Raw genomic sequence first — 72,089 nt, 5'->3', positions numbered from 1 at the left:
CTGGAGGAATCGCGATCGAAATCTTACTTTTTTCATATCCCCCCCTCAATACCCTAAAAAAAAATTCAAATGCCCCCCCTCTCTTTCAAGTCACCTCAACTATCACAATCCCACATACTTCTAAAGGATATGAGCGCAGAAAAAACAATTAACACGTATTGCGCCGTTCCGCTCTCAGGTGTTCAAGACTACCTGTTATAAGCACTTTGTTGAGTCATATTCCTAAGACAAGTTCTTAAATTGATTCATTTTTAAACGCATCAGTGAACTTGTTGGATTTATCAATATAAGCCAACTTGAGTTAATCCAACTCTGGCCAGGTCAATTGCTTCTGCCAAAAAGCACACAAAATGACAATTGCATTAGAGAGTAGGCAAATTGTGAATTCTTGTTAATTGTCTGAACACAGTGACCTACCAAACATTTTTAGTACAAGACATATATGAATAAGAGGCTACTCAAAATTGACAATACTGGAAGGTTAAAATATTCCATCAAATAAATGTTTTAATCTCTGAAATGTTGGGTGTAATGATGGCCAATTTGATTAAAAAATAAATAATTCCATATCATTTAGTCACATATTGTTTCATTTTTTAATAGTCTTAATCAAAGTTTTACTTTTGTAATATTTTATGACGCAAATTTGAAAATCAAACATGGTGACCTCATATTTTTCTTTAATATTTGATTATTCTCATATGCCGGAATTCAAAAATCCCCGATAACTTTTCAAGTCTCCTGGTCTTCCATGTGTTGCTCTCTGGCCTGTACTGTCATGAACGTCATTTGACCCAAACTCTTTCTCAACTACCATGTACATCAGAGTCCTCGCCATCTCTGTCACTGTTGTGGAGGGACCGTGGCTCAGGTATGCAGTGACAGTGACACTGCAGTAGCAAGGCAGTATATAATAGTGACACTGCCTGTAGGCAGTAGCTGTACTAACTGTGATAATTTTGGCAACATTTTTGTTCAGTTCATACAACTACGGTCTTGTTCTACCCCCTATTGCATGTTGAACTGTTCTATATTCAGCTTGCTATCACAGCCTGTGTATGTGTACCATGTATTTGTATCACTGACAACTGACTGTCAGTCTGGACTCTAAATTATCACCTAATTCATATTTATATATACAGGCTTCGTCGACAAACTGAATATTGTGTGTTAATTTGAGCATGCTGTAGGGAGACGGCAAGAAACTAGTCGATATACTGCACAGAAATTTTGCAAAAATCATCAACAGTTGCAGCTTCTACCCTGTTACTAGGCTCAAGTTTGTTTTTTTTATGACAAATCACACATGTTTAGATTTTTTTGACATAAAAGTCATGAAATGTGACAAAATGGTTCTAGATTTTGTTAAATTTTAACTAACATTACAACAATTGGATGACATAAAAATGGTATTCATTTTTTCATTGAATCACCTACAAAAACTTGGAATTGGAAAATGTAACACATGAACGGGAACCAAAAGATTTTCAAGTCCCCCCACAGGCAGAGCAAAATTTTCAAGTCCCCGCTCTACTACCCCAAAAATTTTCGAATCCCCCCTGAATTCCTCCAGCCCCAACCGTTTTTTTGTGAATGCAGCCTTATGGAAATTGTTCTTTGAATTTTCGCAAAACTAAAATTATTAACGGGAGATACTTCAAGGTGACCTTACATTCATCACACAAAATGGGGGTAGTGTAGTTGATTATCGTTTGGTAACAAATGAAGATGCTCATGTATTGAGTGATATGTACGTTGATACAAGATCTGAGTCAGACCATCAACCAATTGTTTTCTAGATTAATCTTCCCAGTGTTAGTATCCATGCTTGTAATGATCATTGCCATGTAACCTTTTCAATTGTAAATGGAACAACAATCTGGAAAGCACGGTTTCCACATTTTGGAGAAGTGATTCGACTAGTCAGCTTTTGACTGGTATTGATAATTTAGTAAGTGTTGGTGACATTGATAGTGCATCTCAAAACTTGCACTGTCTTATTCAAGATTCACTTCATTGTATGCCAAAAAGACAAGATAAACTGAGTACTGTAAAAAAGAACTTTGGTGGGACAGAGAGTGTAAGGAATTAAACTCGCAAGTTAGACGTGCACTGGTTTCGTTTAAAAACACGCCTCTTCCGTAATGTTTGATAATTACAGAGACATCCGTCGCAGGTATCACAATCTCTTACGCTATAAAAAGAAAAATTATGAGATAAAAAGCAAAATGACTTAATTGAAGCTGCCAAGGATAGTGATTCAAAACGTTTCTGGTCGATGCTCAGACCATTCACTCCAGGGGCTTCAGCTGCTATTTCACCACAGGATTGGTTAAGGTACTTTTCAGTTTTATTTAATACGCCAGGTAATTTAGATGAAAACTTTAACGATTGTCCCACTACATAAGGAGGGATCTCGAGACTCTGCCAATAATTATAGAAGTATCACTCTGCTGCCTATAATTGGCAAGATTTTCTGTAACGTTATGTATGTTCGTCTATTAGAATTTATAGATAAAAATTGTCCACTCATAGAAGCACAAAGTGGTTCTAGAAAGAAACGGAGCACTGTTGACAACATTATCATTCTGGATATAGCTATCTGGAAATATCTGTCCAAACATATCTTGACTGTACTGTGCCGCATTGACTTCGAAACACCCTTTAACAGGATTGATCATACTGCCATGTTTTATAAACTCTTAAAATTTGGTATTAAAGGTAAAATGCTTAATGTTTTGAAATCAATGTACAACAATTATAAATCTTGTGTAAGGGCACCACATGGTATCACATAATTTTTCAACTGCACCTATGGAGTACAACAGGGCTCTATATTGTCTCCATTGTTATTTAATCTCTTTATTAAAGACATTGGTGACTCCTTACCCCTGGCAATCAGGTATTTATTGTTGTGTTTATGTTGGTGTATTGAAATTGTTATACATTTTATTTGCTGACGATTTATCTGTAAGCAGTAGCAGTGTGATTGGACTACAGAGACAATTAAAATGAATTTTTATTTAAGAGATAGAAGTTGAAAATTAACGTCAATAAGTCTAAAGTTATTGTATTTAGGAAAGGAGGAAGACTAAGAAATTATGAAAAATGGACCAATGCACAACAAACCCTGGCCAATCAGGGTAGAAGAGCTATCTTTGCAGTTAAAAGTGTGTTTAAAAACATGAACATTCACATTGCTTTGAAAATCTTTGATTGTAATATTTATGTACGGCTGTGAAGTTTGGGGCTTTCATGAGGGAAATGATATAGAGTGAGTCCACACGTTGTTGTAAATTTATTCTCCAAGTGAGTAACTCAGCTTGTAATTCTGCAGTTTTGGGAGAGTTAGGTAGACACCCATTACGAATTTATAGGTTTTACAGAATCATAAAATATTGGTTCAAACTCTTGAAAAGTAACAACGATTCCAATGTTAAACAATGCTATGATTATCAGTTTGACATGGCTGAGAAAGGTTATGAGTGCTGGGTATTCAAAGTTAAGAAGCTTTTATATAGTTTTGGTTTTGGTATTGTGTGGGAGACGCAAAGTGTCGGCGATGGAAGTAATTTCATTACTCTTTTTAAGCAAAGATCTCTAGATATAGACAGCCAGGAATGGTCCACAAATCTTGTTACATTTCCGAAATTAGACACATACAGCTTGTTTAAAAACCATTTAATTCTGGAGAAATATTTAACTATAGTTGACATTGGTATATTTCGTAGAGCTTTGTGCATGTTCTGAGTGTCAAGCCATAATTTTGGACGTTTTGAAAACATAAATAGATCAATGAGAATATGTCAATTATGTACTTTAGGTAGAAAACGAATTCCATTTTGCCTTATATATCATGAAATGAGTAGGGAATTTTTACATTTGAACATTTTGCTGCACAATGTAATCTGAAAACGCAGGAATATCAGTGAAGTCATATGAGGGTTCTCAGTTAAGGTAGTACACGCCTTGACAGTGACAGACTTAAACTTTTGCTCAAATTATACTCAAGGAATATTTCAACCGTTCTCTTTCAAAATCAAGGATAAAAATCAGGGTTCAATGTGCAAATTGTGGGACTAGAGAAAAAAGTTAACCAAGATCTACCGATATTTGAAATTCAAAATGGCCGCCATCCCTGTGTTAACTCAATGGAGAAAAATAAAATTTTCGAGTTTCAAAAAATTAAGACTGTGGAAAGTTTTCTCATGCCAAGGGCTTTAAAATGAATCCCCACAAGTGGTAGATCAGAAAAGAATTGTAAAAGTTTGAGAGTCGAAATATGTGTCTCCGGGGCGCACTTTACCTTTAGGCCATTTAAAGAAAATTCTTTGTTTGTCGTTCTTGGATTTTTGAAAAACCAAGCCAGGCAAAAACACAAACACAGACAAAAAAACGAGTGTATTAACATAAACTCGTTTTTTTATTTGGTTTCTTTTGGGAAAATAATATTTCATTTGTAATAGTGTTAACATTGTGCTTGTTTTCTTAGTTTTCTCTGAAAACCTACCAGCGCACGGACGGCAAGAAAAGAGTTTATTTAAAGTGCCTAAGTTGCCAAACACGGTGTTAAACAAGTATATCCATAGAATGAGAAATGACAGTTTAAATGATTCCTGTGTAGGCATATGGATGTCACAACATTTCTTATCCATGGAGGGACTGTCGTTGTATAGTATATAAATAACTTTCATATTATTTTGCATACGACACAGATAAAAATATTATCATTGCTTTACTGGGTCAAGCTTGAATGCAACGAGCTCACTCATACATCACCATGGTATCGATGTCAGAATGTGTAGTATCTGTCATTGGTTAAAAATTGACACCTGACTACATAGGTATCCCTGTCAATGCCAGGGTCTTCAGGATGGGGAAACAAAGCAGTGTGAGTACTGGTATATTTGTAGAACTCATTTTATTCAAACATTATAGACAATTCAATAACTTCAATTGATCACCAGTGTGTGTACTGTGTGCATTCATATTACAAGTGTGAAGAGCTTGCATTGGCCGTGGGGGCGCTTTACAACCACCTGTTGATTCAAGTTCCTGCCATAGGTTTATTGGCTGGGAGTTTTAAAAACCGCACTGATTAAGTGGAAGGGATCGATTTTTCAAACAAGGTTTTACAGATCTTGGGAGTTGGGTTTGGAAACCGTAACACGAGAAAACTGGAAAACGGCGATGGGAAAATTTACGAACTGCCTTAAGATCTGGAATACCAGAAATCTGTCCTTTAAAGGCAGGGCAATAGTAGCTAATATGTTGGCTGCATCAAAATGATGGTACCTGGCATCATTTGATCAAGTACCTAAAGAAATAATTAATGAAGCAAACAGTGAATTATGGAACTTTATTTGGAGAGGCAAACGAGAAGTTATAAAAGGGGGCATTTTCATTGAAAGATATTACGGCTGTGGCAAAAAAGTTGTCGACATTGAAAAAAATAATGCACTCCAATTATGTGGCTTATGAAATTATTTGAGGAAAATCCAGATAAAAGGACCCCTTAAATGGACCAGCTTAAGCATTTCACAGCGAATTTTGACAATAAACTGAAGTGATTATCACTATCTCCATCTCAATTTCAAAGTCAACAACAAACGAACCCCAATGGTGTATGGGGATATGTTAAATACCTGGAAGTCACTTAGACTTACAAGTGTGAATTTACCTTGTAACATCAAAGCACCATCTTCTGAGTGAAGTTCTGTGGTATAATAACAATGGAAAGAATGAAGGAAGTGTCTGAAATATGGTTAAAGAGTAGAATTTTAAGGCTTAAAGACATCTGGAATGATAAAAGAAATGACTGGCTTGAACAATGGAAAATGATTCCAAAAATAGACATGTGCAAGAGGAAATTAAGACAGAGTAGGAAAGAATCCTCAATTCTCTTCCAGATTCCTAGAAACAAATCATCACTTCAAAAATCCTAAATGAAGAAAACTGTGATATTTTAGACTCGGAGAATTATATGGTCTGACAAACAGCGATGTCCAAACCAACTCACTTTATTGGAAATTGGTTGATAAGAAATAGCATGCAGTCAAAGGTCAGATTGGTCAAAAATGGGCTGATAATCTAACTCTCACTGACAGTTACAAAGGTACTTTATTCAGTCGTCTTAATTCAACAGGAATCACTTGTTTGCAATTCAGTAAATGATTTAAATTGGAAGATTTTCCTTAGAGGAATAGTCACCAGAAGCTTGGAAAAAAATTTTAATTTAAGTGATTGAAAATGCTATATTTGTGGCCAAGAAGATAGACTGGAACACATCTTATTTGAGTGTGAATATGTAAAAGAAATCTGGCAGAAATGTATTTCTTTTTTTGTCAGAAAACACAACTTTAATAACAATATTATTTGACACGAGACGTGAAATAACACTAGAACATATATGGCAAATGTCGATATTGTCAGTGAAATTACCAACACCAAGATAGAATTAAAAAGGTGTGTAAGTAGTAGGATTTCACTCTGTCACGTGGTGATAGGGAAGAAAAAGAAGAAATAAATGAATGACAAAGAATTGAAATCAATCTCTTGAGTGCACTGACCTTTGCACGTTTACGAAAAGAAAGAAAATATCTTTCCGTTAACTTGACCTTTCTACTGTCACTCACTTCACTTAATATGAGGTCACACAACTTGTAAAACGCTATCATTACGGAGCGAAGTGAGTCTGACCGACGAACAGCATGTGATTGAATGTCCGAAAACTGAGGTCGTCCGAAAACTGTCACACTGAGTACCGTACTGCAGCTACAAGATGCAATGCATTGAATCGAAATACTCAGGCGCGGGATTGCTCCACTTTTTATAAAATAGATTCAACCGTGAAAAGTTCAAACTGAGACTGATACTGTTTATTTCATACAAAGAAATGAAACGTAGCCTCATCGTACTTTCAAATTTGTCCCGAGTAGGCCTATTCTATTGCTTTATCCACTCGCGCTTTGTTCTTCAGAGTCAGAATCTGACTCTGATTGGGAACCACTCTTCACGGATGCCTGGGGTTGCCTATGCGCGTTCAAGCTAATTCCTCTCTAAATCACTTTCTGAATTCTGGTCAATACTGTCCTCGCTGGAAGCAACTTGATAAGGGATGGACCATTAGATCTTGGGAGGGGGGGGGGGTGGTCACAATGAAATTGTGAAAATTTTTTTTTACTATTGTAAATTTCTGAATTTTTTTTTTCCAATTGAGATTAGCTGTGCAAATTTTTTTTTTCAGAGTAAATTTTCAGATTTATAATTTTTTTTTCGTTCGTCGCCGTCTGAAGATAAAGAGGGCAAACATGTGGTGCCAAGCACCACAAGCGGCCACGCAAGCGGTCACTGGGAAGAGGTCAGGAGAGGGGTGTCCCCCTGCTGCTGTTGGAGCTTTTGAAAAATAGAGATTAAAATGGTGTTATTTGGTGGCACTTGGGGAGTATTTGTGCGGGGGGAGGTCAGGAGGGGGTGTCCCCCTCCTGCTGTTGGAGCTTTTGAAAAATAGAGATTAAAATGGTGTTATTTGGTGGCACTTGGGGAGTATTTTTGCGGGGGGTGGTCAGGAGGGGGTGTCCCCCTCCTGCCATTGGAGCTTTTGAAAAATAGAGATTAAAATGGTGTTATTTGTTGGCACTTGGGGAGTATTTTTGCGGGGGGGAGGTCAGGAGGGGGTGTCCCCCCTCCTGCTGTTGGAGCTTTTGAAAAATAGAGATAAAAATGGTGTTATTTGGTGGCACTTTGGGAGCATTTTTTTCGGATTACACATCTTCCTCTGAAACATGGTCTTCTTGCTCCTCAGTAGCTTCCTATAGTTTTGAAAATTGACTATTTTGGTTTCCTGGCTTCCCTTTCTACTGCGTGGTGAAATGCCTACATTCACCCCACCAAACATCATGCATATCTCATGATTTACAATTGATTTTGACAAGCTGAGAAGCTAAAATAAGCTAAATAATATAGTGAAATTTGCATATTTGTGTTTTTAGAGCAATTGTTGCCCTTTTTTGATCAAAACATCTATTTCTCTGTAGCAGCATGTCCAAATTGATTGGATGTGTATAGATGTGTTGAAATTTCAATATTTGTCTTTTTGGGCAATTTATGCCATTCATGGTCAAAAAATCTGTATTCTCTGAAAGGGCTTGTCCAATTTCTTTGAAATTTGCTACACAAAAACGATTAACCATGCAGATTTATTCAGTATTTGCTATCGAGAAACTTTCAAAGTTCAACCCTTTTATGTGTTTTTGTGTTGGGATTTGTTGGATAGATGGCATTCTACGTAGTGTATTGTTGAATGTTAAAACATGTGTTGTGTTGTTTTTTGAGGCTGTTTTTTGAGAAAAAAGAATTGAAAATGCCTTTTTAAAAGCAAAATAATACATAATGACTTGATATGTTGTTTTATCATTATTGACGTGTTTCTACTTGTTCACCCATTCTTGCATTCATCATTGTAATAAATGCTGTGAAAAAAATGAAACTGATGAGGCCTGCATCTGTTTACCTTGATCTTAAAAGGCAAATACAACTTTCTGTCTTGACAACCATACCATAGTTTCAATGTTTTACCTAGTGTACCTGCTTGGTTTGTACGCAGGAAACAAGTAGAAAACAGGCTCTATAATTTCATAATTTTCAAGTGATCAGAATACAAAAGTCCTGAAAAGATAAGATAATCACTTCCAGTATAAGGGATACAATCACTCTAAATGTATAAATTAAAATTAAAAATGTGCCGGGAGGATGTATTAAAAATACAGAAAGTTGCTTACTGTCGGTAAAATGTAAAAAAAATTCAAAATTTTAAAGACTTTTGCAGATTTTTTTTTACGCCTTTGTCTTCTTATTTATTTTTTTTTTATTTTGCAAACTAGTTTGAAGATTTTTTTTTTCCTAACTTTCTGCTCTGAAAATTTTTTTTTCTGTTTTTGACCACCCCCCCCCTCCCAAGATCTAATGGTCCGTCCCTAAGTCCCTGCAGCTGGACCGCCGGTGTGGCTTCCTTTCCAGTGTTTACTGGGCGTCTATGAGCACTGTTTATATAGCTGACCAGAGACCTCGTTTTTCTCGAGGGTCTATGATTCAAGTAAATAAAAAACACGAAGACACGTTTTCCGCAAATTTGAGTGAAACGAAAATATATTTATGAAATCTGTGAGAATGAATGCTCTCGTTATTAATCCGTTAGAAATAGTATTCTCACTAGCAAGAAAGTACTTCTCTCGCAAATTTAACAGACAGTATTGAGAATCACAAGAGTTTTTTCTCGGTTCTCGCAGATAGCAGGAAAGTGTTCATTTCACATTAATAAATTCTTGCAATATCTTCCAAAATACTACTCTGAGCCTAAAGGAGTAAAACAAGATCGCGGTTGCTTAGGAAAAACATAAACAAAACAAACCTTTATTTTGTCGTATTTTCGATCATTTGCTTTTATGGGTTTTCGAATCGTGTTCTTAGTTTGTATAACCTTTATATTTCGAAAACAATATTCACCGTACGTGAGTGTCCTGTATAACAACATCATTGCATTGCGTTGCAAGGCTTGAAACTATAACTTGTTATTTTCTGATGGCATGTGTTTTGGACCAATTGATGATTTTGACAGCCAAATTGGCATCATCAATTGAACAACGAACACTGCACAGTAAGTGGGGCTACCCACAATCCTCCATGATCTGTACACACGGAGATCACTCACTGAACTGAAGCAAATTTCTTCTGTACAGAGAACAACTCAGTCCATATTTCAAAATTCTGGCAACATAGTTCTGATCACCATAATTTTCTGATTTCTCACTGTGAATAATGAGAAGATCAACCCTTTTTCCGCGGAGGAGATAGCAATTTTGTAATTTTGTCGACATAAATTTTTGACAGCCATACACAATATTTTCAAGGAAACTAAGGGAATAAGTTGCATCTGTGTTGGCGAGAGAAAGGGTATTGATTTTTTTTACTGTTCGTAACAAAGGAAATTTGCATGTCTGACAGGTGGTATGATGAGACCATCTTAGTTGCTGATAACTTTATCTTGACAAGTGTGCAATTTTTAGCACCTCCAAACATCAACTTCTCACTCAATTTTCTCTTGAATTTTAAACATAATCAATAATTTTCGAACATAGTCTTATCAAATAATCCTGAACTTGAATTGTAAGTTAAAAATTGTTAAGAAACTGATAAAATTGAAAAAGCCTTTAGCAAAAAATGTCTGAGTGAACAAATCAAGGGGAATTGTGGGTAGCCTCACTTACTGTGCACTGCAGGGCGTTTTCGCCTCCGCATGGTATGGTTTTAATTACGTGCATCCGGAAATGGCAAAGGCGCCTGTGATTGGTCAATTATTTATAGGAGAAGCAGTTCTACCAGTGATTGGCTAATCAATGTCTTAGCGTCCTTAAAATGCTAATTAAGTCTCGAGTACATGTACATCATGTACACCAGTTCCATCTTCACTTGCCACGTATCTTCTTCACACACATGGGATAGGTCGGTGACCGTTGTCTTTTCATATTCTTGGCCCGTGGACTTCTATTGAGAGACCAGCAAGCAAGAAGGAAAATTGTGTCATTTCACATATTCGGAAGAAACTACTGACGAATGTAATTTTACAGGTAAGACAATTTCATAGCTTCAAAAGGGTTTGGTGAAACAGAGATATTTATTCTCAGCTCTAACCAATGTTGTCATTCAATTTGCGGCGTGCGACCAGCAGTACCGCGATTTCACACACTCCAAGATGTTGACTTCCAACAGATGTGCATATGCCACAGTCACCAATTCGACTTGTGTGACCGACGAAAACCATTATTGACGACCGAATATATCCAGTTTTAATATCAAATAAACAGCACCAGGTGTATTCCGGGCAAGAATAAAGAGTTGCTGCAGAAAATAAAGTAACATAAACACGAGGAAAGACTTTGAGGTACTGAACGCCTCTATAGTTAACTTCTTCTCAAACCTTCCTCAGCTTGAGACCATTCTTTCAAAATTAAGAGTAAAACTAAACAAATTGCTGTAACTTTTTCGATAATTGAAACTGTGTGACGTATATGCAGCAACTCCACGAATCTGACACTTGATTGGCTATTTGAAAATGATGCGACAGAAAGTCACAGCCAACCAATTGGGAGAGTCTCTGCGGCACTCTACTCCGATACGTTCGTCACAATGGCCTTGCATGTGCTAATCAAAGTCGAAAGGTTTTGAATTATAAAGACACACAATGCGTTGTATTAAGGTACTTATGTTTTATATTATACAAATTCATATCAAATCTAACCCTAGCCCTCATCATAAACTCTTTAATGGGTAAACTTTGATGAAATATGAGCCTGATACGATGCTGTGAGGAAAAATCTTGTGAAAATTTATTTAATGATGAAATATGAGAGCTATTCGAGTTACTGTCGGTTACTCAATTACTAATTTAGTTACATGTAATGACGCTACATCAGCACGGGTGGCGTCTTTGTCACGTGATAAGAGGACGTCGCGTCGAGTGCGCAGCCGCCTAAGTAATCGGTACACAGGCGACTTGTTCAGAATGGCAAACACTACGCATAGTACAATAAATTACCCACAATTCTCTTCGATTTGTACCAACGATGTTAGTTTTCCTATAACTTTTTCAGTTCTGCGTCAAAGCAATGATATGAAGGCTCAAGATGATTTATGAATTATATTTATTAAAAATACGTTGTAAATTTCAGTATAAATTTCAAAGAAACCGTTAAATAAGTCACATTCTCTACATGCCATGATACTTCAAGTTATGACAAAGTGAAGGGGTCATTGTCTGAGAAAAGCCAGCATGTATATTTCTTCTCTTTTCCATTTGGAAAAAATTAATATCCTTTTGTTTCATAAAGTAAGTGCAACTAGTCTCCCTATTTTCCATCACATTCTTGATGGCTTAGAACACAATCAGTGAAATTCTCGCAAAAATGCTCTCTCTTCTCTCAATCGATATTAAAACATACTTTTCTACATCACGTTAGGTAGCTACATACAAAATAGACACTTTTAGATTTTTATTTTTTTCTCAGTTACAGAAGTCCCAAACCCCAATAAAGTATATGAAATCCGACCGTGCACAGTACACAGTCATTATTTGCATAATAGTCACGTGACAAGTGTTTTGCTGAACCTTCTAAAAATCTTTTTTTTTTTTACCAAGGCTTGTCAATGCACAAATTTCAACCGGAAATCTTGCAGCATGTTCGCTAAAGGGAATTGATAGGAATGGTGTCCATTAAGGTACGTTTTCAAAATTTTTACTACCAGTCGAGGAATATTCCTATACATGGGAGACATGGTAGACTTCAAGTAGGAGTCTATGACAGTACAAAGCATGATGAATTATGAAAAATCTCTAGTACTGTGCAACGAATGACCATGCAATGTTTTGTTCGTTTGCAATTCAAAAACTATCATTCACTGTTTTTACAGTAAATATGAAGTTTCATATCCCGGAGGCCTAACTATTTTGTATGACGCATTACAAGGGAGTGTCCGCGCAAGCAAACACTGAGTTTTACTCTTCTCCTTCAAAAGTGCTCTGTCCATTCCATGTGATCTATGCGAAAATTTCCACAGAAAAGCGGTTCACTGGCCGCCAATGGGTCAATTTTGACCATTATGGCGATTTCGGCAACGGGGCAACATTTTGGCTCTTTCTCGACTCGTGGTCCCTTGCAAATGACATATTTACATAAAAGCTATGGGGTTTAAAGTGTATTTCGAGAGCAATTTTGCAGACGGCGACAAAATCTATTGTTTTATATTCAAAATTCAAAGTTCTGGTCCCCGCTGGTGGCGCACATTCCAGGGTAAACCTAGGGAGTTTTCCAGTGTTTTTAGCGGGGAATATCGAAGTGAAATGTCGAATCATCATACGACGTTCTCAAAATCAGATGAAGTTCACATTATGAACTGATGACGTTATCAGCATAGATTTGAAAAAATCTTTTCTATAGGTCTAATTAGCGTGTATTGAACCTGTTCAATGAAACTGCTAAAAATTCTTTTTGTCGTTTTTCGAATGAGAAAAGTTCTAATTTTTCAGTTGCTTTTATCAAAACAACAGTGTTTCCTTGAACCATCTTCTTAGCTGTTGTATTTGATGCTAAACCCTACAGCATAGTGAAACTCCTCTATTTCCCATTCCATTATCTCCTTTCAATGATGGATTTTCCCTAACTACAGCATAAAAAAAATATCTAAGTGATGTGGTATTGATATGGGTTAGCTATTGTCACCAAGAAACTTATAGATCTGATAAAAACTGAAATTTTAAATGTTTTGCAAAATGAAATGATCCTAACTGACATTTATTTTTTCTCTACCGGTATAAAAGAATATTAATTGTACTGAAGCATTTATAAACACCTCTGGAAAGGGAGAGTAAGGGGACCTTGGTAGGTGGGTAGGTTAGAGGAGGAAATGATATTACCATGGGACTAGAAGAGAGGACTTGAAAACAATAATGCTGCTGATTGGAAGCATCACAATGGCCAAGTACTAAGATAAAACACACAACACAAATAAAGTTCAACAAAAATTGTTTGCATTTTTTATTGCACACGTACATTTGTAAAAGAGGTGTTTTCTCTCATTGATACACGTTAGCACAATTCCAGACTGCTTTGTTGGGTGGGATCTCTTTTCAGTTTATTTCTGTAAGCGGTTATACAACTCTGTTATTCATCTCCTATTAGGGAGCCATCATTATTTATGGCTGGGGGGTTGGAGGAATCTGGCGGGGTCACTCAAAAAGTTGAAAGCTACAATGGGGGGGGGGGCGCCTCAAAATGTTGAGAAAAAGAAGGGGGTTACTCAAGTTTTGGTGCAAAATAAATTGAAACACTCAGATTGCACCAATCAATTTCTCAAAATCTCCGATGTGGGAAAGGAGACACACCTCCTCGTGTTCTCCCCTTATGGTGTACTAACAGTTTTATTTGGTAAAAAAAAATGAAAAACAACCTCAGATTGCACCATTGCACACATCAATTTCACAAAATTTTCCATGCAAGACAGGGTATGCCCCCTCTGACACTTTCTCCTTGAGTCTATTGCTTATTCTCTCCCCCCCCCCCCTACTTTCAAATTCTGCCCTGTTGGATATCTTAGTAAAAACTCTGTCATGATACCCATCCAAATTAAACAGTACTATATGGTTGGATACTGGTTATAGGATTATATTTATATCTATATTTTGTTGTGACTTTGAATTTCATTTTTTGGGTTTCACCTTTTTTAACGCTTCATGAGATTAAAGGGTACATCAAGATTTGAAACTTCTTTACTATTGCTGTATTTTTGTAAATTTTTCAATACATGTATTGATATAAACTTTGCTAAGCGTCGTTTGGGGGGGGGGAGTCAGTCAAAATGTAGATGTTAGGGGCACTCAAATTCATCATGGTTGGCAGGGGGGGGTTACTTGATTTTTCAGTTTTCAATGAAATTTCTCTAACCAACAACCCCCAGGCCATAAATAATGAAAGCTCCCTTACTTCGAATACATGCAAGTTGATTTACTGAGAGTGGTATGTTTATGTTCATAATAGGGAATAGAAGGATGTATAAACATTAATTTGATGACAGTCATCTGGTCTACAGTGACATCTGACAAGCAAAGGACGAAAAATAAATACACTGTCAGAACAACTGTACACAAGATCTGAAGATGTAATTGAAACTACATTACAATGATTGTAGTGTACAAGTTCATATTGAAACTTGCCGCACCAATTTTAAAGACATAGAGAAAACTTGAGTAGCATTCTTTACAGTTTAATTAAATCTGTGAAACAGCCATGTTTGATCAGTAATAGATACTTAGATTATGGACTTTATTTATTAGATACAAAAGTTTTTATTTTCAGGATGTTGTATAACAAAATTTTATAATTGAAAGAGTCAACTAATCTGTACAGCTTGGTTTAACTCAATCTTGCCAAAGTTTAGGAATGTCTGCAACAATTTATTGAATCTGTACATCATCTGTATAGACTCACAAATAACAATATTGACTCTGTACATCATCTGTATAGACTCACAAATAACAATATTGACTCTGTACATCATCTGTATAGACTCACAAATAACAATATTGACTCTGTACATCATCTGTATAGACTCACAAATAACAATATTGACTCTGTACATCATCTGTATAGACTCACAAATAACAATATTGACTATGTACATCATCTGTATAGACTCCCAAATAAGAATCTACCTGTCCATAAAACCCTATCTGCAAAAAGGAAATCAAAAGTTATGGTAACAAAGACTTGCTTAATGTACAATGAAAGGTCATGGCAGTCCAACTATTGCAAAAGTATCAGCAATATTACATACATTAAGAGTCGTTTTGACTGTCGATGCTTGGTGTTGTCTGTTGTGAGGTCAAGTCTGATGGAGAATAAACTGAATACAGATACTTTAGAATTAGGTTTAATTTGGCAGACTTTCTAGTTTTTGAAATGAACTGTGAATTTACAACTGTTAATATTCTTTTACACCACACAACTGCAATTTTGAGGTTTTCTGATCTTCTTTTAAACCACACAACTGCAATTTTGAGGTTTTCTGATCTTTTTCTGAGAAAGACTGTACTTGTCAAAAAAAAAAATACATTGTAAAGTCAAATTTACATTCTGTATCTTCTTGCACATTTCAATTTTGAAAATCAAGCTCATTGTATTTTCATGATTGTGCTGCAAAAGTATCACACGATATACAAAAATATTTCTGGACATTGGCACAGTACAATTGAAAAAAACACTGAAACAGCAACACTCCAGTAACATTTGTCATGAATTTAAACATAAAAACAAATGAATGAACTGAACTACAGCCATTCTAAAAACTAGAGTATGGGAGTTTAATGTTCAGAAAGTAAAAGTACATTGCCTGTAAATTTAAGATATTTCTAATCACAAAATGATATCAGAGACTATCTGCTATGCACTACCCATACAGAGTCACCTCAACTCTGCTTCTTGCATGTAATACCTTACAAGCAAAATTGACAAAGTGATTTCAGAGAAAACTGCAGATATTTTGGAATTCACATTGGGCATTCAATTGTAACTAATGATCTGGCATCTCGAACGAACCAGTTTTACCTTCACTGACCTTGTTATTTTAACTCTCCAATTAAACTTTGACAAATTTTGAGTGAACTCAAAAACAGTTTTGCTGAAGTAGTTTTATGAAATTTGAGCATGTAACACTACAGTTAAAAGGGAGAAACTTGCATTTGAAAAGATGCATTTGAAAAGAAGTGACTTAAATAGGATATTTCATAAAACAGTATGGAGTACAAAGAATTGCTTCTCGTCTGAAGCTAGTAACCTCTTCATAGTCAACTGATTCTGTCAAATTACAGAGCAGATAAAGCTGTTGTTGTTCAGTGATATATCACTGTGCTTTCTGATCCCAGTATTGTACATTGAATGTATTGTACATTGAATGTGTAACTAAAACCAAACAAAGTGACTGGTTGAGACTGGTGTCAGTTCTGATATCGCACCAAATACTCCTCAAGAAATTTTCTCCTGTTGTGAAAAATCAAATTTACAAATGAATTCTTGAACTGATTCTACGCTGTTCTTCAAGAACACTCCAGTCTATTTATAAACTATAAACAATGGATCAGAAATTGTGTATGTTTGCATGTATATCTTAATTAACTGCACGTGATCATTTTTCATTGCACACAAAAAAAACGACTTATGTGAAATCTTAATGTCAATTGAGGAACACAGATTTTCTCTGTTACAGTATCCTAGAACTTTACTATCTCTTATAAACCCACATGCCACTTTTTTCAACGTACAATATAAACTCAATCCAGAAATGCAAAAATTGAAATTGCTACAGCTCTGCCACCATTTCAAACTGCATACCCCTGATACAGCAATGCAACAATTACACATACACAGGGGAAACAAGAAAAATTGAAGCTTTTAATTCAGTGTCTCGAATGGTTTGTAACACTCGGGCTTAATGTAGGTTTCTTTTATCAGTTCAATCTCTGAACAAATTGAATAACTGAACACAACTAGTAAAGAATTCAAATCACACAGCCAATATCAACAAGCACTAATGTGAGAACCAGGGACTGAGGGACTTTCCCTGTGAGTACAACTTTTGCTTACATTCTTTGATTGCGTTGTGACAATATCTGAACAGCATGGACATGCTCAGATGTGCTGTGTGGTCAAACCAAATCTCTCATTCTTCTACAGAGTATATGAACAGAATGGATATCTTGCTGAGTGTGTTGTATGGTCATACCAAATCCAAGGACTGTATCTGTGAACAGGATAACAAATACCCTTAGTTGTGAATCAAAAGCACTTGGTTGACATTTGTTACTGTTAGGGACAGAGCCCTCTGTGTTATCAAAGGTAGAGGATTGCCAATGGGTGGACGATGCAGGGTCAGCTAATTCCAAAGACTTTGAAATGCCACAAAATCAGTTATTTTGAAACTTTAATGAAAGACTATAAGAGGTCATTTCATGCAAAATAAAAAGTGGTTTCACAGTACTAGCTTTAAAGATATAATAATTATTTTCTTTACAAAGGAACCTGCACAACAAAGATGCACTATTCAGTTTTTTCATTAACAATGATGAAATTATCTTCACTCTTTAGACAACAACACATCTGTATTTTCATACAACACTTCTAGTCATTTATACAAAAACATTTTAGAAATCTACTCTGAAAGAACATGACTGTTTCAGTAGCAATCAGCTTCCTACAATGTACTTCTGCAAATGCTGATATTTTTCAAATGAAATTGTAAATCAAGGGATAAGGTCTATTTCTGTGTAATATATCTCAAAAGGCAGAGAACACCCATTGTCCTCAGACAAAACGTCATCACTGATGACACAGTCCCCACTGGATTATTGTGTTTGGATTACAGTAATTGAATTACATATTTGGTAGCGTCATTACAGGGCCTAGGGGAGAGGGGTGAATTATTGAAGGAAGTGACACACTAAGAGAAGCCAATATATAATATCACAGTGTTGACTGTGAGTGAAGCCATACAATATCACAGTGTAGACTGTGAGTGAAGCAATACAATATCACAGTGTTGACTGTGAGTGAAGCCATACAATATCAGTGTAGACTGTGAGTGAAGCAATACAATATCAGTGTAGACTGTGAGTGAAGCCATACAATATCACAGTGTACACTAGGAGAAGCCATATAATATCACAGTGTAGACTGTGGGTGAAGAAATACAGTATAACAGTGTACACTAAGAGAAGCCAATATATAATATCACAGTGTAGACTGTGGGTGAAGCAATACAATATCAGTGTAGACTGTGGGTGAAGCAATACAATATAATAGTGTAGACTGTGAGTGAAGCCATACAATATCAGTGTAGACTGTGAGTGAAGCCATACAATATCAGTGTAGACTGTGAATGAAGCAATACAATATCAGTGTAGACTGTGAGTGAAGCCATATAATATCACAGTGTACACTGTGAGTGAAGCCATACAATATCACAGTGTACACTGTGAGTGAAGCAATACAATATCAGTGTAGACTGTGAGTGAAGCTATACAATATCAGTGTAGACTGTGAGTGAAGCAATACAATATCAGTGTAGACTGTGAGTGAAGCAATACAATATCACAGTGTACACTAAGAGAAGCCATATAATATCACAGTGCAGACTGTGAGTGAAGCCATATATTATCAGTGTAGACTGTGAGTGAAGCCATACAATATCACAGTGTACACTAAAAGAAGCCATATAATATCACAGTGTAGACTGTGAGTGAAGCCATACAATATCAGAGTAGACTGTGAGTGAAGCAATACAATATCAGTGTAGACTGTGAGTGAAGCAATACAATATCACAGTGTACACTAAGAGAAACCATATAATATCACAGTGTAGACTGTGAGTGAAGCCATACAACATCAGTGTAAACTGTGAGTGAAGCAATACAATATCACAGTGTATGTGAGTGAAGCCATACAATATTAGTGTAGACTGTGAGTGAAGCAATATGATATCACAGTGTAGACTGTGAGTGAAGCAATACAATATCAATGTAGACTAAGTGAAGCCATACAATGTCACAGTGTAGACTGTGAGTGAAGCAATACAATATCAGTGTAGACTGTGAGTGAAGCATTACAATATCAATGTATACTGTTAGTGAAGCCATACAATATCAGTGTAGACTGTGAGTGAAGCAATACAATATCAGTGTAGACTGTGAGTAAAGCCATACAATATCAGTGTAGACTGTGAGTGAAGCAATACAATATCACAGTGTACACTGTGAGTGAAGCAATACAATATCAGTGTAGACTGTGAGTGAAGCAATACAATATCAATGTAGACTGTGAGTGAAGCCATACAATATCAGTGTAGACTGTGAGTGAAGCTATACAATATCAGTGTAGACTGTGAGTGAAGCAATACAATATCAGTGTAGACTGAGTGAAGCAATACAATATCAGTGTAGACTGTGAGTGAAGCCATACAATATCAGTGTAGACTGTGAGTGAAGCAATACAATATCACAGTGTAGACTGTGAGTGAAGCAATACAATATCACAGTGTAGACTGTGAGTGAAGCAATACAATATCACAGTGTAGACTGTGAGTGAAGCAATACAATATCACAGTGTAGACTGAGTGAAGTAATACAATATCAGTGTAGACTGTGAGTGAAGCCATACAATATCAGTGTAGACTGTGAGTGAAGCAATACAATATCACAGTGTAGACTGTGAGTGAAGCCATACAATATCAGTGTAGACTGTGAGTGAAGCAATACAATATCACAGTGTACACTGTGAGTGAAGCCATACAATATGAGTGTGGACTGTGAGTGAAGCCATACAACATCAGTGTAAACTGTGAGTGAAGCAATATAATATCACAGTGTACACTGTGAGTGAAGCCATACAATATCAGTGTAGACTGTGAGTGAAGCAATATAATATCACAGTGTAGACTGTGAGTGAAGCAATACAATATCAGTGTTGACTGTGAGTGAAGCAATATAATATCACAGTGTACACTGTGATTGAAGCCATACAACATCAGTGTAGACTGTGAGTGAAGCAATATAATATGACAGTGTACACTGTGAGTGAAGCCATACAATATCAGTGTTGACTGTGAGTGAAGCCATACAATATCACAGTGTAGACTGTGAGTGAAGCCATACAATATCACAGTGTACACTGTGAGTGAAGCCATACATTGTCACAAAATTACTCCACAATAAGGTGTTTCAGTTTTAGTGGTTCTAAATCTTTTCCACTGACTACATTTACATTTTCTTTGTCAATTTGAATTACTACACTCAAAGTAAAGGACAAATATGATATCAGGTTGGCAGCAATGGATTTCACAAGGAATGAATCTAAACAACTTCTAGACAAATGTGAATATACAATCCTTAGTATTTCATAGAAAAAAAAATCAGCAATAGGCACTCCTTGAAGTATAAAAAATCTCAACTCAAAGATTTAGAAAATTGACTGCAAGGAGACCACCTCGTGACATCTACATTTAAATAGAATTCTCTTTGATCTTGCTAATGACATATACCTTTCTATCACCAATTGTATAAAAAAAATTGAAAGCTATCCGATAGGTTTGTTGCAAAGAGGTATGATGTTGCAGCCAAAAAGGAATCAATGAATGGGTTCACTGGACATGGTGTGCTAAAATGATACATGGTTTGGTATAATTACAGAAGTTTGTAAAGTATGCAGGAGAGCAATTAATCAGCATGTCATACTTGTCAAAATTGCAGTATACCCGGTATGTTCTGTATAACTCTACTGAGTATCACATGTGGTCAGTGTATCAGTGACTCAGTTGTACGATCACAATCAGGAAATGCATTTTGCATTAATAGGAGTCGTAATTGTAGAAATTCATTAAGAATTAGATAAAAGTATTGTATGACCATTGTCCTTGGAGGTTAGATTAAATCTAGTACATTCAGCTTTGATTAGAGCCTACATGTAGTTACAGACGTTTGCAAAAGTTTAAGTCATTGACTTTCAAGATGCATACAACCTCAATCAACATGTCATGGCTATCAAACTTGCAGCATTGACAAGACGAATTATCAAAAATATAATTGAAAGTTTGATCAAATTCCATGCATTTAACTTTGATACATGGTTTTATCACATGAACTGGCCCGAATCGCCACCTGTGTTATGAAGGACAGGACAGATAAGACATTCGAATTACCCCTATTTTATTTCATCAAGAAGAATTTTTCTCCCACACACTGCCGCAGAGCTTTCATACACTGACCGATATGTCATGATCAATGCTATGCTCTCATGATATTTTTTACAAACAGGTAATGCAATAAATTCAGATATGGAAACATAGAAGGCATTAGAAGTCAATTTTTGTCCTTATTTCAAAAATTGTTACAGCAATGTTTTGATGATCATGTTGTTCTGATTTCCCACTTTGAATAATGAGAAGATTGATCTCTTTTCAACGAAGGAGATATCAATTTTGCGATTTTGTCAACAAATATTTTTGACATTCATATATAATATTTGCAAGGAAAGAAAGGAAAAAAGTTAACGATGCTTGATGTCCATGAAAAAAGCTTGACATGTAAAACAGTTGGTATGATGAGACCATGTACATTGCTGATAAATTTGCCTTGAAAGGTGTGCAATTTTTAGTACCTATGCATGTAAAAACACTGCAATTTTATCCAATTTACTCCTGAATATGTCACACCATTGGTAATCTGAAAACACACCATACCAGTACTTATTGAAGATATAAATTGTTCAGACAGTAATAAAATGAACAAGTAGTTAGCAATGATGTCTGAGTACACAAATCATGAAAAATATTGTATAATATTACTGAAGTGACATGATTTGCTGCACAGTACCCCGCTTAGTGATATCCCATGATTCATTATGATTTGTAGCCCTTCAGAGATTCCTCAGGGAAGTCTAGCATGTCTCCCATGTGTACACTACATTTAGGGACAAATGTAGAATATCAGATTCTGAAAATTACTATTTCAAATGTTTGGAAGGTTATCCTTGATTGAGTGAAATACCATTTTTGTATAATTTCCACTAATCATCTTAAACCATTCAGAACAGTGAAATGGAAAGAAGGGAGACTACCAAAGTTGCATGAAATGAGAGAATATTGATTTTTACCCAATGTAAATGACCAATTTAAAATAACTTTCCTTAGAAAATGACACCTTTATTTTGGTATGACTTGCTTCCCATAAACTATTACATTTGTAGCACCTACAATCTGATTCTTAGGGCTTTTCCAAGATACAATTAAACAATTGAAATGCTTCATAATACTGCAAACATGTACAGCAGAAAAGATTTTAGAAAGTCAACATTCATTGCTTCTTATCAAACAGAATCAGGGGTAATTTATTGTACTCTGTGTTATTCTCAGGCCAAACTTTGTACAGTGGCATCTGATTTTTATTCCTGATGGTAAAAATGACTGTTTTTGACGTTTCCTTTCTGAAAAGGACCAAATTTGAAAATATAACAAAATTTATGTGAAATTCAAGATGTGTATTAGCTAAGAAGCAAATACAAAGTTAAATTTGTAAAAGATCAACTCTCATGCCTCTGGATGAAAACTAAATGTGATATTGTACTATTTGTGACAAATATTGTCAGTTTGTGGAATCATATTTTTGCAGTTCAACATAGATCTGTCATAACTTTTATATCCCTAATTGAGCAGAATGTCTGGTAAACGATGTGAAAATTCCCAAGTAATGAAAAAATAAATCACAACTTTTTTTGTGAAACCTGAAATAACAGAATATCTGTGAGAGTTTAAGTTACCGTAAGTTTCATTCAAATTTGAGTAGTAATTGTGCAGGTATGTAAAAAAAATTACAAAAGTTCAGTTATTATGCAAATAAGCATGACAGCTAAATGTGTTTCACTTCAATGTAAAATCTTTGAGGTCAATATCTGAAGCTAGTTTCATTGACTTTGGTGTAGCCATTCTGGGTATCTATCCCTACCAGCAAAACTTAATGTTCACACCAAGGAGAACAAAACTCAAGACAGCATGAGCTCCTATTTACATTTATAGACAAATTTGTACGTAGTTTGAATGAATTAGAAGTCATTAACTCTAGCATGTACATACCCCGGGGAGGGCACTTCAGAATCCATTACTTGCCAATATGTATATGTGCCGTCCAATTGGGTGGGTATTTCAGCAACTTGGTCTAAAATTGGTGTATCAATTCCACTGTAAACCAAGTAAAATGGGGTCTAAATTTGAGTGCCAATTTCTAACATACAAAAATGAATTTTAACCGTCCGTTCCCATGGCTATCCATGACTGGCTTGGGACTGCACTCAACACGCATCATTATCTTTCCCTGTGGTGGGGGAGCCATGAGACCTATAGCTTTAGCCAAAGTAAATCTCAACTTGGATTCAAAACACCATCAATGATTGGTCAGAACTCCAAATACAGAGGATTTTTGGCAAATAGAAAACATCCAAACAAAGTAGCTCTACTTCTCCTATTATTTATTATGACAGCTTGGCCATCCATGGCCACATGACTCAGTTCTTCAAACACGAATGGCTGGGCTTCTTGTGGTTCTGAATTTAAAAAACACCAGTCAGTTCGTAACTGGTGATAACTGATAATTTCAGAGGCTGGACCGACTTTTGATGGAGTGAAAGATACAGTCTTTCACCAAAATTTTTAGTATTTCCAGAAATGTTTTTACGAAACATATATGGCTTGGCCAGCAACACAATAAGGCATAATCAGTAGGCTTTGTCAGTCACCGGTTTATACAAAGGCTTTGTATTTACCCTGTAACATTTCAACGCTATGTTTTTTGACCTGGATCAAAGGTCACACAGCTCTGACATTGGGTCCTAAAATTACGAGACTAGGTTTGAAATGGGCCCTTTTTTATGTGCAGCCGCACACCCCTACCACTTCTCTGAACAAGTGCCCCCCCCTGTATATACACACCATTACACAGCATGCGGTATGCAATGTAGACATACTACCTACAGCAAGCACATCCCTTACGAAAAAGTCCTATAGGACCCAAATGGGATTGACCGTGGTCCAATAGGCGTACCACAGGAATGGTGTAGGACCAGGCTTGTCCTATAGGAATAATGATTGTAAGTCCTATTGGACAATCCCATTGTAAATGAAATTCCAATAGGAACTTTGTGGGACCATGCTTGTCCTATGGGAACAATTCCTGAATGTCCTACAGGACAATGCTTTTGTAAATGACATTCAAATAGGATTTATTCAATTCTGTCAGAATCATTAGCTTTTGCCGTTGCTCTGATAAAATTATTCTTACCATTCTCTGAGAGCAAAATATTTTGCAAATTAATTTGCAATTAATCTTTGGACTGGTACTGAAGGAAACATGGTTTGTAAAAATGTCACATTTTGCTATTTCTAAAATTAAATGAAAAAAATAATATACAAGCAAGCAAAATACATAAATAAATAAACACTTAAATCAATAAAATAAATCAATAAATAGGCCTAGCAATTAAGTTTACATGCTGGCTCATACATACATATAAGTAACGCACACTTACAATATCATTGAGTTTCCACAGACTTAGGACTATTACAACTACCAGCACTTCAAATTCATAAATGAGAATCAATATCACCTCATTATCTTATCTATGTCTGATCAACACATATTTTGTACACCTTTCTAAAGTCCTATTAGACTGTCCTATTGGAAAACTTAAGCCCAGAATGCATTTGGGCGGCTGCAGTGCATTATGGGCTAGCATCATCAAAACAAGATGGCCGCTCTAGAACAGACAAAAGGCAGTTGTTGCTCTGAAAAATGACTGTGTGGCAGCATAACAGGGTGTTGTACAGCTTTTATATCACTGTAGTACAGCAAAGTTAGGTAGGACAGATTATTATATGTCAGTGTTTTCCTTTTGAAGACTGAATAGTTATGGAAATAGCCGGGTTTACAATAGTCCTTTGTCTACTTGCCTGCTCATGATCAGTGTATGCCCATTGTGTGACTTCTAGCTTGTTGACTATGGCATTTCAGTCCACACAAAGAATATAAACAGGAGTGAAGTTTAAAGCTAAGGTAGTAATGTAGTTAATGATTGGATACATACCGGTATGGTCCAAAATGCATTGATATTTATGTGAGACAAAGGAGCAATGGAACAATGGGGTTGGACCCCCTTTTACATAACAAACAGGAAGTTGATATCTCAATGATTTCTGCTCATGTATTGCCATCATGAAACCTGAATTGTTTCTATGCTGATAGAGCTCATTTGGCTATTGAATTATTAAAATTATGATACTGAAAATTGAATGTTTTGTGTCATAAATTTTTGATACATTACATAGCAGCATCAAATGAACTTATCACCTAAAACAAGAGTCATATAAAACTGCAACTCAAAAATTTCATGAAGGCAGAACTTAATTTCTATGTGTAATATGCTTCTGTAGTCTCAGCTATAACAGTTTAATTAGATAATTGTTACATACAGCTTTGTATAATATTTTATACTTCTCTTCAATTTCCTGTCATTCTTTCTGATTATAGAAATAAAGTTTCTTTGTTCAAAAGTATATCCATTGCAAGTTCTTCTTTGCTCCCTAATGAACGTTGAAACACCCGCTATATAGCTTGTCTTCTTAGCGTCTTTATGTGTAAAATGCAAATGTAATAAAGGGAAAGTGGCTTCACACATCAGCCATCTCGTCTTGTATGTGCTTTGGTGTGTTTAGTGTCTGAGTTGTGTTTAGGCTGTTAGTGTGGAAATTAACAAGCGAGTCGTTAATTTTCAAATTAGCCATGGCGAGACGTGGGCGTAGTCAGATGTGTCCTTGACAACGGTGACTCTTTTTTTATCCCCACGTTTCGAAACCAGAGCGGTCTCTTCCTCAGTCGCCTAAGATACGGTGCATATCTTTTTTGTTTTATGTCATGTCGATATTGTTGATCTCCTGTGCTTCTAGCAGTGAAGCCAGAATGCTTATGTTTGGATCGTAATGTGTTCGTTCGTTCATTGACTTGTTTCTGATGCAATGGACTTTAGCCTTAATCAGTGTGTCGCTGATGTTCGTATTTCTTTTGTAAGCGATGATCGGTTGTTTAGGAAATAAATTCCTTAATGTTTCGTCCTTTTCTATGTGATCCCAGTTTTCACACAGAGCTAGTTTGATAGCTTGTGTCTTTATGTATGGGCTATATCTTGTTGTGAACACAAGTGTGTTTTTCGTTCTGTTTTTTGTTCGCTGGTGTTGTAATTGCGTAATTCTGGTGGCGAACTTTGTTTGTGATGTAATTCTAGAGATTTCATCCTGTTTGTAGCCACGTTCGACTAATCTTGCATTGAATGACTTGACTTTAGCACTAAAATCATTCTCATTGTTGCAAGTTCTGATGTACCTTAGTGTTTTGCCTTTGATCAGGCCTTTAAAGGTAGATTTTGGATGGCATGATGTTCTATGTAGGAATTGAAACGTGTCTGTGGTTTTCGTGTGCGTTCTTATGTCCAGTATTTTCTCACTGTTATGTCGTTGACCTTTGTATACCACAAGATCGAGATCAATTGTTATTGTTTACATTTTAATTCTAGTCCAGACCAGAATTCATTTCTCAACAATAACAATGTCTACACATGTACACACTGAGTTCAATGGAACGTTCTAATGTTCCAATTGGTTTACCATAGGACTGTCTAATAGGACATATTATTATTAGACTACCATGGGACTGTCTAATAGGACATGTCTAATGATCCTATTGGACTACTATGGGACAGTCTCGTAGGACAGGTGTCGCATTCCTATTGGACTACCATGGGACAGTCTCATAGGACAGGTGTCGCATTCCTGTTGGACTACTGTGGGACTGTCTCATAGGACAGGTGTCGCATTCCTATTGGACTACTGTGGGACTGTCTTATAGGACAGGTGTCGCATTCCTATTGGACTACCATGGGACTGTCTCATAGGACAGGTGTCGCATTCCTATTGGACTACTGTGGGACTGTCTCATAGGACAGTTGTCGCATTCCTATTGGACTACTATGGGACTGTCTCATAGGACATTGTCTCAAAATACTATTGGACAATCCTATCAGACTGATTCCTATTGGAGTCCAATAGGACTTTTTTGTAAGGGATGGTTTAATATTTTGAATAGCTGCAAAATTGTAGCGCTACGGTGAGGCAGTCAGTGATTTTTGGTTTTTGGGACCTCGCTCACCAGTAGCACTACAATGCCGATGGCCCTGTAGAGTTCAAAATAAGCACATCACACTGGACTAGGCATGTTGATGTGAAATTCTACACATTTACTCCATTTGGTCATACCGATTTATCACTACTGAAGACTAAACTATACTACACTAGCCTTGTCGTTTATGGGGTTTAGAATTTGTTTAGACATGTCGATCGTGTCGAGGGTGGGACATCCGTGTTTCTGGGAGCTGCCATTACTGGAAGTTGGTAATGGCGGCTCCCAGATAGAGTAAATCATGCTTGCAATAGTGTACTTTACCTTGTTCTGGTGATGTTGACAGCAAATTGCAATGTAATGATACTGTTCTTTGCATATCATGACATCCCTGACTGGGCAGCTCATCTTAGTTACACACATTCAGACTAACTGATGAACTATCTTCCATTCATTGCCTCCTCTGCTATTTTGGTCACTGGTCTCCTTGGCAACAAGGCTAGTTGCATGTCCATCAGGACTGGCAGACTGTCTATAGCTTGGATTCCAAGGTTTTGCTCACACATCAGTGGTAATGCCTTGTTCATCTCTTTGCAGGCTTTAAATGCATGTATTCTCTTGTGCTGGTGAATAACGAAATCCATGAAAGGTTTTCAGCTGTGCAGTCAATGACACAGAGTTTATCAGATGGCTGACTGATCAGCAGCATTTGTTGTCTCTTAATTGAGTTTTCATTGTGGGCTATGCATAGTCCTAAACATTATTTCTTTCACAGAGTTTCCAATATTGATTAACATTTGCATATATGTAAATTTTGGCATCACTACTTTTTATTTGCAATCAAAAGTCTGTCTTAATCTGGTTTTGTTAGAAATCATAAGAATATGTTTCAACTGTCTAATATTTGATTAAGTTGCTATGCAATGACTCAGATTTTCCTCAAAATCCTGTTTTTCTGGTACTGTGTTGAAAACATACTAGGGTATATTCTTTTAGCCTCACAGATATTTAACAAAACCACAGCACATTAATTACAACACCGATGTTGAACATGACTTACTTTCTTTGGCACAGATTTGCAATAGTTACGTGACAGCTTTGATGAATTCATCATCTTGTATTTCTGACATAAACATGACAGTGACTGCTAATCCATCATTGTTACAGGTCTTGTTACATGTACAAATGAAATGGTACACATATGCTAACCTGTTGCTATCAACTCCACACATTTCTCCTGTCCATGAGGCATCATGTGGTTTGCTTTCATCCCAGTTGACATTATCCACTGGAGTGCCATTTGACCACTGAAATATTGTGTAAATTACAATGGTCATAAGTTTGCATCAGTTTTACAGGGCTCGAAATAATACCTGTCTGTCTGTCCCGGACAAGTGAAATTTGGCCTGGGACAAGTAGTTTTGAAAAGTACTTGTCCAAGTGGACAGGTAGGTTTTTTCAGCCTGCAACCAGTATTTCAACCAATTGACTACAGCAAATATTCAAAGGTTTAAAATTTATATACCTTTTACAATTTTGAAAATCATTATTTGGATATTTACCTGTCAGAAAAAAGTAAAAGAAAGTTCGATAATATCTAATCACTGTTTACAGGAGGCAGCCATGTTGATTTATCTAAGGTCATGTCTCAAATCTCTTAGATTGGGAAATTCTCAGAGCTATCTCAACACCGAGGGTGCTGTTAAGCCAGTTTGCATATCATACAGGCATGAGTTTGTTGAATTGAATTGAAACTAGTATAGTTTCTTAGAATAAATTATGCCATTTTGGACAGGTACTTTTCTCACTGGGACAGGTACTTTTAATTTTGACTTGTCCAGTGGACAGGTGGTTGAAAAAAAGTATTTCGAGCCCTGTTTTATAGCATGCATAAAATATGTAGATATGGTGAAGCAGTGATCATATCATTATATAAAGTGAATCTGGCTGAATATTTTCCATTTTCCTAAAAAATGTAAATGGTAGAAGATCAAGTTTGTATTAACAAGTAAAATTAGTACTCCTATTTAACATCTATCAGCAGCAGATTTTGAAAGAGTACTAAACAGCTCACACAAATGTATTCCTATATGCCATGTATGTAACAATGAACTGAAATTTTCTTTCATTAGTGGCATGTGCACTATGAGTTTTTAAAATGAGCTTTCTAATAAATCAAAGTAACGTGTTTACTTACATGTGAGTTTCTGAAGAGGAGTATTCCGTCAAACCAATCCGTGATGTAATTATTTCTTTATCTCACTACTGGAAAGACACAAAAGAAAAAAGGAAGTTAAGGGATAACAGCTGGAACCTTTTGGTAATATTTGCACTACCGGGGTATTTCTGTTCTACTGAATATGTACATTTTCAAATTCCGTCCTAATTATTGTTAACATATATATATATATATATATATATATATATATATATATATATATATATATATATATATATATATATATATATATATATATATATATATATATGTATATATATATACTAAAGTATACAGATGTCCTCGAGGGAAATTACAGTGCTCAATGCAAAAAGCAGAGCGTTATAAATAAACAGATTACTTCAAGTACAAAGTAATGAAATCTATTACTTAAGTTTCATGCATCTTGCAATCCTCAGATAGAGTGAAAGGATTACTAGCTCGACACTCTTACATATATGATCGGGACGAACCATTCTATTTGTAGGTAGTGTTAAAATTCGATAAATAATATTTGTTTTGGTGGCGGCATTTTGAAACCAACTCAGAGCGTTTGTTTAACAGTGTAGATTTGAAGAGAAACTGATGTAATTTCTGTTACTGAACAAACCAAACAAGGTAAATGATTACAAAGTCCAGTTAAAGAGACAACAATAACTTGCAATGTATATCCATTGTACTGTAGGTGCTAAACCTTCATTATGTCTGCTAGGGATATCAAATACATAGAAAAGACCATTCTGCTTTAAAAATGATGCCATGCTATGTTCTTTGATAATAAGGATTGCTTGTGTAGAAGTCTGAAAAGCAGTATGAAGAGCAGAGTCTCCTATAAACCTTGTCATTGACTCCCTATATGCCTTTATCTCCTGTTATGGACATAACTTCAGATTTGGATTCAGGCAATATCTAGAGTTTGAATACCAGGTACTAAGAGTAATTTTGGGTTGAGATTTCGAGAATGTAGGTCCAAATATCAAAAAAAGTGAATCTGTGGTGACCAATTTTATTATTTTGTGAAAACAAGTGGCGTGCATTGGGAGGACATAGGCCAATATACTTTGGCCAAGTTGTTTAAAAATCGCTTTACATTCGTGATGGATGCATGCAGATGGACGGGACCTAATGTACAAAGCTCAAATAATAATTACATATGTACGGCATACAACGACAATTTGGGGTGTAAACACAGCCTGCCTTCATAACTTGTTCATAAAAAAAGAATGGCTAAAATTGCGAAATGACCATAATTTCAATTTTACAGTGTTGATTGACTGTTGGCTGTGTGTGTATGAGTGATGTCCTTTAGTGCATATGTATGAGTGATGTCCTTTAGTGCATATGTATGAGTGATGTCCTTTAACCTCGTTGATTGGCCAATCGATAGATTTATTTCAGCCCTACGTTTTTTGCCGAACATGCTAAGGGGTGAACCATTTGGTTTCTGAGGGAGGGGCTGGAGGCTTTTGGGGAAATATTGTTGGCCTCCCATGGAGAATAAAAAATAATTTGCTGCATAACCCCCAAAGTGAGAAAAAAGTTACCACTTTACATTCATGTTGTTTATTCATAATTACCAAATTTATTTTGACCCAACCATTATGCTGTAATATTTCAAATTTTGCTGTGTTTAACATTTGAAGAATGGATGCAGATTCATTTCATCGGAAATTTTTAAACAACATAAATATTTTGAAGTCAATTTAGTTTTGAGTTCATAAAAATGCAGCTTTGAGATCTGCATATTTCAAAATTTTCTAATGTTGGAAGGGGATTAGATGTGCAAAATTCTGTACCATTACAGTTTACAGATTGTATGAATGAACTTTGACATTCACAAAATATGTATGTGCACTTCATTTTAGAACAAATGAAATATTCTGCATTGCCTTCAGTTATGCAGAAAAAATGCGTGCATACTTTGAAAAAATGCTGCCATAATCGGCTCAAAAAAAATTTCAACACCTCCATTTACTCCAGTGCCCCTCCCCCCAATCAAATTGTCCTCCCCTTAGTCTGCAGACCCTTTGCAACATAAAACAAAAGGTGTCAATCTCCCGCCAGGAATGTGAGTTTACCAAGAGTTCCACAATTTTATTGGCTATTTAGCCTAGCTTGATGTCAAAATGATAAAAATATTAAAAATGGCCATGTGAATGGTTAAATTATCTACTCGCTCATTGATCAATGATGCTTTCAACGTCCACAGGCTATATCACAGTTCTGCTGATACATTCCCACTTGAGGTGATGATGATTTTTAAGCTCTAAAATTGATACATTGCCACCATCGCTTAAATTAATTTGCAGAACGGAACAAATGGCCACTCAAAACAAAAACCTTTCTCTTCATTGGGTCCTTATTTTTCTTTTTTTCACCCACTGGGTTTTCAGGGGATTTTATTGAATGGCAAAAGCCAATAGGGATTAATATTCTGTGAATACGAGAGTACTTGTGCACCTGCAGAGACAAATAGTTAAAGTCACATGACATGGCTACTATGGTGGATTTCATGAAAACCCTTCAAATTCATAATAAAACTAAATGGTTAATTAGCTCAACATGTGTTGGTGTTTGGCATGTACTGTAGTATGCTTTGTTTTCACTGAAAATAAAGTTCTGGACATCACTGTGATTTTATTTTCAGTTTTTCTTATCAGTGTATGTGTAAAGAATAGAAAATAAGAATATTTACTGGGATGTTATTTTAGAACAAAAATGAGTTCACTGAGATAAGTTCTGACTCTCTTTGCTACACAAAATCTGCCAGTGAAAGAAAAATGCGTAGAATCACTACGGCCCAAAAGTATGCCTCAGTGTACGGTATTCCGCGAAGCATAATTTCTATCGAACAGCGATCTCAGCCGGTCGCTATTGACAACGGCGAACATTGTATCAATTTATTTTCAATAGATTATCGATCGAAAATCTGTTTGGGCGCCGCTTGTGCCGGGCGCTCGTGTGTTGAGGTTACGTCATAAACATTTCCACAATAACCCATATATTGACTTATACACTTTAACATCAAGGTAGCCGTTGGTTTCCTGTACTGAAATTAAATCGACGACAATTTTTTCAGTTTTTGTGATACTTTTACGTACGTTTCAGCACATTTTGGCGCACCTCGGCGAAGTTTGGCGCCATTGTGAACGGGGAACTACACGCGAGTGAGCGAGACAACAATGTATCAATTTCGGACAAAAGGATATCGATCGATAACGTTCACTGCACGACTACAGTGGAGACTCTACGCCCGTTCGCCTCTGTTCTGTGTTATTTTTGCAGTTTACTGGAATTTTCATAGTTATATTCGCCAAAATTTGGTATAAATTACAACAACCTGACGGGTATTTGGTCTGTACAATTTAAGAGACGCTAACCGATTAAAATGGGTTAATATTAGACCCTGATTCTGCATATGCAAAGGCCGTAAGATGGCCATTTTATTGAGGGCAAGAGCAAAAATTCTGCGATCGGAAAAATAAACTGCAACTAAAACAAGTTTCGTCGAGAAATTCAAAAACTAAAACGACAGCAATTTTGTATATATATCAAGGAAACACCGTGCCACTTTTCACTATAATTGGTTCAGAATTGAGAAATTTGAACGAGCGATAGTTGTACGGTCTGTTCAGTACATTAAACGCCATTGTTTTCTATGGGAATTCGAGCAGATTAGACACATCGTAAAATGAAAAATACATCTGGAAAAAACCGTTGGTTTAACTTTTTCATTTCGCTGTTATTTTTTATAATATTTGGTATGACACATATCATGAAGGGTAACTAAAACTCTATGGTTTTATTTTTTTAGTTTCCCTCTTATTTTTATGAAATGACGAGTTGAAGATCGTTTTGCTGTTGACTGTGTTTTTACTTGATTTTGCATATGTCTCTTATCGCTTACGTATTTTTGGAATTCCCTTGTGAAATTCTTCCCAAAATATTATAATTGTAAGGGCAGCATATACGGGAAATAGGACCTGTTGCTCTTTCGTTAATATTCAGATGTGCAGCAAGGAAATACGGCGAAATTTTCAACATGACGCGGGAGGTGAAATTGACTCTCTGAACGCGCACTCCACGTATGTGTGGCGAAACGCAGGGACGCTATGTCCGTACCAAATGGGGCGCCTCTGGGCCGTTGTGAATGGCCAAACAAAACTTTCTGTAAAGCAGCATGGCTTTTGAATGTTGGTACTGAAACTTTTGCATATAGAATCATAAGATGTTCTGGTAATGTATCAATTTTAGAAGTTACAATCCATTACCTTCAGTTTATTTCCTCTGGTACCATGCAATTGAGGTGAATATTTGATACACAGACTGCCACCTCATATGGCTCATGGCAGCCATAGTGTCCTCTATCAAATGCGATATCCGGGCAAGGTTTGGATTCAGGATAATTTCAGATTTGAATCACAGCTACAGTGCAGTAGTCTTATTTATTCCTAGCAGCAGTGCCCGTAGCACTCTTGCCTGATTATATGTGCAATGTTTGATTGATTGTACTGTAGATATACTTCCCAAAGTGTGTTTTCATGCAATAAAGTTCTCATTATTAGTCTTATTCATGATTTTCATCATGGGAAAAAAAGAAAATTTCAAAAAACAGATGCATTACTTTCAGGGTGAAAAAATGACAATATTTCATTCAAATCCAAATTTCTGGTCTACCAGTAGATCCAAAATTCCATTCTGTTCCGCTCTAAAATCAAGTGGGAGAAGACATGGACTCAAATAAAGAGAAGCTAATTTGTTATTTAGTTTGGCTATTTCATTCCGTTCCGTTCCATTCCGCAAACTAGTATAAACCGAAGAGATGCATGAAACAATAAACCTAAGATACAAGAATTTTACATTTAAAAAAATTCTGCATTACTTATTTGAAATCCATGATGACCATGAACACATCAAGGAAAGTTTAACGCACTCCTTTTGTGATTTCACTCATTTTTATCTACAAGCATCAGATGTGGCTTATCATTCCACTCTTTCATGCCAAGTAATGCTGCCAGGAATTGACCAGCCAGAGACTTTTTCAACCTGTGAAAATCATGGGTAACCAGCTTGTTTGATATGCACATATACATGTGACATGGATTTGCCATGACGTGGTTGAGTTTTACGCAAATAGGCAAATAAGAAGCTGTCACTCGTGTGATGACAAAAGAAGACAAGTATCAGTAACATGCATTCAGTGAAAAACTAGATAACCAAATAATTCACTGTTTACACCTGTAGCCTCATCAGCTGGATCAGTGGAAGGTTGACTGATCTCTTTTATTAGCACCTTGTCTATTTCTGATTCACCCTTGCACACAAATGCCAAAACACACGAAACACAACTTTCTGACGATCACACCACAGATCTAATTTAAAATGCTGAATAAACTGCCAAGTACACAACAAATGCGCCTGCAGTATGGATGAGCTTAGTCAACTGATCTGCTGAACGAAATCACACGGGTCAAGCTGACACAAAATTTCTCTCCTTACTGATTCTGTCCATATAAAAACACATTACACAACAAACAAGTTAAGAGAGACACACCTCTTCACCGAAGCAATCCATTCTTTTAAATTCACCAAATGTGTGATTTTCAACTTATTCCGTACTTTACTATGCATTGTAAAATTTGTGTTCAGTTTTTTGTACAAAAGTGGACTGGTGGACTCAGTTGATCCTTGACATTGTTCAGCAATGGTCGGTTACACATATGCACAAGGTATAATTCTTGCTCAGAAAGACTCAATTCAAATGTCAGGAAAAATCTGACAGGGTTTGTGGATATTCAGTGATACATCGTCGCTTGTTAAATGCTAGCAAAATTGTCACTTCGGAAGATATTTCAATTTACAAAAAGTGAAACAACCCCAAAAAACAGTGGTCAAATTTAATAAGTTGCCATAGCGGTCAATTTTACTGGTGGTCAGCTAATCATAAGCCTGCCACGCAGTACAGGATTGTCAGTAATTGTCACAGTAGCTTTGCTCCACATTGTTCTATTTTGCATCAGTCAGTCTGTCATTCGCATTCTGAAAATGGCACTGTCACGGTGTCAATAGCTCACATAGAGCAAGCTTTGAAAAGGCGAACACTGACAGCACTCGATGCGATGTTACATTGTTTAGTACAAAACACACTAACATATGGATAAAAACAAGGACGGATGTGTAAAACATGAGTAACTGAAGTTTCTCTTTTATATGATATATCGGGTTGATTGATAAGATTTCAGCAAAAATAAAACTATATCAGGCCCTTATACACTAATACCCTTTTGAGAGAACACTGCATACAAACTGCCAGAATCAGTAGCAGGGCTTTGAACTCTGACTAATCTAAAACAGACAAAACATTTAAACAAGTTCTGGGGTGGTTTGTTGAAACATGCATTACTACCAGATAAAATCACTACATTTACAAAGCTCTGGGTAGTAATAGTATCCTAGTCTTCCAATCATGGAAGGAACTGGCAAGTGTACAAAAGAGCGTAATCGATCTTGTAGGTTTTGTTTATCAGCTAATTCAAATTAATTACCTCTATAAACTTCTCCTCCCAGCAACTGAGGGAAACCGTACTTGATAGACAGATGTCATAGGCTAACTTGCCATTATACTAATTAATTAATGTGAAAAAATAAACAGCTGGGCCGACGGCCATTTTATGGTGCTACTTTTTCTCATGTGTAATCGATAATTTCAATTTCTCCATGTTCTAGCACTTTCTGTGTTACACTTGCCTAAGTTTCACTGAGATTCAGGGAACACTACAATCTTTGACAACCTATGACAAACGTACTTGACTTAAGCCTGAGACTCGATCTGATGTGAACATTTGGAAATTTATACCTTGATATATTTAAGCATTAAGCTGAGGCCCTTGGACATTGCTGCATGGGACTCCATGGGACTCATCCTAGTGTTTAGTGTGAGCATAGACCCTCGAGAAAATGTTTTTCTCGAGGGTCTATGGTGTGAGAGGCTGTATTCTGCAATGGTTGGACGAGCTCGTATTGCTTCACATCACCAGAAGCCTTACCGAGCGTCAGAATGAACACAGAACACGGTTACCCATTCAACGCAAATGGACCCAGGGCAAAATGACGACCATTCCATTTGACGTTAAATTTTACTCGGTGAAAAGTTTAGTATGCTGAAAAATATTTTTGGAACTTCGACTATCATTTTGCGTGTAGGAAAAGATAATGCATTTCATAAACTGATTTACCAAGAGTCCGTCTAGCAGAGCCTTGATTCTGTGAATTCGCAAGAGAAAATTTAGTTATTTAGCCTAGGCCTACTCCATCAAAAACCGGAAGCTGGATGTAGGACATCCTTGCTACTTTTAACGAAATGAGACACAGGAAGGCACACGGGTCGAAAGACAAAAACTATGACTGTTGTACTTTCAAAGAGTAAAAATGAAATACAGTTTATTATGACAGCGGAGCCACTAGTGCAGTGTACTATCACTTTCAGTATCACTGTATCAACTCACCTCTCTCTCTCTTTTGGAAAGCCTCGTCTGGACAAATGCATAATTTTGATCATAAGAAAAAGATTTGAAGTCGCCTAAAATTTACGCCAGTCTGCTCGGGATGGTCCGAGAGTCAATTCATATCACACTTTACATCCCTTCGTGACTTTTGTTGACAAATTTTGTTGCAGGCTGAAGGGAAGTGAAGAGCGCCGCCATCGGGCATCTTTTGTCATTGAGGGCGCTTTGTTATACACAGGGGTCACCCTGGGGTCACCCAAGGTCACACTGGTCGGGTTTGCCGCTACACTCACTCACAGGCAGGCGCCGGCTCTTGACTCAATGCAGGCGAACCGCTAGCCGTCATTTGATTTTTATTGTATCAGTGACGGCTAGCGGTTCGCCTGCATTGAGTCAAGAGCCTGTACACTCACTGATGAGTATAGCTGTGATATCGTCGCGTGCTGTGGCTGTGACATCGGCGGCGTTTGTGGACCGACGTACGCTGGTAGGTTGTAAAAGTGTGGTGGAGGCCGTAATGCCGGGAACACACAGACCTGTAGGCAGGGTTATTAGTAGTAAAAGTGTAGCTCTGCGTACAGGTCTGTGTGTTCCCGGCGTTATACGTCCTCCACCACAGCCCTGCAACAGTCTATGGAGATAACAGGGGATTCCGCAGCCAGATTCAAAATGGCGATCTCCATGCCAGGTAAACAACTGTGGAGTACGTTATGTTGCAGAAAACGAGCGGTTTTGGACGTTAGGACGTTTGGGACCATTCGTTTCTATGGGGATAGGGGAGCTGAAGTATGTGCTAATGGAGGGGGGGGGAGGGTTGACTTTTACAAAGCAGCTTTTTTGGGGGTTTAAATTTTACAATCAATGGTTAGGGCAGGTCAAATTTCACTGAGGTTTGTATGGAATTTTGGCAAAAAATAACAGAATTGACCAAGTATATTAAACCTAATGTGAACATGGCATTATTCTGTCTGGACAGGTGATAGCAAGTACAAAAGAGTACTCTTTTGTTCACAAACATATTCAAGTTGACCAAGAAAATTAATGTCATGGCAATGCATTTTCACAATAAAACTTTTATAACACTTTGAAAACTGGAAAAAATAATTTTTGAAAATATGGTGCTTTATGGAGTTTTTGCAAAGATTTTTGGAATTTGCAATTACAAACATCTGAACTAAAAGGATTAACAATATAAATACTGACACAAATAGGAAAAGTGCTTTTTAAAGCAGTTATTCTGACATATCACTTTGACTGTCAAGGTCACTTAGATAAAACTGCATCCTTCATGCTACTCAGTTCTAATGGGTCACTTTGACTGATGGATATAAGCTAGTCTATTTTCTGTCATCTTTTCATTTACCAGTCGGAGGACAATAGTGTTCCAGTATCAGATGAGATATTTGGACCACCCTATTTTTTGTCTCTAAGTATTGTTGGGGAATGTATTACAAAATGTAAAAAAGGGCTTTGCACAAAATACTTTGAAACGATATGCTGCAGATAATTATTCTTTTATTTCCTACCGAGTTACATGTTTGATAGTATAAAATGCAATTGAAGACAGAATGAACTATATTGCATGTGATTTGTTATTCAAGAAAACAAAACAGGAAAGTTAGCTATGTTTTATGTACAGTACTTTGAGAACACAATATGCCGCAGAGATATTTATATTATTTTCTTCAGTGTAACTGTTATTAGATGGAAAAAGGAAGGAATGGAAAGGAAATATCAGTGTATCTTCACAAATATTCTTTACAATTTTATACCAGTGGCTGATTTGACAGAAACCAATGGTTTGGTACTGGAAAATGATGAATTAATGAGGATCTCAAATGAAGACAAACAAACATGGAAAGAAAAATTTTTATATGTTGGTGGCGATTTTGAAAATTTGATGAGGTCACATGACCATAATTTGCATGTTTGGGAAAAGTGTCTCATGGGGATTCTAAAAATATTGAGTTAAGATGGACATTTTTTGATTATATCCGAAGTCAGACATAATGCCACATAGTACTTCCAAATGTCAACTCCACACAAGCGCCCTAGGGTGCAAAGGCAATTTCAGTTAATCAGATGAATAGGGGGGGGTCACATTTTACAATCAATGAATTTGAGGGGCTCATATTGTAGAAAAATCATCTGGAAGGGGTTGCATTTCATTTGTGTACCTTAAGTTCCACTGACCCCTTCCCCTCATTCCTGATGGATGTAGTATGATAGCAGGGTACACTTACCCATTCCGGACACCTGGTACCATCACTAACTATCAGTGGTTCAGAATGGTCCTACTTAAATTTGTAAATCACAAATGTCCCATGGACCTGGTAATGTATTACCTTGAATGGAAATGATTATTTCAGCAGTTGAATGTCATTTTGCTCTGACTCAGTGGAAACGATTTCCTTTTTCAGGAATAAAGTAAATTAAACATACCTTCATATTATCAAAGAAACAATGAAGAGAAATTATTTTGCAATGATAGTCATTCATGTGTGGTTTTGGTACAATTACAACACTATTTCAGAAGTTTTACACACTTCATCTTCATGAGTCATCCAAAATCTCTGAGCAATGCACAAATTTTCTTTCTGGCAAAAAATATGCCAATGGAATTATGGGTAAACCAGTGAAGCACTGAGAACAAATGACCTTTCTGACTTTAGAACTGAAGCCTTGAATCTGGAAGAGTGAATGTGTGAAAATTATCTTACAGTGAAGATGACCTTAAGCATTTTTATTCCCTTAGGTGTAATTTTGATTGGCTAATCATTTGATAACTAGCACAACAGTCCACAAATAAAATGCTTTATTTGTGATAGGTACAAAAGTCTAGTTTTATGACCATGATGCTTCCTAAAGTCAACTGTGTATGTTACTCAATACAGTTACTTTATTCAGCTGCTTGATGCACAAATTTTTCTCTGTGGCACATAAATTGTCATTGCTGTCTACAAATGAGCACAATACCATTAACAGTACCAGATTCATTGACTCAGTCCAGTTGCACAAAACACATAACATTTTTATGATATTTACGTCACTGTAATTAATAACACTCACATAATTTGCGAATTTCAACTTTATTATCTCTTTTGAAAGTATAACTAATATTTAATTTCTGTTTGTGCTTGCTTAAGCATGTCACAATCTTATTTATAAAACCATATTGAATAAACTCAAAAAAACTGCAAAGATCACTGGCTAAAATTTGAATAGGTATGTTGAACTGAATAAGCACGTGTGATCTACTGTCCCAGGGTCAAGGCCAATCAATTCCTAGACACAGAAACAGCTCCCCAGAAAAAAGTGTCACATTTATGGTAAAGTGCAGCTCAGGGACAGAAAATCACCCTCTCAAATTTTGTACAATTGTTTTTCTCATCTACAACTTGAGGGGGCTTATTTTTTTTTATTTTAAAGCTCTTGGAATATAAAAATGTTTATTGGTTTCTCAACCTTATTTGACTCCACAGAGTTAACACAGGGATGGCGCCGAATTTCAAATACTGGTAGATGTTTGGTAATTTGTTTCTCCAGTACCAAACTCAGCACAGTGAACCCTGAGTTTTATACTTGATTTGGTGAGAGGATGGTTGAAGGTTTTATATATTAAATTTTCAGCAAACGTTTTAGTCTTGCCATTTCGAGGTGCATACTACCTTTAGTTAATGTTTGAAAAAGGTTTTACCTCCGAACACATACATATAACTACAAGGTAGCAGAGATGTCTAAATACAAACATATACAATTACATTGAGGTCATGGTCAATCTTCTAAAATTCATCAAGACCTAGGATATATGCTGTGTGAGCCTGATGGAAAATTCCCACACACTGAGGAATACCAAGAATACAACTTAAACTCTTGAAGCATCTACTACTTTCAATGTGTTGTACCCTTGTGCATGTTTGGGTCTGATTAGAACTGTGAGAACATAATCACATAATTTTTCTGAGACTGCCTGGCTCTCTGCTGGTTCTCAATATGATGTTAAACCATACATCTATAGAGAAAACATACAATCAGATTAATATTATCATATACAATCACAGCAACCTTTAAAGTTAGGATGAAATGATACATGGCAATTGTAGAGGTAGAACAGACTTGAGTGTGTCTGTACATATCTCTTTCTGCCTGCCTGCCTGTCTGTCTGTCAGTCTGTCTGTCTTTTTGTGTCTGTCTGTCTTTCTGAATATACTTATCAGCTCTTACATTCAGACTGTATAGAAATTCAAGATCAATATAAATCAATAGTTGTGTGTCTGTGTCTGTCTCTTTGTCTGTGTGGGTATGTGTCTTTCTGTCTGAATGAATGATTACACATCAACAATTAAGCTCTTAAACACTGAATGAATTTACCTGTGATTGTAAAGTTTCTTTGCAGTGTAATGAGATATCCATCTTACATTGATTTACAGATAATAACTTTGCATTAACATAGTGATCAGCATTGAGATCCACTCCTTCCAATACTCGTAGTCCACAAACAGGAATCTGGTGATTAAAAAAACAAATATGATGAAACTTGCAGCAGTACTGGCTAATTCTGTGGCAGTATTACAACATAATCAATGAAAATTTAGAAACCTTATTGATAAAATGAAAAGCTTGAAAAATTTAAAGGAAATGTTAAAAGCAGCAGGTTTCCCTGTCTCTGTATGCAGGTACTTTTTTCCAGATGTTAAAATCCAAAAGAAGTCAGCATTGCACTTGTTTGTGACAAAGGAAAGCATTGAACACTGGTAGAAATCCTTTTAATTAAGGTCAGAGGTCAGCATAATATTAGAGGAAGACAAACTTTTGAGATTCTATCTGTCAATAAAAAGTGTACTATCTTGCACTTTAAGTTTGAGTGAAAACTATTTCCGGCAAAGTACTTTCCTCACGGGTAGTGAATTAGCAATGTAAATATTCTGTAAGTTAGGCTGGGAAATTGTCACTGAGTTCATGAAGAGTGTTATTGGTTTTAAGCCATAGTTGTCTTTCGATGTTCTCATGTCTCGTCATTTAATGAGATAGTGGATCATGAGAACAGTCAATCAAATGTTATAAGTACCCTTTCATCCTCTACAATTTGAACTTGACAAATAATAAGTTTCTGATAGTTACTGAAAGTTTGATTATTGCTCAATAATCTTGAGTCCATAAGCATGTCTGGTAGAAAACATCTGGGTGCTCAATTACAAGCCCCTCACCTAGCATAACAAAAGCTTTTTTGTCACCAAACAGGGGTTTTATCCTTAAAGGGGAAGTTCACTCCACATGATTTTTTTGATATATGCTAGCTTTTGGTCTTGGTATTTACAACTCGCACCCTTTTTTTAAAATAGGTGAAACAAAAGCAGAACAAAGTTGTATCATGGGAAAAAAGCATCAATGTTGGCACTTTCATCACATGATATACTCGATGGGTATGGCACTGTTGACTCGCTTATGCTCACCTACGTTGTTGTGTGCATGCACATGTACATGAACTTCACAGTTATAAACTAGTTTACACTTCTTGTCATTGTCAAGAAATCAAAGACAAACTTGATAACTTCAGCCCTAACTTTGGTAAAATAGTACATGTAGAGATACTGTACATTAAACTATAAATTTTCTTATATTTGACTGTTGGTGTTTCTTGCAAAAAAATTACAGAAATTCAGAGACAGAATTTGACACTACTCTAACTTTGATCACACACCTTCAGACAAAATACTTTCTACAGTATGTTTATGGTCAACCCACAATACCTTCCATACAAGTGTACTATGTACCTTTTATCACAGTAGTTCTCAGATATACAAATTGTTGTGTTGAACTTGGGAGCTGTGAACTTTGAACTACCGGAACTGGGAGAAAAATGATGAAATTTATTGTAAAGACATTAAATAAAGCTATATTACGTAATGTCTCAGATTGTCACATAAGTTCGAGAAACAAAAATATTCATTTAGATCAAAAACCACCTCCCCTCCCCCCGAAACAAAAGTTCAAAAGTGCAAATTGTTGATGTCCACCTGGGAGAACACTGTACTGAGAATTACGAGTCCAGTGAAGACAGCAGTATTCAGTGCTGTTTCATCAACACAGTGAGAGTGAAATGACCAGGGTGTGGTTAGAGCAGGCAGACACTTCTAGCACATATGAAAAATAATACTTTTATATTTATAATTTGATGAATGAAAGGTTTAGGATACAATGTTACAGTCAGTTAATTGTATTTGGGACATGAACGAGCTAGAAACAGATACTGTAAAATTGTTGGCATTAGTGTGCGTATCATTTTTCTATTTTTACACACACAGAACTTGTCATCACAAAATAAAAGTGCAAAAGTGAAGTTCACTAATTGAATGGAAATCAAACCCCCCTCCCCCAATAAACAAATGAATTTCACTTTTTGAACTTATGCGACAATCTGAAACAATCTCTTAGCTTGTTCAGCATACAGGCACAACAACCCATTGCATGTAACATTCATGTACACACCAAATTCAACTTACCTACAGGGTTCATAGGTTTACCATTGTGAAAATATGTCTTATATGCATCATTGATAGGTCTGGGTTCACATAGGCTTGACAATTCACTGTAAAAGAGATTAGGTAATTGGTAAACATTACAAAGATGAATTCTGATGGACTGCTGGCTGCCACTATAAAAGAATCATCAAACAATTATCGTTGGCATAAGTTTCATCAAACTGATTCTTTAAGGTAGAATACAACTCAGGGACAGATTCTTTTACAAAGTTTTATAATTCTTTTCTGATCTAACACTTGTGGAGGTTCATTTTAAAGCTTTTTGAGTATGAAAAATTTTCACCTTTACTAGATTTTTGAAAATCAAAATTTTATTTTCCTGCCACAGGGTGGCCATTTCGAATTCCAAATAATGGTAAATTCTAGGCAAGTTGTTTCTCTAGTGCACAAAGGTTTTCTGGGTAACACATGAATTTTATTCTTGATTGTGCAAGAGAGTGGTTGAGAGTTTCATTGAGGAAAGTTTGAGCAAAGTTTAAATTTCTCACTTCTGAAGCACATACTACCTTAATGCTACTTTCAGATTATTGCATAGGAATCATAATTGTTTTCTGAATATTAGAAATGCAACAATTACATAACCTTCACCAATGACAGCATAGAATATATTCTGTTTCAAAACAGGTGATACAGTATCAATTGACATATCTAATTGTGATTTGTCAATGTCATTACTTTGCCTTCTAAAAAAGAATTTTTTCAAGGCAACTAACAACCAAGGCAGTAATCCTCCTACGAACAGTCATCTTGTGAATTTCTATTATCACATACCCTTATATTTATTATATTTTTTTTAAAACAAGATGTTACTTCCTTTATTTTCAGCCCCTGCTTGGTATAGCCTGGCGTGGGGCTAGTGGTTTTGGCTCTGTCAGTTTATTAGCTTTTCTTTCTGTCCTCTGCATGTTCTATACGAGAAGTTATTTCAGTGAAACTTATCAGAAAGACAAGAATAGCATCAACGACACTTTGCTCAAATTTAGTTAGACCCGGCAGGCCCAAGTGAGTGTATGTATAATATTTACTAGCTTCTATGGGCTTAAGCTTGTATAATATTCATAAGGTCAAGTGTATTTGAGCACATTTTGATGAACTCTCAGTCAAATACCAAGGTGATGTGAATGGTTGACAACTGTTGCAATGGTGATTCATTTAGTTTTGTCATGTATTAGTTTTAAAAATCAGACACAATTATGCTTTGACCAATATCAAGATAGTTCTATCTATGGGGTATACAAAACCTGTTTCATTTTAAGATTGTGCATGCCTAAAAAGTGAACTACTTAAACTTTCGCCCAAACTTTTCTCACTGAAACTTTCAACCATTTTCTAACCAAATGCATCACTTTTCATCACTTCAACATAGCTGCAACATATAAGGTTTATGATATTCATTGTTAACAAGCATGTTTCAACTTTCATCAATCGCCAGCATACCCTAGATACAGTATTTAGATCGGTCATAGGGGTCCCTGGCAACCTATGAGCAGAGTTCTGACGATCACCCCCTTTAACTCTGTGGAGATAAAATAATGATTTAGATTTTTTTTGACAATTACAAAAGCAAAATTTTTTCTTACTCCAAGAGCTTTAAAATGAGCCCCCACAAGTTGTAGATCAGAAACAGAATTGTAAAAATTTGAAAGTTAGAATATCTGTCTCCAAGGTGCATTCTACATTTTAGTGTTTCATCATCTCCCTATATGCGGTAGCTATAGCAACTGTTACAATATCAGTACGTATTACAGCATACAACCTCCAATGTGTCAAAAAATATATGCATCCAATTTGCTGTTGGGGCAGTAAATAACCAATGATTAAAGCATCAAAGCGAGTCTGTAGTTTAATGGACCAAAGCCAGCTGATGAAAGCATCAAATGATGTCTGTGGTATGAATTATGAATGACTGATACTCCAAACATTAGACAAACCTTTGCACAGCAGTCAAGGCCAGTCATGCTAACTTTATATTCTCATTATTTTTATTCTGTATGTCCATTGCATTCTTATCCTACTTCCAAAAGAATATTGAAATATCCACCATTTAGCTTGCCAACACATAGTGTCTATATGTATAAAATACACTGTTATTGTTTACATTAAATTTGAATTCTAGTCTGGATCAGAATAAACTTGTTAACATTAACAACGCACTTTCCACATAAATAGTGAAAAATCATCAAAAGTTAGTATTACTGGCCCTTTCATATTCTAGCCAAACTTGACCATAAACTCGTAGTATATAAAAAACCGACTAGTGAATGAATCATCAAAGTTACAGTTGTTGACCTTCAAATTATCCAGCTTATCGAAACAATCAATGCACCATAGGACATGACAGAAAAGTTTAAAAGAGTATTTGATATACAAAATCTTACAGAGTAAATAAAATTCCAAATAAATAACCAAATAGACTTTGACATGTGTCAATAAAATAAATTAATGCCGAAAAGGTACTTACACTGGCAGTCCCTAACAGCGTTCTCTAGAGATCTGCTTCTCCCTGGGTCAATTTCTGAGGAAATGAAATAAGCACAACAGTGTCAGTATTTCAGATCACTAGTAGGACTTGCAAATCAGAAAAGAGCTAGATAAACAAGTGACATTGCTTGTAGTTCAGTGTGCTAGCACATGATTACATCTCAATCCTGAGTAGACTTTTCCATTTGTTTGCTGGAGTACTGCATTGCATGACATGTGTGGTGTTTCTTTTCGCTGAATTCAATGTGGATGTTGACAACGACGATTGTTTAATACACACTGTCATAAAAACAAAAAGTGGGATATTTTGACAATAAGTTTTCAACATGAGAGCTCCACAGGCTGTTTGGAATTATGTTTTTAGTAACTTGTCATGAACTAAAAGAAAATGTTTGTGAGTAAAATTTCAGATACTGCTAAAATCTGATGGCCTTATTCATCACTGAAATAATTATTTCTTTAAAAGATCATGCCTGCATCAGCATCTCTATTATACTGTGAAAATTTCAAAAATTAGAAAATTGGAAAATTGTGACATCAGAGAAAGCACCCTTTAATGAAGCATCATTGCCTTGATATCAAGATCAAACCATTTAATCAGTTCCCTAGATATTGTAGTTTTTGACCTATGTCCTATTACTTTGAAATCAGAAAAGAAATGTCCTATATGTAAGAGTTTGAAATCATATGCAAGACCAGAGAAAATAATTAGAGTCACTTGGATTTCCTTTTTGACAAGGCTACAGAGACTGCAGGCCAATTTTTAACATTTGTCATGAATCTGCAAGATCTCCCACTAGTTACATTATTTGTGATGACTTTGAGCCCAGATTTTATAAACTGTCTACAATAAAAAGGGCATCATATATACAAGCGGTGTTGACAGAACAAATTCAGAGCATTTAAAGGAGAAAAAAATCAGCAAAAAATACAAAAATGCCCTTAAGGTTGCAACATAGAAGTATGTACTTGCAGCAATTTTTAAAGATAAAATCTCCAAAGTGGCTAAAGTAGAAGTGGCAATTACAGCAAAGCTTGGTACCTGAGAGACAAATTACCAATCAACAACTAATACCATTTACCACATAAACTTCAAAACTACTGCCATCTGTGTGTTAACTCTATGGCAGAAAACGAAATATTTGATTTTCAAAATTGTGACAATTTAAAATAAGCTGCCACAAGTTACAAGTGGTATTTTAGAAAAGAATTGTAAACATTTGAGAATCTGAATATCTGTCCCTAAGGTGCATTCTACCTTAGTTTAACAGCCTTTTCCAAAGTTTTCAAACCTGTCCTTGGTACTTGGTCATGATTATTATTCTCAGAATTCTATACATGAAAGAAATGTATAAAATATCTGTTCTGCCACAAGGCTGCCATTGAAGGATCACATCCACATAGCTTATTTACAACATTTTGTATGCAAACTAGGAACTGTTTAATTCATTCAGTTGACAAAATCTCTCCTCTAAAAGTCTTGGCATGTCAATAGCCATCTTGGCTGTTAGTATTACCGTATTAGTATTATTAGTAATATTAACAGGCTTGTGTCAATAGACACTTGTTATACTACTTAGATTATGTGCGTGCATCATGGACATTCCCTATTTGAGATATTCCAAACAAAATTACCCTACAGATGACACAAACAGTGTGACACTATAAGCAGCATTGGTACAAGGAGAGAGTTCCAGCACAATACGACAATTTGCAGATTCCACTGTTGTATTGCTGTGAGTTCCGTAGCCCACAACTTTCACCCAAAATCGCCGGAGAAAGTTACAAGCTATGGAACGGAAGCAAATTTGATTGTTAAAGGTTTTGTCTGTCATCTCGGGCCACTTAAATAGGGATAGCCTTAAATAATTGTGTTTCAGAAATCACAATTCAATAATAAACAAACTACCAGATGTCAATGAGTGAAATGGTTTGCTTTCAATGATTTAATATTACAGGGCTACTTTTGGTGCAATACTTGGTGAAAGCCGCTTTGACACATCAAAAAGACATCTTTCTGACTCTTAAAGGGGCCCTAGCTGTGAATTGAGCCACAAGCAACTGAGCTCCGGGTCAATACATTAGAAATCCATGGCATCAAGACGACTTACTATTATTGATAAAAGCAGACGATGCCATATCACTGTACAAATTTTCATCTGAGCAAATTAAAAGTTACAAGTCTTTGGATTAGTTTTTCCCTCTGGTCCTTACAATGATGAAAACTTACCATTCATTCATTTTGCAATAGGTCACTGATGTGAAACTCAGTATTTTAAAGTGGGATGTGCCTCTGTGACAGATATTCAGTCTCTAATTGTTACTACAGTACTTTGCTGATATGCTACTTTTACGGACTCACTTGAAAGCTTTAGATATCAAAGCTGAAGATATCAGTGCCTATTGCTTTGTTGAATCAGAAAATTATTTCCCCCAAATTTCTATATTTTTATAGAGATAAAACGATGGTTGCCTATTTTCATTGCCATATCATTCAATTTTAGGTAATTTATTTTTCTTGTTCAAAAGTGTTTATGGTAATTCCTTAATTTATGGGTGATGTTGAAAGACAGTGGTTTAAAGTTTCTTTGAGGAAATTAGACTTTTGCTTGAGTTTTAAAACTCAAGCAAAAGTCTATCTTTCAGTTTCAAGGCACATACTACCTCAAAGATTATACAGAGTTGTTATCTTACCAAGAAGCAATTGCTGCCATAACTGAGCCATCTTGAAGCACGGTTGTCATCTAATGGATTTGTATGTTACAGGATTTCAATTGGAGGTTTGGTGTATCCCAGTGATGCCTTCTCACAGATGTAAGACATGATCCACTTCTAATGCAATGCAGCATCCTTAAACCAGCATCAATTCCTGTATTATAGCCCTGATGCAGTCATCGGCCTTGTTGTCTGAAAGTAACAAAGATTTTTGTGTCATGAGCATAGAGGGATCAACTGTAGTTTACATTATACCAATCTGACATATAAAATCATGCACATCTATGCATACATGTAGATGTATTACGTTGAGACACACAGAAAAAAAGACAAAAATGTTTCGAAAACGTTACCAAATGATCTTTTGTGATTTTATCACCCGAAAGTATGTTTGCATGTTTAGTTATAGATTCACAAAACTTGCTATGTATTGGTGTAACTCTCTTGCCACTAAAATTTTTTTAGAAACCAGATATTTCTTGTGGCAAAGTGGAACCTTTTGTCATTGAACAGGGATTTAAGGGCTACAAAAAGTTTGAAAGAACCTGCAGCTGGTTTCATTAGGCTGCAGTTATCCTTGCATGGTTCTACTGTCCTTTCATAATACCACTCAAAATCTCTACATTTCTGAGTTGATGAAGAATCAGAGTAATAGACAGCAATATAATACCTGGTTGTCCATCGATTACCAGTGTGTATACATCACTGGTTCACCAGAAGATCATGTGAACTGATTACCAGACTCTGTGTAATTCAAAGCTATCCAATACTGGGAACCACTGCCAAACGCTGCCAGTTTACTCTTGATGAAGGCTTTTCAACACTAATGTCATCCATTGAAATGGTGAAGAAGAAAAAAGAACCAGACATGTACATTCAGTAGACAATACTTTATGCACTTTTTGTGTAGTCATTAAAAAGAAAAAGATGCTTAAACTGCTGCTGGGTGCATCTCCTATCTAAAATGCTAAATTATGAAAAGAATAATTCTTGTTGAAATTCACTCTTGCATGTACAGATGTATCCGAAGATATCACTGTTACCATTGGAGGTAAATATTTCACCTTCCTTTTTGTCACTTTCAGACTTCTACTATATAATCATTATAAAGGACACAGCTCTTCACATTATGGTGATGTGACAAAGAATAACTAAATTTTCTCAACTGTATAATTGTAGGTGAGATACATACAGCCACATATCTTCTGAAACTGTAAAGTTCATTTCTAGTTATGGGTACTCTAACAAGACTGTACTAGTACTGGGCTCATATAATATACTGTAGAATAATTAGACACTATCTTAGGGCCGGGGTATGTTTGTTTATATGCACCCTCTGATAAGTAGACATTTCTACTATAAAGAAGATGTGACCTTGTATTCATTAGGTGTGCTGCTAATTATTTAATCAGGCGATGATGAAGTATACCGGTATAGTTCTCATTACAGCTCATTGCATACAGTGGTTCAGATCCAAAGGATAACAACTGCAGACTTAGAAAGCAGTTTGTGTGTGTGATCTTGAAAATGCAGTAACTATCGCATAGACTACAAATGAGTGAATGTGTACTGTACTGACTCACTTGTCATTGATTGTAACCAAGTTTCCACCCTATACGTTACACAGTTATTCAGCATCAGCCCATAGGGTTTGGTCAGATATGAATTTATAGAATTTATATATAATGGCATTGTGTGAACCAGCCCTGAAATCAAAAAAAAGGTCTGGTTTCATGACGACTTGGTGTGTAAATTGCAAAAGCACTAGGCTATATCGTTATATTTACACAATAACATCCTTGCTGTTAATCTTGCAAAGACAATTCATAGTCTAACAGGCAGTATGCAATAATATTGCTAAAATGATTGCAAGTTTTAGATACTGGTAGAATTCATTAATCTGCAAAAACATTTGACAGTTAGACACAAATGTTAGAGGCTTTATTAAACAATGTGATAATTTGGTATTTTGAAATTATGAGAGTCGAACAAACATCTCTACTTTAAAGTTAGAACTGAAAATAAAATGCATGGAAAATGCATAAAAAGGCTTCTCAGCTAATGGAGCTATACAGATGATGAAGGAGAAATGTGCAGATTGATAAGCAAATGGAAGGAGCAACCGTCAAAATTCAGGACAAGTTGTGAGAGTATGCAAAAGAGCAGGTCTGGGTGCAAAATCTTCTTCTCTATGCATAGCAACCTACCACTGAAAGTCACAATTTCAATCCCAGGTTCTCGCATTAGTGGAGTTCTCCTCCCAGTCAAACACTTGGCCAGTACGATGTTTGATTTCTATAACATTAATTGCACAAACTAGTCTCAACCTTTTGGTGCATTTTGCTAATCCTGCAAACAGAGTTTACACAAGTGTTTGATTGACGGTCGGTTGAAATTGCCAACGGTCATTGATTCGCCACCACCAACACTCTATTTTCTAAAAATTAGTCTTCCAGTTGGGTTAGAATTTGAATATAACCACAAGGGTTCAATCGGCAGCAGCTTTGCATTGACCATTTAGTAGTGTGTCTGCATTTTTGCGGCTGGAAACAACTAAAAAGTGGCATTTTCTGGAGCATGTGCCCGCATAATGCCTGTTTGGTGTCCACTAACACAATGAACGCTGCCATAGCTTCACACCCTTTTAAAGGGAGGCTCCGCCTTTAATTCTGAACTAGCCAATGGAGCTTTGATATTTGGTTGACAGGGATATGGGAAGATAGATTTCTGTAAAATGTCATGTGACCAGGATGACCTTTGACCTCAGTATAACAAATATTGCTATAAATCATTAATTACAAGTGCTACAACCTTAGTATTTGGTGGAATGAAGCACTAAATGGCGCCAAATTCAGTACCTCATTAATTATGCACAATCAAATTCTGGGCTGGCCTGTAGAGTTGAAGGTCTGATTTTTGGTTGGCAAAGATAATTATGGGGGGGGGGGGGGCAAAATCAGTTAGCAAAAGTAAAATACCTATCATATTCAGTATGAGGCATTTAATCATGCTGTATCCTGTAAGCCATTTGTTATGCACATATATAATATTTAGGTTAGCCAATAGAGTTAGAGGTCTGATTTTTGATGGGCAGGGGATAATTATAGGAACACAGCTTTCATCCAAAATATCTTCATGACAAGGATGTCCTTTGACACCTTTCACTCACATACATTGCTCAGGCCCTATAAAATTTGTTACTGCCTTGACCCGATTACTGAGGGACAAACATGATACAGTGGTTTGCACTGAACTGTTTACGATACACCAACTAGAAATACTGCCCAAGTTTAGGCATTGATATAACTGCCATGTGTAAAAATCATCTAGCACTGTTATCAGTCAATCACACACAATAAACTTAACGAAAGTTGAAACTATCTGGAACTCAGGTGTAGAAAAAACGTCAGACCTGCTCAAATAAAGCTTGCAAATGATACATTCTGAGCAGGTTGTATATAAAGTATAGGGTGTTGTTTTGATAACATTATGTCAAGTCTGATATATTGCAAATGGTTCAACGTAATAAACTAAGACCAAACTTTCTCATGGCAAGAAGCAATATTGACTAGTCAATCATACAAGCAAATGGTGATGTTTTCAGTAAAACCAATGTGTATAAAGCAATGGCCCAACAAAAAACTGACAAACTGAATCTAGAAATAGTTGCATGAACAAAGAAATAGAAATTTTTTAACCTTTAAAGTGCCAAACACTTTTTATGCAATGCAACTGCCAGGCCAAGGACTTTTTGAACCCAACTTCTCAACATGTTACACTTTTTTCAAACTGGTGCACTTCATTTTCTGTGATGGAAAAACCCTAACAACCCATTATCATTTCCAAAGCTCAGGATATGAAAAAGCTCTCTATGACAATAAGTTTCAATTTACACATTGACGGTGTAAAGTTGGGCTAAAATGCTCAGTTTTTGTTCAAAATTCACTGAAAATGATAAAAAGTTTCTAAAAATGTATAAAATTCATCAACAGCCTTCAAACTTGAATACCATTTTCACGTTATCGAAAGACACGAATTCAAGTACACGATTTCAGCATCATGTAACATCATATGTAAATAATAAACAAAAACAAACAAACAATTAGTGTCTTTCAAAATAATACAACTGCTTCCTGTGCAAATGCATCTCTACAAAAATGCAAATAATATTTTACATGCAGTACACTAAATGTAGATTGACAACTACTGTGTATGGAGCATCGGCATGATTGCATTGCGTAAGCATTGTCTTTTACTTGTCTATTGTATTTGTCTGTTTGTTTGTTTGTTTGGTTGTTTACATATTTTATTTCTTCTGGTGGAAATGATTTTCCAGAGAAAAATTCTGTGTACATATCCACTTTGTCATCAGTTAACTATTTATCATACGAATTCTTGTTAATAGTCCCCGCAGACGTAGTCCGGCGGGGACTTATAGATTGGGTCCCGTCCGTCCGTGCGTCCGTCCTTCCGGAGCCGTTTCTCAGACACTGCTGAACCAATTTTGTTCAAACTTGGCACAAAGGCATAGCACTATGACCTACAGATGCACAACGATTTATTTTACGATACGATTCAATATGGCTGCAAGGTGGCCATATTTTTGCGATTTTTCATGTCTTTGAACCATAACTCAATCATCCTTTAACCGATTCTGTTCAAACTTGGGCCAAAGGCATAACACTATGGCCTACATATGCATGTTGAATTATATTGTGATACAATCCGATGTGGGCGTGAGGCGGCCATTTTGTTTGCGATTTTTCATGTCTTTGAACCATAACTCAAACATCCTTGAACAGATTCTCTTCAAACTTGGCACAAAGACATAGCACTATGGCCTACATATGCATGTCGAATTATATTGCGATACGATCAAACCATGGCTATTACCCATAGGCATGTGCCGGTTACTATGCTAACCTTGCAATTGCCTGTAGTGATCAGAGATTTCGAGAATAAAGAGCATTAAAGTATCGTAAACTTACCTTATTTTAAGCTGACGATAAGGTAACCCAGTTTTACTTTCCAGATCACACATCTCAGAGGGTCTGCTTGTGTCAAGGTTTCCACAACTTTAAACTGCATTTACATGTGTAGTTGTCGACCAGATCACACTGGGACTCTCTTCACAAAACAGGGAAGGGGATTGGGGGGGGGGGGTGGTTTGGTCTTTTGGTCTCCGGCTGGAAACTCATTTAAGAGTTTATATCCAGTCAGATTACGTCGTTCAGCACGTGAAGCTAGACCAAATTGAACGACACCTCAAATACCTCAGCCTTTCAAGGGTTTCCCTCGCGCCCACCCAAGCTAAAGCCCTGACTGGCGTCGCAGTTTCGACAAGGGGAGTCTTGCTTCGTCCCTACTCTAAATTAAGAGGTAGACTGGATAAAGGCCAAAAACCCAGTCCATTTAATTTCATTATCCCGGCACTCAACCCCATCCGCGGCCATTGCCCAATTGATTAATTAGTGAACCCATATTAAGAGGTAGACTGGGTAAATGCCAAAAACCCAGTCCATTTAATTTTTTTTGCACAGGCACCGACCCCACATACGCGACCAAACCCACTTGATTAATAAGTGAACTCGTGTCCACACGTCCGAGACCAACCCAAAAGCGCAACCAAACCCAACTGATTAATTAGTGAACCAGTGTCCACGCGTCTGGATGTAATCCATCACCAGAGTTCTTGAGGCGCAGTCCAGGTGGAAGCATCAAGGGCATCTCGAATTTTTGGTATGCTGAAACTGCGTGAGTTCTGGCCATCTTTAGGGTATCTTCATAAAACGTCTGATTTCATCAGATGAAAGTTCATCCCTTGTGGCAGCATCAACATCCACAGTGTCTTATTCCTTCAACATCCACAGTGTCTTCTTCAATCAACATCCACAGTGTCGTCTTCCTTCAACATCCACAGTGTCTTCTTCCTTCAACATCCAGTGTCTCATTCCTTCAACATCCACAGTGTCTTCTTCAATCAACATCCACAGTGTCTTCTTCCTTCAACATCCGCAGTGTCTTCTTCCTTAAACATCCACAGTGTCTTATTCCTTCAACATCCACAGTGTCTTCTTCAATCAACATCCACAGTGTCGTCTTCCTTCAACATCCACAGTGTCTTCTTCCTTCAACATCCACAGTGTCTTCTTCAATCAACATCCACAGTGTCTTCTTCCTTCAACATCCACAGTGTCTTCTTCCTTCAACATCCAGTGTCTTATTCCTTCAACATCCACAGTGTCTTCTTCAATCAACATCCACAGTGTCTTCTTCAATCAACATCCACAGTGTCTTATTCCATCACCATCCACAGTGTTTTCTTCCATGTTTTTAGGCTAGTGTATTAGTAAGCCATAACATAACACACACACACACACACACACACAACATTTATGTAAACACATAATGACAATACAAAATACAAACAGTAAATATAAAAAATATGAATCATTAATGAATAAATGACTTATTTCACCTGGGATTCTCACATCTTCAAACTTCTCAGGCCCAAAAATCCAGGTCCATATCTGTAAAGAGAAAAGAAAGAACTGGGTTGATTAGTACATTGAATAATTAATTTTAAAACATCCATGATAAATTAACGAATGAATGACTTACTTCACCGGGGATCCTATAGTCTTGTATCTTCTCTGGCCCAAAAATCCAGGTCCATATCTGTAAAGAGAAAAGAAAGAACTGGGTTGATTAGTACATTGAATAATTAATTTTAAAACATCCATGATAAATTAACGAATGAATGACTTACTTCACCGGGGATCCTATAGTCTTGTATCTTCTCTGGCCCAAAAATCCAGGTCCATATCTGTAAAGAGAAAAGAAAGAACTGGGTTGATTAGTACATTGAATAATTAATTTTAAAACATCCATGATAAATTAACGAATGAATGACTTACTTCACCGGGGATCCTATAGTCTTGTATCTTCTGTGGCCCAAAAATCCAGGTCCATATCTGTAAAGAGAAAAGAAAGAACTGGGTTGATTAGTACATTGAATATTAATTTTAAAACATCCATGATAAATTAACGAATGAATGACTTACTTCACCGGGGATCCTATAGTCTTGTATCTTCTGTGGCCCAAAAATCCAGGTCCATATCTGTAAAGAGAAAAGAAAGAACTGGGTTGAATAGTACATTGAATAATTAATTTTAAAACATCCATGATAAATTAACGAATGAATGACTTACTTCACCGGGGATCCTATAGTCTTGTATCTTCTCTGGCCCAAAAATCCAGGTCCATATCTGTAAAGAGAAAAGAAAGAACTGGGTTGATTAGTACATTGAATAATTAATTTTAAAACATCCATGATAAATTAACGAATGAATGACTTACTTCACCGGGGATCCTATAGTCTTGTATCTTCTGTGGCCCAAAAATCCAGGTCCATATCTGTAAAGAGAAAAGAAAGAACTGGGTTGATTAGTACATTGAATAATTAATTTTAAAACATCCATGATAAATTAACGAATGAATGACTTACTTCACCGGGGATCCTATAGTCTTGTATCTTCTCTGGCCCAAAATCCAGGTCCATATCTGTAAAGAGAAAAGAAAGAACTGGGTTGATTAGTACATTGAATAATTAATTTTAAAACATCCATGATAAATTAACGAATGAATGACTTACTTCACTGGGGATCCTATAGTCTTGTATCTTCTCTGGCCCAAAAATCCAGGTCCATATCTGTAAAGAGAAAAGAAAGAAGTGGGTTGATTAGTACATTGAATAATTAATTTTAAAACATCCATGATAAATTAACGAATGAATGACTTACTTCACCGGGGATCCTATAGTCTTGTATCTTCTCTGGCCCAAAAATCCAGGTCCATATCTGTAAGAGAAAAGAAAGAACTGGGTTGATTAGTACATTGAATAATTAATTTTAAAACATCCATGATAAATTAACGAATGAATGACTTACTTCACCGGGGATCCTATAGTCTTGTATCTTCTCTGGCCCAAAAATCCAGGTCCATATCTGTAAAGAGAAAAGAAAGAACTGGGTTGATTAGTACATTGAATAATTAATTTTAAAATATCCATGATAAATTAACGAATGAATGACTTACTTCATCTGGGATCCTAAAGTCTTGTATCTTCTCTGGCCCAAAAATCCAGGTCCATTTCTGTAAGCGGAAAAAAAACCAAAATATGAATTAGTAGATGGAAAACAGTTCTCTAAAATAAATGACACATGAAATAAACACCTTACTTTACACAGGAACTTGCTTCTTTTTCATCCTGTAATCACTTCAGCAGTGTTCCAGTTCAATATCTTAAAAAAAAAAAAAAACACAATATTATTTTGTGAATTATTTTTGTTCTAAAATGTTTGTCAGAAGACTAACGAAAATTATAAATATAGCCGCACAGCAGACATTTTGATGCATAGGGGCAATAAGAGAAATAGATATGCAAAAACATAAAAGGCTATGGGTCAATTTGTGAAGACTCGGTCAAAGGTCATAGATGTCACTTGACATTTTGAAAAAAAAAATTGTATTGCTAATTAATCACTATATACTAAAATCAGACCTCTAGCTCTTTACACTTGCCCAGAATTAGATATGTGCACAATTAATAAGGTAAAGCATGTGTTGTCATAAGGTCTCCCATCCTACTAAATATAAAGGACATAGCACTTGTGTTTACTTATTTATTGAAATAAACGTATATTTTAGGTAAAAGGTCATCGAGGTCACGCGACATTTTGAAAAAAAAAATATTGCTAATTAATCACTGTATGCTAAAAATCAGACATCCAGCTCTTTTGGCATGCACATAATTAATGAGGTACAATATGTGGCGTCATAAGGTCTCCCATCATACCAAATATGAAGGGTGTAACACTTGTGGTTACTGAGTTATGGACAAATATGTATATTTGAGGTCCAAGGTCATTGAGGTCACGTGACATTTGGTAAAAAAAAATTGTATTGCTACGTTATCCCTATATACCAAAAATCAAACCTCTAGCTCTATTGGCTCGCTCAAAATTTGATATGCACATAATTAATGAGGTACAATATGTGGCGTCATAAGGTGTTCCATCATACCCTATATGAAGGGTGTAGCACTTGTGGTTACTGAGTTATGGACAAATGTGTATATTTGACGTCAAAAGTCACGTGACATTTTGTCAAAAAAATTGTATTGCTAAGTTATCCCTATATACCAAAAATCAGACCTCCAGCTCTATTGGCTCGCTCAAAATTAGATATGTGCATAATTAATGAGGTACAATATGTGGCGTCATAAGGTGTCCAATCATACCATATATGAAGGGTGTAGCACTTGTGGTTACTGATTAATGGACAAATATGTATATTTCAGGTCAAAAGTCACTGAGCTCACGTGACATTTTAACAAAAAAATTGTATTGCTACGTTATCCCTATGTACCAAAAATCAGACCTCTAGCTCTATTGGCTCGCTCAAAATTAGATATGCACATAATTAATGAGGTACAATATGTGGTGTCATAAGGTGTCCCATCATACCATATATGAAAGATGTAGCACTTGTGGTTACTGAGTTATGGACAAATATGTATATTTGACGTCAAGGGTCACCAAGGTCACTTGACATTTTGTCAAAATGTCTGAGATATCTGCGCGAATGGATGGACTCACGGATGGACGGACGGACTGACATGACCCAATCTGTAAGTCCCCTGGACTTCATCCGTGGGGACTCAAAACTGTGTCACTGCATCGTTTTTGCAATATGAATGCCATGAGAAACTACATTTTTATTTTTCTTGGCCCTATACATGGGAGTCTATGGAGAACTGCCTTATACATGGGAGTCTATGGAGAACTGCCTTATACATGGAAGTCTTTGGAGAACTGCCTTATACCGGTACATGGGAGTCTATGGAGGTGTAAAGTAAAAAGTCCTCTAACATAGCCAAATTTGATCGCATTGTGAAACAAATCGCTGTGCATCTGTATGGGGTAGGGTACTATCCTTGTGCAAAGTTTGACAGAAATTGACCAAGGCATGCATGAGATATCTGCAGGAACAGACGGACGGACGGACGGACGGACGCACTCACGCACGCACGGACATGACCCAATCTATAAGTCCCTCCAGACGTCATCCTTGAGACTAAAAACTTGTATCCCATACCAAAAATCTGACCACTAGCTCTACTGGCTTGCCCAGAATTAGACATGTGCATAATTAATAAGGTACAGGATGTGTCATCATAAGGTGTCCAATCATACCAAATATGAAGGGTGTAGCAATTTTGGTTACTGAGTTATGGACAAATATGTATATTCAGGGTCAAAGGTCATCGAGGTCACATGATATTTTGTCAAAAAATTGTATCCCATAGTTATCCATATATAACAAAAATCAGACATCTCACTCCATTTTAAGCCAACAATATGATATGTGCATAATTAATGAGGTACAGGTAGAGACTGGTCATGTGACATTTTGTTGAAAAAGTTTGCTCCCATAGTTATCCCTATATACCAAAAATCAGATCTCTACCTCTATTGGCAAGTTCAGAATTGGATAAGTGCATAATAAATGAGTTGCAGGAAGATGCCAAGGTCAAAGGTCAATTGGAATCCCTAAAATTGTGGACTGCACATTGGTCCCCTGCTGGTCATTGTCCAATAGACGCTGGCTTTCTCGGACTTTAACATGGCCAGAATAAGCCATTGCCATAGCTTTCATGTTGTGGGTTCGAACCCGATTGAAAACTAGCCGTATTTAATAGCCGCATATGTATAGGTGAGGTCAAAGGTCACTGAAAATGAGAAAAATAGCGTCAATGTCGCTGTAGCTCCCATCCTGGACTATTTAGTGTTTGTTCTCTGGTCAGATATTTGAACATGTGTGAAAGGGATAAAGTGCATGAAGTGAAAATACTTAAATGTAATGTACTGGAGACAGTGAAATATGTTTAATGTATTTATTCACAATATAAAATGGAAAAAATACAGAATTAGAAATATCGTATACTGTGATATAACCATTAACTAAATAAATAAGTCAATGACAGTCCCCACTTGTAATAGGAGTATTAGTCTTGATGGGGCAGGGAAATGTGGTCATTAAGAAGTATCACTGGAGTGTATATGTTGAGATCTATGGGCAAATAGGTCTATGTCGTTGTTCCCAATTTGAAACACATGAGGCATGTCTTAAGTTATGGTTCTAAATCGGGAAAAAAGATCAGACCTCTAGCAGTATTGGCCAGCCAAGAAATACATATGCGCATAATAAATGAGGTACAAGATGTGACATCTTAAGGTCTAATATCCTATCAAAATTGGAGGGTATAGAACTTGTGGTTACTGAGATATGCATATATATGTATAATCAAGGTCAAAGGTCATTGAGTTTACATGACATTTTGAAAAAAAATTATATTGCTATTAATCCCTATATGCCAAAAATCTGACCTCTAGCTCTATTCACTTGCCCAGATTAGATGTGTGCAAAATTAATGAGGTAAAGCATGTGTTGTCATAAGGTCTCCCATCCTACTAAATACAAAGGACATAGCACTTGTAGTTACTTATTTATTGACATAAACATATATTTTAGGTAAAAGGTCATCAAGGTCACATGACATTTGGTCAAAAAATTTCTCTTCTATAGTTATCCCTATATACCAAAAATCAGACATCCAGCTCTATTGGCTTGCTCAGAATGAGATATGTGCATAATTAATGAGCTACAATATGTGGCATCATAAGGTGTCCCATCATACTATACATGAAGGGTGTAGCACTTGTGGTTACTGAGTTATGGACAAATATGTATATTTGAGGTCAAAGGTCACCGAAGTCATGTCACATTTTGTCAAAAAAATTGTATTGCTAGGTTATCCCTATATACCAAATATAGTTATCAAAACAAACCACCAATTGTATGAAACATGGGCCTAAATACAGACAGACTGACATTCACAGACTGGCACAGAGTGATGACATTGACCCCAAGTGTGCCTTGGCCCATGGAGAGTGATAAAGATATAACAAAAAGCTGAATGTAATGATAAAATAGTTAAGTATAGGCCTACAGACACTGAGGGTGAATATGTTACAGCAATTTGATTAGTTTCTTTTCATTTTCTACTTCTGTGATAATTTTTAAGACAATCAAACTGCAAGGCAGTTTTAATATTTAATTGACATAATTTAATTTAATATTTAATATTTAATTATTTTACATAATTTAATTGACATACATGTTATCTTGTACAAGCACACAGCAAACTGTTCTTGATTTTTCATTTACAATATTTGACATAGACTGAAATACATAACATGCAACAAATATTTACATTTTGCCCATGCACCAGATACATGGAGAGATTTCAACATGCAATCATTAACTCAGAAACCCTATAGGGAAAAGTAAACATTGTTTTCTTCCAGAACAGCTGGTATATCCACATCTGGAGCAACTTACAAACTTAACCAATTACACAAGGATGATGACACAAGAGATAAAGTTAAACTGTGGTGAACTTGACTATTCCTTTCAAATCCTTACCTAACTTGATTGACATCTTAAACTAAAATACACTGCATGTTTAATGGCACACAAAAATACATCAGGGGTGTACCATTTGATAAAAGGGGGTTGTCTGGAAGATTGATGAGGAACATCTTTTTTATCCGATACACTGTACATTCTTTTTTTCCCACTATCCCACCTTTTCTTTTTGACAAACCTTCTGTGGCTGATTTTTTTATTGACATTTGTTTGGATTTTTTTCAAAATCTGCCAAGACCCCCCCCCCCTCCATCACTCTTTAACATTGAAAAAAACTTTGAATATATTTGTTGGAAACCAAACCTGCTAAAATCACCTCAGCTATGTTTTCTCATTATTTTTTACCGCATTTCAACACCAAATACAGTTTACCATTTCAAATGCTTACTGAATCACAACATTATCTTAAACATAGGGCCAATGTCCCTGAAGCTACTATAGACATGGATACAAAATTAAGTATTTCCTGACTGTATCAGTGTTCTGCCGAGGCCGCGGCCTTGCGCCATTGCCGCAAAAAAAAAATTGATGACCCCAAAAAAATCAATCATCGGGTCCGCAAGGCGCAGTGCACCGTGAGTCCCACTAAACTTTCAGCAAAAATGAAGTCCCAAGAATACACTTATTTACGTGCTATACGCGAAAGGCCAAACGCGGAAGTAGATATTTCACGCTGCTCGTGATTTGTCCTGGCCATGTGAGAACATGAGACGTGCCGCTTCCATAGCAACCTGCAGTGAATTTTTATTTGCATAATCGTAAACTTGGTTTTCATTGGGTAGATTCGGGTCAGCCAGTCAACCTCTCTGTTTCATGTGTGTAGTCCAATGCCTCACACATGTCACAGTACTTTCTGGAAAGGAAAATGGCTTCTGTGAGTGGCTCAAAACATCGTGGCAGAACAATTCTTAGTTTCTTTGGACCATCCGCCCCTAAAAAAGGCAAACCCGGCAACAGAACGAGTGAAGACAATACGATCGAACATGACATAGCAGACATAGTGTCTCAGCCGTCTACATCCTCGGAAACTCAACAGCCGAAAACTGAAAATCCGTGCACGCCGCAGCCATCCACATCGGAAACGCAGTCAGAAACAGCGCAGTCTCAAACCACTGAGCAGCCATCATCGGAAACTCAGCCTTCATCGAGCTCGAGGTATGTTCGACGTTTCCATGAAAAGTGGTTACACGATTTCAGCTGGCTCCACTACGATGCCGAAAAGAACTCAATGACTTGCAAAGTATGCATAAAGCATAATAAACAAAATTCGATGACCCAATCCAACATGAATTTCCGAACGAGTACACTTACTCGCCATGCAGACTGTAGTGACCATAAAACCGCAGTACTCGCAGAATCTATGAGCTCGAACTTTAAGAAGATTGTTGAGAGAGTTTATTCAGAGAAGGAAAGAAGTGTTTTAGTTGCTCTGAGAACTGTTTTCTGGTTAGCAAAGGAGGATATTGCGATCAACAAATATGACAGCCTGCTGAACTTACTTGAACAGCTTGATTGTCCACACGTATCGAGTCTGAAATCTGGAAAAACTGTATCATATTCATCTGACAAAGCCGCATGTGAAATGCTTGCGTCTGTTGCTGCTGTTATACGTAAGCAAGTAGATAACAAACTGCTGAGATCGCCTTTCGTCAGTATTTTGTGTGACGAGAGCACTGACATTGGAGTGAAGAAAAAGCTGGTTGTGTACTGCAGAATTTTGGATCAGGATACATTCAAGCCATCAACTACTTTCCTTTGTAATTTGGAGGTACACAGTGCAACAGGTAAAGCAATATACAACGAACTATCTGATGTTATGAAAGCAAAGCAGCTACCACCTGCCAAGGTGATGGGACTTGGTACGGATGGACCCAAGGTAATGACAGGCACAGGAGAAGGTGTGACTGGCTACATGTTGAGAGATAACCCCATGATGTTAAATTACCATTGCATTGCTCACCGTTTGGCATTGGTAACTTCCCAGGCAGCAGATGACGTACCCTACCTTGTTGAATACCAAACTGTACTGACCGGTATTTTCTACTTCTTTAAAGCTTCAGCCAATCGTACAACAAGACTGGCAGATGTTCAGAATTTGCTTGATGAGCCCAGACTCAAAATAAAGGAGGTCCATGAAGTGAGATGGCTGTCTGTCTATCTTGCCGTGCAAACTGTGTACAAGTGTTTAGATTCGCTCATCACATTTTTCACCACTGACAAGGATGCAAAGTCTAAAGGCTATGGCAGCAAGATGTCAAAGTATGACTTCATAGCCACTACCTACCTGCTTATGGATATTTTACCCATAGTTTCTGAACTGTGCCTGGTGTTCCAGAAATCTGATCTTGATGTTAGCATGGTGCAAGTGTCAGTAGACCACTGCAAAACTGCACTGAACAAAATGAAATCTGGTGAAGTAGAGCACCACACTTACCTCCATCAGCTACAAAATGAGCATCTTACTGTTGAGAAGGAAAAACTTACCTTCAAAGGCAATCATGCTGTGCAGGGAAAGCAGAACATTGACTCAATCAGGCAGAAATTTGTTGATGCAATCTTAGAGAAGATTGACCTGAGATTTCCAGATGATGACAGCAACATCATGTATGCCTTTGGTGTGCTTGCTATGAGGCCAATATCATTTTGTTCTGAGGATGAACTTAAGACTTGGGGCAATGATAAAGTGGAGTCCCTGATCAGCCAGTATGGAGAATCTAAAATGTCAAAGCCACTGAAGGGCAAAGTGGATGCAATTGCTACTGCTGAGCCAATAATTAATGCAGAATCTACCAGGCATGAGTGGTCCATGGTAAAACCATTGGTGATCAAAGCTTGCTACCCAAGAGACAATATGGCTAACTTGTGGGCTCTTATCAACATGTATCACAGAGAAGTTCCCAAATTTGCTCATCCTAGCATCATTGGCTTTAACTGCTCCCATCCATACTGCTGATTGTGAAAGGGGCTTTAGTGCCCAGAATCAGGTGAAGACTGCAGCACGGAATAGATTGTCCTCAGTTAGACTGGATGACATACTCATGGTGAAGCTTGAAGGTGGCCCTGTAGACAAGTTTGACTATGGCTCTGCTTTAACACACTGGAGAACATCTAAAGCAAGGAAAATGTTTGTTGCTGATCGTTCAAAGTAGAAATTTTCAATTGAAGACTTTGAATTTATTTTGATCAACCTTATGATATTGTTGTTGTCACTCGACTTTCATCCTATAGTGATTCATTGACTGTCACTCTCCAGTGGTTCAAAATTGACATTACCAGAACACCTACCAACTGGTTTCTACAATTTCTGACACTTCAAACATTTTGTGACACTTCAAACATTTTTTCGATGATTTGGCACCAGCACTGTTCGGAAAATTGCCCAATTACTGTGAAAGAAATGCTACACTCAGTAACAAGTAAACTTAAATGTTAAAGCAACAACATGGGAATAGCACGTAATAAAGTGTATTGTCTTGAAAATGACCCCTTCTTTCCAACAATGACCCACTTTTTGAGCTTCCATGGGCCCTCAGACCCCACTGATGCAAAAGCTTGGCAGAACACTGCTGTATGAAATCATCTCACTAAGGTCATCCTAGGGACCTGTTAACCAAATATTAAAGCTGTCTGACCAGCGGTTTTGAAAAAAACAAGCGACCCAATAGTCGACAGAGCTCTGCTGTGTTATGTAGAGAGCAACTTTTTGTGACATATGTATTGATGAAGATGGTTGAGATCTTTGATAGCTCATTTCAGGATGGCCTGACCTAAAATGGCAACATTAGCTGCAAAAATACAAAATTGATGATTTCATCATAATTATGTATAAAAATGTATACAAAATATCAAAGCTATCACATGAGTAACTTTTGAGAAACAAATATTTTGACCAAAAATGGCAAAAATTGACCCAAAAATACAAAAATTGAAGATTTCATCAAATTTCACTATATCACACTAGGAGAACCCCCAGGAACCTGTATACCAAATATCAAAGGCATCAGACAAGTAGTTTTTGAGAAACACATTTTTTGACCAAAAATGTCAAAAATTGCACCAAAAATACAAAATTGCAGATTTCATCATATATTCTATATATCATATTTAGTTTATCTGTAGGAACCTGTATACCAAATATCAAAACTGTCAGACGAGCGGTTTTGATGAAATAAATTTTTGACCAAAAATGACAAAAAATTCCTTAAAAATACAGATTTGCATATTTCATCACAATTTGAACAAATCCAAATGGGTTATCCCTAGGGACCTGTATACCAAATATCAAAGCTGTCAGACGAGCGGTTTTGATGAAATAAATTTTTGACCAAAAATGACAAAAAAACTCCTTAAAAATACAGATTTGCATATTTCATCACAATTTGAACAAATCCAATTTGGGTTATCCCTAGGGACCTGTATACCAAATATCAAAGCTGTCTGACCAGCGGTTCATGAAGAAGAAGATTTTTACCAAAAACGCCTTTTTTGGCACTAATTTGTATATTTTCAACAATATCAAAAAATCAAAAAAAGCACAATTATTTCAGGTCAGCCCAAAGTACTTACATGCTAATTTTGTATGTAATCTGCTCAGTGGTTATTGAGATTTTCAATTTTGACTGTTTTTACATTTTTTCACTTAATTTGCATATTTTTGGCAATGACAACTTCATTTGAACAAAATCTCATCTACAGCCCATCATCCATGTACACACCAAATATCAAGATGAAATGTGCAGCGGTTTTGGAGTTTTTGATGTTGACGGACAGACATACAGACATACAGACATACATACAGACAGACATTTCCCTAGCCTATAAGAATAGCTTCCATTGCCATATATACATATGGCTATGGGAGCTAAAAACGATACTTTAAAAATATTCTACTCACAATCGGTAAGGTCTACATGTATGACCTTGATATTTGGCCTGAAGGAGCCTACCCACGTGACGTGGCCCATTATTATGGTCATGTGATCAAAAAATTACTTGTGAGTAGTTTTACCTATGTGCCAAATTTGAAGTCTCTATGTGCAACAGTGTTCACGTGGCTGTTGCATTAGAGGACGGAAGAAGAAGAAAAAAGAAATATAAATATGTTAAAAAACAGAACGATTACTAGAGGGTTTCAGACCCATGGTCTTGAAACCCTAATTAAAGCTGCAAGCAGTATTGGCAGGGCCCGTGCAGATGCCATGATTGAAACTACTTGCCTGATGATACTTAATATGTGCAAAAGTTGAGCTTTAACTGGTCTTTTTTATTTTGAAAAGATTTTTGAATGTCATATCCTGGTTATTGTAGGTTTTTGAGAACAACAATTGTGAAAACCAATATTGCTGTCAAATCTCATGACATATCCATATGTGCTTTCCACACTTTTTAGTAATCAAATGTTGGATGATATGAGTAGAAGTTCAGTTTAACCTTTTCCTGCCAAGTCCATATTTCACCGCCAGGTCAAGATGGTTAAAATTAATGAAACACAACATATTCCATATGATGTATTTTAACATAATACTGTACATTTGAAGGCTGTTGAAATCATAATACTGTAAAGTTGATCTTTTTTGGACAAAAAAGGAAAAGGGTTAAATGATGCGTTGGTTCTGGAGAAGCAGATTCATAAAGGTTACCCAACACTAAGGATGACACATGGAAAATGTCAGTTGGTTGTCAGTTGTCAAATGGTGCTTTGGTTCTGGAGGAGATTTTTGAATATTATTCGTTAGTATCATAGGTTTTTCGCAAAATATCCACTATCATTTTAGCCATCACGATCTCGTCTGTGATGAGCCGAACAGTCCAAATGCGGTCGACTGGACTCGTGAGACCTTATTGATTCAACGCGAAACATGTCACATCCATCAAGAAAAGCATTTCGCTTTCCCAGTGGTTTGGCAATGGTAGGGTAGACACTATGTACAGAACATTTTGGAACTGTTATATTTCAACCAAGGCCACTGCGCTTCCCATTTAAGGAGATAATTAACATCTACTGAGTATTTCCTCATCATGATGTTTATGTTTAGATCTTGTATCAGAAACATCACTTGAATCATCATATCGTCGTTTCTCAGATGACCCACTCACACTGGCACTTGTGGCGCCATCCAAAACGTCATCTAAATCATCACAGCGTCGTTTTTCCGAGTTTGCCTTCTTTGCGTTTAGTGGAAAAAATACCGTAAAATACTCATATTTACCACGATCACTCCACAAACTGTCTGCCAACAATGTTCGTCTACCTGGTGAGGCTGCACAAATGATTTTCAAATATACAGCATGGTCGATCGTCGACAAGCAATATGATTGGTTTTTGCAATTTTTTACCTTATTTTGTGCGGAGCAGTCAGCATACAATATGCTGCTTACGCCAAATTTTGGACAACTATGTTAATTGGAGGATGAAACACTTTTATATCAATCATCGAAAAATATGCAACATTGTGTGAGTGCAAGTGAATCTCAGAAGAATGTTATAGTTATATCTAAAACAAGTGACCTAGCGGCCCTTATAGCTCCGCTGGGTTTATGTAGAGAATAACTATTTTTGACACATGTTGATGAAGAAGGTGGAAATTTTTGATAGCTGAATGCAGTGGCCAGAAAAAAGTGGCTAAAACAAGCTGCAAGAATACACAATTGAAGATTTCATCATACTTTGAATATATCATATTGGATCATCCCTAAGAACATGTCAACCAAAGCTATCAGATGAGTAGTTTTTGAGAATAAAATTTTCTGACCAAAAATGGCAGCAATTGCCCCAAAAATTGAAATGGCAGATTGCATCATAATTTCAAAAGATCAAATTTAGTTCATCTATAAAAACCTGTATACCAAATTTCAAAGCTGTTAGACCAGTACTTTTTGAGAAACGCATTTTTTGACCAAAAATGGGAAAAATTGCCCCAAAAATTCAAAATTGCAGATTTCATCATAATTTCAACAAATGTCATTTATTTCATCTGTAGAAATCTGTATACCAAATTTCAAAGCTATCTGATTAGTAGTTTTGGAAATATACATTTTTTGACCAAAAATTGCAAATATTGCCCCAAAAATACAAAATTACAGATTTCATCAGAAATTCAATATATATCACTTAGTTCATCTATAGAAACCTGTATACCAAATTTTAAAACTATCAGACCAGTGCGTTTTGAGAAATACATTTTTTGACCAAAAATGGCAAAAATTGCCTTAAAAATGCAAATTTGCATATTTCTGCTCAATTTGAAGGAATCTGAAAAAGATCATCGCTAGGGACATATGTACCGAATATCAAACTATCTGACTGGCAGTTTTGAAGATGAATATTTTTAAAGATTTTTTTACCAAAAATGACAAAAATTGCCTTAAAAATACAAATATGCAAATTTCACCACGATTTGAACAAATCTGACTGAAGTCACCCTAAGCAAACTTTATATCAAATTCAAAAGTATTTGAATGAGCGGTTTCAGAGAAGAAAATTTTTTTACCAAAAACACCAAAAAATGCCCCAAAAATACAAATATGCAAATTTCACCACGATTTGAAGAAACTGAAGTGAGGTCACCCCAAGTGAATTGCATATAAAATTTCAAAGCAATTGGACTTGCGGTTTCAGAGGAGAAGGCAATTGTTGACGGACGATGACGGAAAATCAACCTATTTGATAAGCTCTGCGTCGCTGACAGCGGGCCTAAAAAATACAATTAATACATCTCATGTATGTGTGACCCTATAATTAGTAACATTGGGAGATATCTAACTTATTCCTAAAAAGTTTACGTGGTAATTGACTGACTCTTTGCGAGACTGAACAATAGGTTGTGTACCGGTATAATACAGCACGGCGCTGCCTGTAACAGTAACTAACACAACGTGTAGCAAAGAAGTTTCATACTGTTGACGAAGTAGTCGCGTTGTCGTCATCTGTTCCCTTCTGCCCGACTAAGTCTCCCCTAAAATATTTTAGCTTCTTTGAGAATTTCGCAGTCATGAAAAAATGAACATTGCGCTTTTTATCGCTGACACTTAATCAAGGAAAAAACCTGCGGAAGCGTAGCTAATCACTCCGTCACAGAAATGGCCAGCTGGGCCTCCCGGCCTTGGTGCCAGTGTGCCCGATATTTACATCATGTCAATCATAATTTATCTCTTCCTGAGAATTTGACATATCTTCACGGTTACATGTTTTTAAAAAAGCCAATGTTCATGTGAGGTTTTATAACGCCAAACTGAAGACTTAGCGGCGAGAATACTAGTTTGGCTTTTATGCTAACATGACCCTAAGCCTGTTCCACTTCCAGCTGTTGATCGGAAAGATGTGTATTAAACGGTGGACAATTTTCAACTTGATCTCTACCACATTTATCTACAAACGTCGTGGTGTAATTCAAATTTTTGTATACAGATTTTGAACAAGGCAATTTATGTTGATGAGTAATATTGAGGTGGGATGGCAACTCCAGACTTCTATTCATATTTCGGTAGCTTGCGGTTGTGTGCACGGTAGTGCACTGGTGTGTTTGACTGTGGTCACGGTGGGCTTGTCATAGACACGACGGTCAACAAGAGTTCCACTCTTGTTCTCGTTTCAGTTAAGGTCCCGACTGTTAAAATTTGCAGACCTGTAAATTCTGAACAGCTTTGTCATATCTTCTGTGATGATGACATTCTCAGTTGCACTGCTTTCACTCATGAAATTGTCACTATCTCCATAGTCAATGCACGAAGTCACCATCACGCGTTCTATTAGTGACGTCACAGCTACATGTACTTACACCAAAACTGGGCGAGCTTGGCAAATTCCGGAAAATGTCGCCATGATTGAAGTCAAAACGTGCAACTTTTCCCATGTTTTCGTCGAAATAACACAATACAACCGTCTAAAAACCGCTCAAATAAGCTTCAGTTTGTGTGTAAATGTTTTTTATTAAAACCAATTTCATTGACAACCAGATCTAGAGTATACGGATCAAGTCAAACAAAAAAAGCCTCAAAATGTGGCGGGAGTCACACTTTAAGATTTTTTTTCTGTATTGTTCAGTTCAAACTACAAAAATTCCTTGAAGGTAGGGTGGAAATGGCTGTTATTGTTTGTATGTCAAGCTCTAAGAAAGTAAACATACAAGCATATATAAAATGTTACAGTGTTTCATGAATATTAATACTCATGAATATTAATGAGCCGTCCAGCACTCTCGGAACTCTGGTGAGAAACCTGTAATCCATATGGCATTCACACACTTGATATTATTCCGATCAGTGATGACATGAGTAAAATTTCAATTAAAATGGTGTTCCTGTACTGGAGTTAAATATTTTTATAGATTAAACTAGATTTCACAAAAAATACCGTCAAGGACACTATGTGCTCACATTTGGTTTGAATTGGTCCATTCGAGAAATATTTAAACCAGAAAAACAAGAATGACAAAGGCAAATAAGGTCTCAAACTTAGGTACTGGAGGTCGTCTTTAGGAACATGCATATCAACTTCTACAGCAATGGGACAAGCAGATGCTAAATACATAAGCAAATGTCAACAACAAAAAATAGCCAGAGAAGGCTTGATAAAAAGAAAAGGTGGGAGTGGGGAAAAATGCACAAGGGATCTGGTAAAAAAGTAATGCCACGTCATCAATCTTTTAGACCCTTAGCCCCCCTCCTAAGTATCAAATGTTCCATCCCTTGGTATTACATAACACCAGATGACAGGAAAAGTATTTACAACCGTGGGGAGTTTTTAATTAATGCTCTGAGTTCTATCATTCTAATGTAAACAGCACTTCAGTTAGTTACAGATAGTGAAATGCCTTCCACTGTTGGGGGGTGATTACAACATCTGGAATGATCCTGGATCCAAATTTCTCATCAGTTCTTGTATGTCTTACATAGAAAAGTTGCAAAAGTTGGTACGCAATGAAAAAATTCACCTCAGCTTTGTTTTCTGGATCAAATTTTCCTACAAATTGATACCAAATATGACAAAATTATGTTCACAGCCTTTGAAACTGTTTCACAACATATCCTGGGTTGGTGTAGGTCATTTAAGATCACAAACAGAGAAAATTACCTAAAATATACAAATTTGGGGGTTTCCCAACACTTTGAGCAGAAAATTTATCTAATAACATCCCTCGGACTTTAAACCAAATTACAAAGCTATCAAACAAGTAATTTTGAGAACAAGTTTTCTTGACCAAAAATGACAAAATTGCTCCAAAATAGTAATTTTCCCAATTTTGTCATAATTTCAACAAATTAGAAGAGTAACACCCTCACAAAGATCAAACTCAAATTTGAGAGTGATTCGGCTAGCGGTTTCAGAGAAGAGGAATTTTTATTTGAAATGAGAAAAATCACCAAAAAATTCAGCAAAAATACAAAATTATGGGTATCTTCACAATATTCATAAAAATGTACGAGGTTCACCTAAGGTACTTGCACACAAATTTTCAGATCAAGACAGCGGTTAATTCTTGACCATTTTCACATTTTGTAAGCTCATTTGCATAATTTTGGCAATGCAGACTTCATTTGAACAAAATTCCATCTATAGCCCAGGATGCATCCACACACCAAATACAAAGCTGAAACGTGCAGCGGTTTGCATGTTTCTGATGTTGACGGACATACTGTACGTATGTCAGGGTTCTCAAAAATTTTTGAAGTAGGCGGAAAATTCAGAAAAGTAGGCGGTTAGCTAATGTGTGCAACCAGGTTCCCGGGCGGGGGGGGGGATACCGTACTCGTCAGAGTATAAGCC

The 72,089-nt window shown here is 36.5% G+C and overlaps 2 long non-coding RNA genes across 2 annotated transcripts; both read right to left on the bottom strand.

Annotated features, from left to right (window-relative positions):
- Window positions 1–16,537: 16,537 nt before the first annotated feature.
- LOC139132460 (uncharacterized) lies at window positions 16,538–29,583 on the bottom strand. Its single transcript, XR_011552305.1, has 4 exons — window positions 29,508–29,583; window positions 28,371–28,617; window positions 27,635–27,933; window positions 16,538–17,346 (listed from the first exon to the last, which is right to left on the bottom strand). It is a non-coding gene; the product is annotated as an uncharacterized lncRNA (long non-coding RNA).
- Window positions 29,584–39,880: 10,297 nt separating this feature from the next.
- On the bottom strand, window positions 39,881–46,090 carry LOC139132459 (uncharacterized). The gene is made up of 4 exons (XR_011552304.1): window positions 46,037–46,090; window positions 43,537–43,622; window positions 41,405–41,539; window positions 39,881–41,045 (listed from the first exon to the last, which is right to left on the bottom strand). It is a non-coding gene; the product is annotated as an uncharacterized lncRNA (long non-coding RNA).
- Window positions 46,091–72,089: the final 25,999 nt, after the last annotated feature.

This window comes from Ptychodera flava, chromosome 5 (assembly GCF_041260155.1).
Source record: "Ptychodera flava strain L36383 chromosome 5, AS_Pfla_20210202, whole genome shotgun sequence".
NCBI classification, from domain to species: domain Eukaryota; kingdom Metazoa; phylum Hemichordata; class Enteropneusta; family Ptychoderidae; genus Ptychodera; species Ptychodera flava.
Note: the sequence above shows the minus strand (reverse complement) of the source record. Positions and strands in the feature narration are given on the sequence as shown.